Here is a 72,089-nt window from a genome sequence, read left to right on the forward strand (position 1 = left end):
GGCCTCAGTTATACGTTTTGCTTCAGGATGACTGCTGTCGTACTTCATCCTCCTCGCTAAGGACTGTTGGAGGGTCAATTGTTTAGTAAAAGTAGTGGTGTTCCTACTTCCTCTCTGGGATGATGAACGACTCCCAGCAGCAGCAACAGCAGCAGCGGCAGCAGTAGGCGTAGCAATGCAGGATCCTCCGGAGGAATCCCGGATAGGAGAGTCAGTCATGCCAGTGACATGGCCTGCAGGACTACTTCCGATCCTAACTAAGGAGGAAATTGACGAGGAGGGAGTTGACGGTGTGGTTTGCAGGCGCTTGGATACAACAGGACAACGGGATTTAGGTGTCCCTGGACTGCTTACGGTCTTAGCCAAAGTTTCTGAACTTGACAGTAACTTTTTATGAACGCGCTGCAGGTGCCGTATAAGGGAGGATGTTCCTAGGTGGTTGACGTCCCTACCCCTACTTATTTCACCTTTACATGTGGTACATATGGCAAGACAGTTGTTGTCCGGATTTGGATAGAAATATTGCCAGACCAAAGAGGTGGAATGTTTGGTCTTCTGCCCAGGCATGACCGTGATGGGCTTTTTCATCCCACGGACAACAACTGTCTCCCCCGGAGCCTGATTTAAACAAACCACATCACCATCAGAATCCTCCTCGCCAACTTCCTCCTCAGCGCCAGCTACACCAGTATCCTCATCCTGTTGTACTTCAACAGTGACATCTTCAATTTGCATATCAGCAAGTGGACTGTGGGTGCTCCTTTCAGCACTTGCAGGGGGCGTGCAAATGGTGGAAAGAGCCACCTCTTCCCGTCCAGTGCTGGGAAGGTCAGGCATCGCAACCACCACCACACTTGGACTCTCCTTGGGGATTTGTGATATCTTCTTAGAAAGCACAGTTCTTCGCTGTGCTTTTGCCAGCTTAACTCTTTTGATTTTTTTAGTGGGAGGAGGGCTTCCATCGTCATGTGAAGCTGAACCACTAGTCATGAACATACTAGGGATCGACCTTAGCCGTTCCTTGCCACTCCGTGTCGTAAATGGCATATTGGCAAGTTTATGTTTCTCTTCAGCTGATTTAAATGTCTTTTTCAAGGTCATTTTCCTGAACTTTGCCATTTGGGATTGTATGTGCCCTCTACTATGACATTGGGCATCGGCCTTGGCAGACGACGTTGATGGCATGTTATCGTCTATGTCATGACTAGTGGCAGCAGCTTCAGCACTAGGAGGAAGTGGTTCTTGATCTTTCTCTATTTTATTTTTATCGGAGAAAGTTTGGTCCTCCATTTATGTTATATCGATTTGATATATACGTGCGGCTAAACACAGAAAATAATTTTTTTTTGGGTTTGGACTGGAGTGTACTTTGTGGGTTACAGCACCCTTTAACGGTCAAGCCAGCCGGCCCTTTACTTATGACACAGGCGCACGCTTGGCACTACTTTGTTGATGCACGTGCGGCTACTGCGCACACAATTCACAAACACAGAAAATAATTTTTTTTTGGTTTGGACTGGAGTGTACTTTCGGGGGTTACAGCACCCTTTAACGGTCAAGCCAGCCGGCCCTTTACTTATGACACAGGTGCACGCTTGGCACTACTTTGTTGATGCACGTGCGGCTACTGCGCACACAATTCACAAACACAGAAAATAATTTTTTTTTGGTTTGGACTGGAGTGTACTTTCGGGGGTTACAGCACCCTTTAACGGTCAAGCCAGCCGGCCCTTTACTTATGACACAGGCGCACGCTTGGCACTACTTTGTTGATGCACGTGCGGCTACTGCGCACACAATTCACAAACACAGAAAATAATTTTTTTTTTGGTTTGGACTGGAGTGTACTTTCGGGGGTTACAGCACCCTTAACGGTCAAGCCAGCCGGCCCTTTACTTATGACACAGGCGCACGCTTGGCACTACTTTGTTGATGCACGTGCGGCTACTGCGCACACAATTCACAAACACAGAAAATAATTTTTTTTTGGTTTGGACTGGAGTGTACTTTCGGGGGTTACAGCACCCTTTAACGGTCAAGCCAGCCGGCCCTTTACTTATGACACAGGCGCACGCTTGGCACTACTTTGTTGATGCACGTGCGGCTACTGCGCACACAATTCACAAACACAGAAAATAATTTTTTTTTTGGTTTGGACTGGAGTGTACTTTGGGGGTTACAGCACCCTTTAACGGTCAAGCCAGCCGGCCCTTTACTTATGACACAGGCGCACGCTTGGCACTACTTTGTTGATGCACGTGCGGCTACTGCGCACACAATTCACAAACACAGAAAATAATTTTTTTTTTGGTTTGGACTGGAGTGTACTTTCGGGGGTTACAGCACCCTTAACGGTCAAGCCAGCCGGCCCTTTACTTATGACACAGGTGCACGCTTGGCACTACTTTGTTGATGCACGTGCGGCTACTGCGCACACAATTCACAAACACAGAAAATAATTTTTTTTTTGGTTTGGACTGGAGTGTACTTTCGGGGGTTACAGCACCCTTAACGGTCAAGCCAGCCGGCCCTTTACTTATGACACAGGCGCACGCTTGGCACTACTTTGTTGATGCACGTGCGGCTACTGCGCACACAATTCACAAACACAGAAAATAATTTTTTTTTGGTTTGGACTGGAGTGTACTTTCGGGGGTTACAGCACCCTTAACGGTCAAGCCAGCCGGCCCTTTACTTATGACACAGGCGCACGCTTGGCACTACTTTGTTGATGCACGTGCGGCTACTGCGCACACAATTCACAAACACAGAAAATAATTTTTTTTTGGTTTGGACTGGAGTGTACTTTCGGGGGTTACAGCACCCTTTAACGGTCAAGCCAGCCGGCCCTTTACTTATGACACAGGCGCACGCTTGGCACTACTTTGTTGATGCACGTGCGGCTACTGCGCACACAATTCACAAACACAGAAAATATATTATTTTTTTAGCACTTGGGGGGAGCGCCCCTGATGGACAGAGCACCCCCTGGACAACACTACAGCTCTCCTTTAGGACTGGGACACTGCACAGGACTTTGGAGTGGACACAGCCCCTATGGAGAACTGACTGCACAACACAGTCCAGCCAGCCCCTATGGACTTTGAAGTAGTGGACACAGCCCCTATTAACAACAGCAGCACAGCACAACACAGCCAGCCCCTATGGACTTTGAAGTAGTGGACAACAGCAGCACTACACTACACTACACTACACAGCCCTAACTCCCACCCTCCCTCTTCACTGTCCACAGCCGAGTGAGAAAATGGCGCCGACGCGGGTACCTTATATAGGATCCAAAACCCGCGAGACTCGGAAGGCGGGATGATGACGTTTTGCCTCGATTTCAGATCCGAGTCAGGCGGGAAAAGTTGAGCCTGACTCGGATCGGACTCGGATCGGGGGGGCTCGGGGGGGTTCGGATTTTAGAAATCCGAACCCGCTCACCCCTAGTATTAATATGCATGCTTATGCATCAAGCGGTCCAAGGGTGCTAGGGCCTTAGGCAGAAGGGTGCTGGGGCCTTAGGCAGAAGGGCCTCTAATGTTATTCCATTACCTTACTCCAACCCCTTATTCACGGGTTCCGCGCCTATGTTTGCTCCTCCCAGTTCGCAGCCTGCCCTACCTGCGGCAATCACGGATGCTGCAGCGGACGTTAATGCATTAGTGGCTTTGGCAGATGTTTTGGCACCTTTGTTGGCAGTGCAGTCCTCGTCGGCCTCCCCAGCGTTGGCGCAGTCATCTGCACACTTGCAGAAAATTTTACCATACCCCCTGACGGGTCAATTTTTTGCGCGTTTAACATTTGGTAAGGGTGTTAAGTCCTGGTGCTGTGCCTTTCGGTTCTCATTCCATGTCTGCGAATGTGGTTATGGATTTGTGCCTGTTCTCCCTTCTCCCTCCTCTGCAGGTGCTGCTGTGGCTGTGACCTCTGCTGACCAGATTGATGACGCGGTGGTTTGCTGAATAGATTGGTTGCGTTGCTTAGATGGGTAACGTTAGCTGGGTGGAAATGATAGCCAATTAGATCTTGATCTATTGACGGCAGTCGAAGGTGTGTGCTTATAGCAATTTGAATTTAATTTGCTCAAATTGGCATTTGCAATGGCACATTTCGGGTTAGTGAGTTGTTGGCACCGCATGCGCTTCAGCGTCTGCGCTGCTTTGTCAGGATGTACTGTGCGGCGAGGAACCTCTGCTGTGCAGGTTTAGTTATGAGTGGTTCACAAATGATCAGTTCAAATTAACTGATCTTCAAAATGAACTAGTTCAATCAGTTCACAGCTCTGGCAATGATCAGTTCATCATGAGTTACAACTCGTGGGATTCCCCATCAGCTAAAGACACGGTGCTGAGTGCTGCATGCTATATGCTGTAGTTTTGTTTATTCTACAAGACATAGGGGGAGATGTATCAAAACTTAAAGAAAGATCAAAGGGGAAGGTTGCCATAGCAACCAATCGGCTTCCGTCATTTTATAGAACGTGTTAGATAATTGACAGAAGCTGGCATATACAGTCCCTACACTATCACACCCATATGTCACTAAATAATGTAAAATAGAAAAATGGTTAATTTAGAGAGGAAAACAGAAGTGCAATTAGAATACTAATAATAATAATAATAATAATAATAATAATAATAATAATAATAATAATAAAAAATAATAATAATTATACTATTATGATTTATAACAAACTGTGCATCATAATGTTGTAATGATGGGTCTATGTTTATGTGCAGGCCTGGAGCTGTAGTCCCATACAGTACATCCATTTTTAATCTAGCCCAGGTGTGCATCCAGTGACATTAATGGGCACAATTAAATAAAAGATGGGTAATGGTATGGGTTTTTCCTATAACTGTTTTTTTTCTTCCCAATTACTGTATTTTCCAAAGCAGGAAAAAGTGACACGTCACAATATTCTTAATTTGGGTCTTTCTCAACAATAATTTACATTGCAGAGCTAAATATGTCACTACTACTTTGCGGTATAGGTGATTGCTTTTAAATAATAGAAGATCAGACATTTTAAACATATATGATCATTTGAACAGGACTCATCTAGTAGAAATGCTGTCCTGTATGTGTAATAGAGTTCCGTTTCCTATAACTTCTATTGGCAGTGTATCAGAGCCAGTGATGCCATGTCCTAAATGAACTGAATTTTTTAACTACTCTTTAGAGTGAACTAGGTCAAAATGAACTAGATTTCCCATCTCTGTGCAGGATGCGTCACTTACCAGATTGGGCAGGGTCGCTAGCTAGCTTTGCAAAACTGTCAGGACGCCGAGACCTGCCCGGTGTGTTTTTTAGCGCGTGAATATTTGCGGCTGAGCTCAGAGTGTGGAGAAGTGTGGTGGTGCATCAGGATGGGGGTTTCAGTTGGTAAGTACCAATTTGGTCAGTTTTTGCAGCGGTGTATGGAGGATCTCGTTCTACCTTAGCGCGAATATGGTGCTCATTCGTTCCGGGTCTGCTACCGCTTTTGGTTTTCAACGTCAGAGATTCATTCCTGGGTAGGTGGAACTCTGGAGCAATCCGTCGGTGGTGCGTACGGGCAGGGTGCTTTCTAGCGCTATTCGGCATGCTAACCAGGGGTTTAGACTACTCACTTTCAGGGGTTTAGAGGGATTTTTATTTTTCCTACGGAGGCAACAAATATTCCCCATATAAGTAGAAAAGATCCTAGTAGGTTTTGTTTTTACCTTCAGCCTGGTTGGCATGCTTGTGTTTTTCACTAACATCGTTATTGTTGTTTTATGTTGTCCTGTCTGCGGTTTGCAGGTGTGCGTGGTGTGGTTCGAGTGTTGTGTTTTCAATACCTTTCTAAAATAACTATGTTATTTTCTTACTGGTTTTACGATGACAGGCCAGTCTGGATTATTGACAAGTCATTCCTTTTATTGGGCCGCTAAGTCAGCCGCTGTGCTTGGCTTTGGTGTTAAGTGGTTGGGTTTTTAGAGGAATGCTGTGGCGTGAATGATGGAGCGTCTTTCTACGGTGCAACTGTTTGGTCGGCCTATGGTTTTTTGTTCGTGCTCTTAAGTGGAGATGATGGCGGAGTTGTGGTTCAGAGTGCACTCAGATTCATGATGTGCATTTGTTGGTCTGAAGGGGACCATTTGTTGGAGTGGCGAGTATTAAAAGGAAGTCTATGTCTATGGTGCGACTGTTTGGTTGGCCTATGGTGTGATCGTGCACTGAAGTGGAGATGATGGCGGAGTGTGGTTTCAGAGTGCACTCAGATTCATAGACGAACATTTGTTGGTCAGACGGGGACCCCCTGTCGGAGGTCGATTTGTTTATGTTGGTGGAGGCTTTGTTTAAGGTGAGAGTGGAGTTGGTTTAGTTTGTTTGGTGGCGGGCTGCGGCTTGAGTTGCCTTGCTTTGGCGGAAAGAACGGTAATGTGCTTCTAGTTATACAAATTAGATGGGTGCGCTCTCCTTGATCAATGATAGGCAAAACCCGTCCCTTCTGGTAAATGACACAGCCTGTCCCGGCGTGCTTTATGCTGGAGAGTTGAACACCAACGGTGATGTGTTTGGTCTGCGTGTGTTTTGTGGGAGTGTCCGTTCTTTGTTGTCCGCCACCATACTAACTTTAAGCTCACAATCAATTTTGATTGGCAACTTCTAATTATCTAATTAGATAGCCCAAATTCAATATTATATTAATTATTAATTAATTATTAATAATCTAATGTCAAATAAATGTGACCTTTAATTTTTAATCCAACTCCTGTTGTCCGTGTGTTTATTTTTAGATAAGTTTTTAGTTGTGTTAAGTCTGAAAGGTATAGTGTACATATCAACCATAGGGAGTTTAGGACAGCGTAAGGCAAGTGCAATCTGACTGAGCCAGTTTAAACCTTGTGGTTGTGGGAGCAGTATACCTTTAAGAGTTATGATGTTGGTGTCAGTCATTACTGCCTTGGGGGTTTGGCCTTGCTGGTATATTAGGTCTATTATCCAAAGACTCCTCCTCTTTGTTTCTGGAAATACCACCCTCCCTCCCTGTTTGTGTTGTGTATATTAATTATTAATTAATTAGTAATAATCTAATGTCAAATAAATGTGACCTTTAATTTTAAATCCAACTCCTGTTGTCCGTGTGTTTATTTTTAGATACGTTTTTAGTTGTGTTAAGTCTGAAAGGTATAGTGTACATATCAACCATAGGGAGTTTAATATTTTTAACCAAGAATTATTCAGTGGATTGCTCTATGCTCTGCACTATACAGCACAACCCCCAACATTCGGAAAATGTAATTAGGGATGGGACATGTTTACAGCATGTTGAGGGTGTGATCACATCATGGTAGACATGACCACTCCCCCGGCAAGTGCTTTTACAAGATAAGCGCCTTTTCTGCTGCATTAGTTGGAACACCCCACCTTCCTTCTGCACAATGGGATGAACTTCACAATCATGGGGGAGCCCTCCAAAAAACAGTTGGGAAGTATAATACTGTATAGCAACAAGGTGGATTCACTCCCTATGACTCTTATAATAACTGAGATTGTACTGACACAATGAGTCTCAGCTATGTTACATGTTACGCACAAATGAATAAGCCAGGCAGCTTCTAGCGACTGCATCGGATGCAGCCCCTAGAAGCTGGTAAGGACTGCCGTGATAGCAGGGGATTACCCATGAGACTGCTTGTTTATCATGTGATTAACAGGGAGTCACTGCCACTGTTAGGCAGTCCCTGTGGGTGTCGGACTTTAAAGAGGGGAACTGCATCCCTTCAGCCCCTGGGTGAAATCCGTCACTGCTCACTCAGTATATATATTTCAGTAATTATCAAGATTATTAATGGAATATTTACTGAGTATGTTTCTAGCTCAGCATCTACAGTACCTTCTTTTTGTTTTTATGTGAGTTTGACAAATCCCCCTTCATTTAGAGGTTACAGCTAGATAGATACTCAATTTAGTTCCACCCAAATTATTTTAACCACTCCGTTATTTTTTGTTTTCCTTCTTGGAGATTGGGTTTTACCTAGAGATCAATGTGCAGAACTGTTCTCATACTTGCCAGCATTTATTACCTCCTACTGCGGTGAATCCCAGATGGTAGATATATAGCTAATCAATGATGGGGAGGTCAGGTGCTTCTCATTATTAGGTCCCACCTGGGTCTATGAGGAGGGGATGGGGAAAATTACACAATTCTCATAGCATCACTTAATTTTGACCCTGCCCATTTCTATAGGAAGCGGGTGGCACAGTCACAACATACTTGCTAACTCTCCCAGAATGTTCTGGAGACTCCAGAATATCAGGGAGTAGGTCACCTCCCAGACGGTCCTTGTTGACATGTGTGGGGCCTGAAGATGCTAATTATGTAATGATGCAGGGGGAAGAGTGTCTGTGATGGCTCAAAATGCCCTGCCCCCCCACTTCACAATAATGCCCCCCACACTCGCTACTTAAACCAGAAAAAGTAGTAATGATTTAATTACTTAGGCTAAAGTCAGCAATATTTTAGGAATAAAACTAATTTAGGAATCTTTTAAAAGACTGGCAATCATTTAAAAGGCAAAACCACCTGGTGCCACTTTAAAACATTGGGCAGACTCCGGAATCTCGTCAATGCCTGCTGGTCACATGCTATTACATTTCCCCCCTAGTGTGCTTCATCATATATGAGACCCGAGATACGTTCAGTCTCCCAATGGTCGGGATGCCAACACTTACATTACCTGCACCTGCATCCCGACCGCCGGGATACCGAAGGTAAGTAGCGGGTTTGAGGGGAGGGGGAGGTTTAGGGGTTAGGGTTAGGCACTATGGGGAGGGTTAGGCACTAAGTAGGGAGAGTAAGGTTTAGGTTGCAGGGACAGGGAGGTTAGGTTTAGGCACCATGGAGGGGAGGGTTAGGGTAGGGAGAGGGTTAGGATACTGACCAACAAGTGTCGGTATGCTAACCCTTTCGTGATGCCAGCGACGGGATTCTGACTGCCGGGATCCCGAGTGCCAGCATCCCGTACCCAACCCATGAGATCCACAGTGAACAAACCTGAACCACTGTACATAGTTTCATATAATTTTGAAACAATGATAATGTCCCTATTTATCAATATCTACTATCTGCTTATATAGTTCATTGTATCCTGCATGTTAAATGCAATTCATGTGTTGTTTAGTTCCTGTGCTTAATAAATTAATATTAAGAATGAGCACTTAAAATTATTAAAAGTATGTTATAATGAATATCAGTAAACATGCGCAGGTGGGGACTATAGTGATCCAAGCTCTGCAGAGATTGTATAGAGCATTGGATGTTTTTGTGCAGCCATTGAATAGCTAAGTGTCTCTGGAAGTAACATGAAAATGTTGTATACTCTAGCTGTGTGTCGGAGATGGAGCAACATTAAAGAGAACAAAATATAAATTATGCTTTTTAATTATTCATAATATGATCAATCTAGATTTGTATAGTGAAGGCGAGGTGTTAAAAAGGAAGAACCACAATCTTCTGGATTATCCCAAACCATCCATCCACTGTATTACAGCTTTGCTGGATTCTCCGTGAATCAGCTGTTTTGTAAAGTGTGGCGTTTTGTCAATTATAATGGGAAAGTGTTCAGAGACAATTTAAAACCGTCTGGTACAAATTACCATGAAAGGAAGTTTTGTTGACAGATTCACTGTGCATTAAGAAAAAAAACAGATCATTTGTAATATTTTGCAGATATTCCTGAAATCTCACTGGATGTGCACCTAACGAGTGACCAACATTAAATAGACACTGCTAACCACTCAATAGCTTGTTTTCTGTTAATTGTGTTGCCATTTTGCTTTTATCTCAAAACATATTTAGGACACAAAAATATCAACTGCTGTGTTCTGCCAAAGCCAAAAAGCATCTATTGCCCACAGTGATTGCTCCTGGACACTGTTCAAAACATCATTTGCAGGCTCATAATGACCTCTCACAATTCAAAGTTTTGTGACACTGGATAGCTCTAACCTCACACCTGCCTATTCTATTGACATGTCCAAGAACATCCGAATTTCTAGAGTAAGGTGGCACTACTGTTCACTTCCTAAACAGTCCATACACAATCCATGCAAATACAGTACAATGCAGAGTCAACAATCCAAGCCAGGAAGGTATCCAATGAAATGTTTGACACGTACCATGTCGACATTCATGATGTCATTAATAATGTCAACACCACAATGTCGGCAAGGTATGCTTACTGGATAACGAGTGAGTCGGAATACTCCACCCGAACTGAGGATCACATGACCACTGGCACACAGAAAAAGACACTGGAGCTGCCGCGGCCGGCAGGACCAGATAAAGTAGCCGCTGGCATGTCGACATTTTAACCATGTCGACATTCTCATGTCGACCTAATGCATGTTGATATGAAAACGATCGACCTAACATACCACACCCACCAGGAAGAACAGAATTAAAAGCAAAAGCCTGCCTTTCATTTAGGCCTAACTGCTAGGGAAACCTAATTGCAGGGTGGCTGTGGGGTTTACTGATGTAAAATGTACAATTTGGGCTTGAAAGGGTTTTATCTTTTCAATTTATTTTCTAATTCTATTTATGCCCGATTTTGGCACAAAAACAGCATATATTGGCTAGGGACATCCAAGACTGGAAAGGAGTTTTATAGATCTAAAACACCTCCCTGTTGGTCTAGGGTGCTGGATTTTAATACCCATTGCTACAAATTAGTGTGAAAACCCTCCTATTGTGCCTGGTCCTATTGCCTTTAATATGCACACTAATGCATACTTGCCTACTTTTGAATAAGCTTCTCAGGGAAAGCAATACCTATGAGCGCGGCGGTAAAGTGGGCGTGTGCTGCTACATCTGAGAGGGGTGTCATAAAATTGACTTACATTCACATGTAAAAGAGCCCAAAAGCAGTCAGTAATATCTATTTGTTTATGAAAACACACTGATACTTTTCAGAAAATGCATGTAGTCATAGGGATCATTGGCCCTCATTCAGAGCCACTCGCAAACAGCAGTACGCTCGTTGCGTTCCGATGTTGACTAACCGCGCATGCGTCGGTGTAACACTGCGCATGTGCGTACTGCAGATTGCAAGTTTTTTTGGACTCGTTCCTAAAATAGCGTACAGGAAGTGACATGTCAAATGTGATTGACAGAACAGGGCGTTTTAGGGTGTTGACGAGGGTGGAGATGGAAAAACGCAGGCGTGGCGAGGCGTTTTTGGGGTGTACATACATTAGCAGATGCGAGCGTAAAATGTGTACGGACCGACTCCTACGTCACTGGATGATCCTCTTTCCCTCCCAAATGCTCGCACAGCTTAGGGTCTGGATTACTCGACCACATTGGCGATGGCCTTCTCCTCCGTCCCGGCTCTCCACGATGTTGTTGCGATTAATCGCGGGAGGGCAGAAAAGCAATTAGTGTTGGATTGAGAACCGGCTTGGTATGTGTTTTGAAATCTGTTTTTTGGGATAGCACAAAACCGTACGCAGGTGGAACTCAGAGCTGCTAATGTCAGGATGACACAATCAATTTGCGTACATTTGTGGGGGTTTATTTGGGCAGCAATTTGGTGGTTAGGGCCTATTGTAACAATAATGTCATCATGTTTTCAGTTTCGCACCATTTTATTTGTGCCTCTTGAATTTGCCTAATTTTATGAATTTTTAAACGTTCCATAAAGAGCCCTTTTTTTTTTTTTTTTTGGGCGAGTTTTTGCCTTTTGGCCCAGGATTAAATGTAACCCATTTGTACAATAATTTCACAATCCAATGTCATTTTTTCATTTCCAATTTATTGCTCAAACAAAAAAACTTAATTTTAAAATTTTGGGGACATCTTTTTTGCCCAAAGATATGTTCCAAACTCAAACAAATTGGCCCAACATAACTGTTGACATAAACATACAACAAAAAAATAAAAACATTTCACAAGAAAGGAGAGGGAAGTTTGGCCCAGAAAGGAATATGAGCCAAGCACAGAAGGATTGTGGGAAAAGTCACCATTGCTGTCACCGTTTTTTCACCCGTTTGGATGGGGGAGGGAGGGCGCCAGACCGGGTCCGGGATGTCATCGGGCTGGCCTGTCCAGAGGCAGATGTTGTGGCCTCTGGACTAGGCACAGGGCTAGGCACATTTGGAGGATTGGCTGATGTTGTGCCAGAGGTGGAGGATCCTGATGTTCCGGCAGGAAGGGAGGTCGGCTCCACCATGTGCTGGCGAACGAGCTGCTCCAGGGCATTGGCGATGCGGATGTTGGCCCTGGTATTTTCCGCCAGGGCCTGACCAATGGTCACGTTGGCCGCAGCATTTTGCTCCAGGGCCTCAGCCACCCGTAGCAGACTGGCGTCCATCCTCTGCAGAATCTCCGTATGGGAATCCGATTTGAAATTGAGTTCTGTGAGGAGGGCCACTGCCTGCGAGGGGGATTGCCCTGGACTGGCTTCTGCAGGGTCCTCAGCCGGATGTACTGGTTCCTCCCCTGCCGAGCCAGCAGAAATTCGGCGGCCAAGGCTCCCCTCTGGAGCAGACTCATCCGCCTGTGTCTCTGTTAGGAAAAAAGAGAAAAGCCTCACATTACAATCTACATATTGGCACAATAACATTTCAGAGTTGATGACATCCAAAGATTTACCTGGGACAACATGAGGAGCCGCAAAGTCTGGCATGTCCGTATCCATGTTGGACACGCCAAATACCTCCACAGGCTGCACACACCCCTGTGCCAGCTCTTCTAAATCCGTCAACTCCAATGACACAGGGGTGGGACCCACACCTGTCCCCCTTGCATGCCTAGTCCTGTCCGCGAGTTTTTGCTTTAGGCGATATTTGAAGTCGGCCCATCTGTGGGGAAAAATGGAAGCCATTATCCTTTGGTTTAAAATGGGGTTTGTTTTTAGGGGGGGCAAGGGTTTACTTACTGCCGTTTGACATCCCGGGCTAGACGGACATAATCACCCACCCTATTGACAGCAACGGCTACCTCTTCCCACATTCTCCACTTCTGGCTTAGACTCATATTCCTGTCTGCCTGTGGCAGGATGTCCACACACTTCTGGATCAAAACCTCCATCTCCTTTCTTGTGAAATGTGGCTGCCTTTTTTTTTTGGCCGCTTTGGCCGGGATACTTCACCGTCTGGCCGGACGGTGACGGCGTAGTCTTGGCTGTCCCCCTAAAAGATGTCAAACAAATTGTGGTTAGTTTCTGGCCAAATCCTGGCCAAATAACATTTTAAAATCACCCACCACCAACAAAAAACATGCAAATATGAGTAGAATGAATATATCAGAAATAGAGGGAAAACATGGCCATGCAGATATGAGGAGAGTGAATAAATAGGACAGACATGAAAACATGCACACGCAGATATGAGGAGAATGAAAAAATAGGACAGACATGAAAACATGCACACGCAGTTTGCCCCACAAAGACAAACATGAAAACCACAATACATAACACTTACTTTCCACTATCTGCATGCGAAAGCATGCCAGCAAGCGGGGCATTCACCGTTGCAGGTCAGACCACCTGCGCTCCAGCTGGCCGATGTTGCGGCGTGAGCCGAAGGAGCGCAGGCGGGCCCGTGCCTCCGCATACGCGGAACGCTTCTGCCGGTTGGTGATGGGTGGAGGCTGGCTGGTGATACGCCGATCCATCACCTCCGTTAGCACCAGCAGCTCGCGCCTGGTGAATGCGGAGGCTCTCATGATGGCAATGGTGTTTTTCTTAAAAATCATTTTTGATAAAGTGTGCAAAAAATTTCTGATTGGCTAATGTATCTTGGAAATTAACAGGAGCAATTTTATTGGTTAGTGTATGAGTCATGTGTTCGACAGGGCCAGAAATCTCTGGAGAGTTATGATAGGCTTGATGCAGTGACATGCGTAAGCAAATTTAAATAAAGAAATGAACCCCGGGAAATATGCGGGGATCCACAGCAATAGAACAATTGTTTCATTGTGGCTAACATGTTTTTTGAGCAATAAAAGCGAATGTTTAAGCCGTACGTATTCTGCGGGTAAACACAAACACGGACAAGAGTAAGTTTCTTGCATTGTGTTGAAAAAAAAAACCAATTAAGCTAATTGATACATTGGTTGGCATGATACGATTGATGGAGGTAGGCAGAATAAAGGAGCAGGTAATCGACATCTGACATGGCCACTTCCGGTTTATACTTGTGCGTGCGTTCCCTTCAAGCCATTTCGGGGATGTACGCTCGCTATTTCGCACGCTCGTTAGTTAGAGGAGGGGTCGTCTGAGTTTGGGGAGGATTTTTAGATGCGAACGAAAATACGAGCGAGCCCTTGAATTTAAATATTTTTGTACGTACGCCTAACGTATGTGCGCCCGCTTGCGAGTGGGTCTGAATCAGGCCCATTGTGCCTTATAACCAATGCAGGGAAATGATACCAATGATCACATTTAAATGTATATATCTGTTTTTTTTATATAACATCTTTATAATGGGGGTAAGGTGCAATCAGGGAGATTTGCAGACTGTTCAGGGAGACAGGGAGATTGCTACTATTTCAGGGAGTCTCCCTGACAATGAGGGAGAGTTGGCGAGTATGGTCTAATGTCTACTGCACAGGGTACCCTGTGCACTGGGCCTAATACCTAATTGAAGTGGGCACACTAGAGGGCTGGGTATACTGTATGTAGAGGCTTTGTAGCCAGAGCAGGATAATTAGGAGATGTACTTATAGCCCAGTGGTGCCCCTTATGATAAAAAGTTAATTGATTGTTCAGCATCAGAAGATAAACAATCCTCAACCTGACTCTCAGGGGTACATTTACTAAAGTGAGAGTTTTTAGAAGTGGAGATGTTGCCCCTAGCAACCAATCAGATTCAACTTAACATTTAATTAGCACCTTCTAGAAGATTATAGCTAGAATCTGATTGGTTGCTATGGGCATTCTGGCATCTTTCTTGCTGGCAATGCCTCTTCTCTCCCTCGGCACATTCTCCTGTCATGGCCTTCGGACTGAGAGTCTCACAATTTGTAATATTTGCTGTTGGGAGGGGGCGTGACTAATGCAGCAGCAAGCCACTATTGGCTCAGTAGTGATACCAAACAGGGCCGGATTAAGGTCTGTGGGGGCCCCTGGGCAACAAACGTGTGGGGGCCCCTATCAATAAGTTATATATATATATATAAAAATAAATATATATATATACATACACACACCGGTCTATCTGCCTGATGTCCAATGCCCCCTGTAGTTATGCCCCTTCTGGAATGCTCCCTGTAGTTTTGCCCTTTGTGCAATGCCCCCAGTTGTTGTGCCCCTTCTGCAATGCCCCAGTAGTTGTGCCCCTTCTGCAATGTCCCCTGTAGTTGTGCCCCTTCTTCAATGCCCCCTGTAGTTGTGCCCCTTCTTCATTGTCCCCAGTAATTGTGCCCCTTCTGCAATGCCCAAGTATTTATGCCTTTCCTCCAATGCCCCCAGTATTTGTGCCCCTTCTTCAATGTCCCCTGTAGTTGTGCCCCTTCTCCAATGCCCCCTGTAGTTGTGCCCCCTGCAATGCCCCCAGTAATTGTGCCCCTTCAATGTCCCCTGTAGTTGTGCCCCTTCTCCAATGCCCCCATTAGTTGTGCTCCCTGCAATGCCCCCAGTAGTTGTGCCTCTTCTTAAATGCCCACTGTAGATGTGCCCCGCAAAGTAGTGCCCCCAGTAGCTCTCCCTCCCTGCCCACACCCGTTAAAAACTTACCTGTCTTCGCTCTATGCCGTCACGGCTCCCAAGTCCCGCTGTCACTGCTACTGCTGTTGCCACTGTCTGCTGGATCTAACTGGATCCAGAAGAGGCGCGCAGGCTCCTCTCCTCTGCAGTGCACGGGTGATGTCATGACATCACCCGCACACTGCATCCAGGGCCGGCGCTAGGCTGTGCTGCGCCCAGAGCCGTCCTGTGTTGCCGCCCCTTCCCTCCTCCGCTCCCTCCCAGCTGAGCTTAAATATATCCCATAGCGCTGGGAGGGAGGTGGGCGTTTCCTGCGCCCTCCGGAAACAGTAGCGCTCCGGGCGACGGACCGGCTTGCCCGTGCCTGGAGCCGCTACTGACTGCATCACTGGGAACGCTGGCCTCTGAAGCGATCAGTAATCAGAGGCCAACGTTCCCAATTACCATAAGTTGATCACGATATACAGGCGGGAGCTCCGTGAGTTTCCAGTAGATCGCAATCAACCTTTTCGCCAGGCATGTGGCCAGGGGTCGGGACAGTGTGTGGGGGCCCCTATGTTTGGGGGCCCCAGGACGACCACCCCTGTCGCCCTGTCCTTAATCCGGCCCTGATACCAAATGTAAAAGTCTGATGGTTAACTTTGATTAACTTACCAGTCTAGCCTCCCATTGGATGAGTTTGAATCAGAAAGGATGTAAGAATTCCAACACAGTAAGACAGAAGAGGCTAATGCTGGGTACACACCTGTACAGTCGTTTGGCTGTTCTTTCGATTTTGACCCGTTCTATCGATATCACAAGAGTGTGCATGCATTTTATGTTATGATAGATGAAAACTGGTTGAATCGAAGGATTGTATCTTATGTGCTGTTTAATATTCATCCAATCCAACAAGGCCATATCGGAGCAAAGGTGCATCATTGCTCTGGTGTAGGGACAGCTGCTCCAAAAAGCAGCTGTCCCCTTGATCAGTAACACTGCTACTTAAGTAGCAGCGTTACTTACCTGTCCCTGTCGCCGGCTTCTGCGCATCTGTGACCCCAGGTCACGCATGCACAAAGGAGAGGCAGTGAGAAGGTGGTGGAGGGATTCACTCGTATCCCTCTTTGCATCCCCGGAACTCCTGCTCATAGGAAGGAGTGGGGCCCTGAGAACAAGAAGATATCATTTGTTCTCACAGGCAAACTACGAAAACTTATATCAGGTGGTCCTATCTGACCCCTGATGATGAATGGCTTGTTAATTTAAATATGCGGAAACTAGCATTTACACATGTGTAACGTGCCATTATAGTGATGATGAAAATGCCCTTCTGTCTTTACACCCATACTTAGGGATTATTGCTGTTTGATTACACTGCAATTTGTCAAAACCATTAGTTTACAAAATATGCAATATATTATATAGAAAAAGTGGATTAAAGCTTATGATATGTTATAGGCATATACCTGCTATTAAGTTTGGTATTTGAACGCAGGACTGCCATCTAGGGTGTACAAGGGTTAACTGAGTATGGGGCCTGGACTAGCTAGCGGGCTGTCCACTGATGATCCCGGGCCCAGTCACCCAGGGAAAACAGTGCTGCCATGCTCCCTGCAACATGTAAAGAGTGCCATGGTATTACATCTGATTAGTGTTCTGTAACTTCTGTCCTTATTACCCACAATGAAGTCCTGACAATAGCCGAGTACATGTACCTTTCAGCGTAAAGAGATTATTAGGGTTTATCAGATGTGTATGGTATTTTTCATAACAACTATTCTGTGTCTTTCCTTAACGGGTGAGGCTTGGTGATATGAATGACTCCCTCCACACATCGTTTACTTTTAGAAGTCCAGGAAACGAGGTAGAAAAGTAAGTATTTATAAAAAAATATAATGATGTGCACACATAAAAGCAAACACTCTAACACTGGGCCTGATTCAGGTCCGCACGCGAGCGCTTTACGCTCACAAGCGGGTCGATGGTGGCCCAGTGCGCATGTGCACGATGGAGCTGGCTCCGTCGTGCGCATGCGCGAGACCCGAATAGCGATGGGCAAACCGTTGCTCCGGTTCTCGTACCAAAGGGGGCGTGCTGTCGATGTTGAGTGACAGCACGCCCGCTTCGGTGGGCGGGCCGGGGGAGTGGCTGCCCAAACAGAGGCGCTCCCATGTGAACGCCTCCGTTTGGGGCCGGCCCCACTGACATCACGAGTGATGTCAGCGGGAGAGATTTCGGCTCTGTCAGAGCCGAAATCTCTCTTGGGCTTGCGGCAATGATACCCTACCACAAGGATCTCGTCGCAAGCCCGATGGTCGCGATGGTCTTGACCATCGCGACCATCTTCCTGGCCACTCACTATAGCTGTGGGTGGTCACCCACAGCTACGCGAGCGGCCAGGAGGCCGCTCTAAAAAACAAGAAGGCCGGCCCTGATTCAGAGCGAGCGCTTTGTCAGAGCATCCAGCTCTCAATCAGGGCCACTGTACGTACATAGACACATAAAGACATATAGAAAGAATGATATAATACACACATAAACTGACATTATACCACTGTACAAAAGTGTTCAAACTGTTTATTCACCTTATTCCATAAATGCCAACCCTCCCTGATTGTCAGGAGACTCCCTGACAGAGGCATATCTATAATGGGTGCAGGGTGTGCGGGGAACACGGGCTCCTGGGTCCAGGGGGGCCCCACACCACACATCCTGCACCCATAATATTACTTACCGCTCCGGAATCGCACATCGGCGCGGTGGTCCGGCGCTGTAAAACGACTGAAAAATGGCCGCAGCAGCCATTTTCACATCGTTTGCGCATGCGCAGTACAGGGAAAATGGCCACCGTGGCCATTTTCCCGCTGACCTGTGCATACACTATAGACTCTGGGCACACTCTAGTGCCCAGAGTCTATAACTCCGGCTCTGGCTGCGCACAGCTCAGTGCACTGCCGGCTGCCGGGCGGAGAGGAGGGGCCCCGTGTCGGAGACTGCACACGGCCCGCCTCCTCTCTAGAAACGCCCCTGCTCCCTGAAATAGTAGCAATCTATCTGTCTCCCTGAAGAGTCTACCTATCTCCCTAATTGCACCTTACTCCCATTATGTAGCTGTTATATATATAATTATATTAGGGGTGTGCACCGGCCACTTTTCGTGTTTTGTGTTTTGGTTTTGGATCTGGATCTTTCTTCGTGTTTTGGATCTGGATTGGTTTTGCCAAAACCACCCTTCCGTGTTTTGGGTTCTGGGTTTTGTGTTATATCTGTATTTTTTTTTTTAAAAAGCATAACAACAGCTAAAATCACAGAATTTGTGTGTTTTTCTGCTCCTATGCTATTATTAACCTCAATAACCTTAATTTCCACTCATTTCCAGTCTATTCTAAACACCTCACACCTCACAATAGTGTTTTTATATCCAAAAGGTTGCACCGAGGTAGCTGGATGACTATGCTAAGAGATACGAGTGGGCGGCACAAACACGTGGTCCATCTAGGAGTGACAATGCAGTGGCAGACAGGATGGCAGTTTGAAAAACTAGGCCCCAAACAGTACATAATTCAAAGAAAAAAAAGAGGTGTAAGATGGAATTGTCCTTGGGCCCTCCCACCCTTATGTTGTATAAACAAGACATGCACACTTTAACAAACCAAACATTTCAGCGCCAGGGTCTGCAACAAGACTGTGGCTGAAATGATTGGTTCATTTGGGGCCCCACAAAACAAGCTGGCAATTAATCTGTCCCTGCACAAACTGGCTCTACGGAGGCAAGATGTCGTCCTCATCCTCCTCATCCACCGATTCCTCACCCTCTTCAGTGTTGTGTACATCCTCATCCTCACAGAGTATTAATTCATCCCCGCTGGAATCCACAACCACAGGTCCCTCTGTACGTTCAGGAGGCTGGTCTCCCTGGAAGAGTTGATAATTCATTTTATGAACATCATCTTCTCCACATTTTGTGGAAGCAACCTCCTACGCTTTTCGCTGACAAGGTTCCCGGCTGCACTAAACATTCTTTCCGAGTACACACTGGAGGGGGGACAACTCAGGTAAAATAGAGCCAGTTTGTACAGGGACCTCCAAATTGCTTCTTTTTCCTGCCAGTACAGGTACAGACTGTCTGACATACCTACTTGGATGTTGTCACCGATGTAATTCTTTAACAGACAGACGCACGCTTGTTGCTGCTGCTTTAAGGATGCAGGTGCGGCTACAGCCCACACATTTCACAAAGACAGAAAAAAAAAGAAGAATATTTTTATTGTTTGTGGAGCGCACTTTGAGGGATACACCACCCTTTAACAGACAGACGCACGCTTGTCGCTGCTGCTTTAAGGATGCAGGTGCGGCTACAGCCCACACATTTCACAAAGACAGAAAAAAAAAGAATTTTTTTATTGTTTGTGGAGCGCACTTTGAGGGTTACACCACCCTTTAACAGACAGACGCACGCTTGTCGCTGCTGCTTTAAGGATGCAGGTACGGCTACAGCCCACACATTTCACAAAGACAGAAAAAAAAGAAGAATATTTTTATTGTTTGTGGAGTGCACTTTGAGGGTTACACCACGCTTTAACAGACAGACGCACGCTTGTCGCTGCTGCTTTGAGGATGCAGGTGCGGCTACAACCCACACATTTCACAAAGACAGAAAAAAAAGAAGAATATTTTTATTGTTTGTGGAGCGCACTTTGAGGGTTACACCACCCTTTAACAGGCAGACGCACGCTTGTCGCTGCTGCTTTGAGGACAGTATCATATGCAGTGACAGTAGACTTGTCAGAAATTGTTGGCACGTCCTTCAGTCCGGACCAGATGTCCAAACCGGCCCTTGACTTATGACACAGGCGCACGCTTGACGCTGCTACTGTGTTGATGCACGTGCGGCTACATCGCACACAAGTCACAAACACATAAAAAAAATAGTTTTTTATTTTTTGGAGCACTTTGAGGGTTACACCACCCTTTAACAGACAGACGCACACTTGTCGCTGCTGCTTTGAGGATGCAAGTGCGGCTACAGCCCACACAATTCACAAAGACAGAAAAAAAAAGAAGAATATTTTTATTGTTTGTGGAGCGCACTTTGAGGGTTACACCACCCTTTAACAGACAGACGCACGCTTGTCGCTGCTGCTTTGAGGATGCAGGTGGAATCTAGACGGGATTTGGAACCGGGGACACACTACCTCCATCAATTGTCTAAATCCCACTGCACTAATGGCGGATACCGGACGCACGTCTAACACCAACATAGCAGTCAAGGCCTCAGTTATACGTTTTGCTTCAGGATGACTGCTGTCGTACTTCATCCTCATCGCTAGGGACTGTTGGAGGGTCAATTGTTTAGTAAAAGTAGTGGTGTTCCTACTTCCTCTCTGGGATGATGAACAACTCCCAGCAGCAGCAACAGCAGCAGCGGCAGCAGTAGGCGTAGCAATGCAGGATCCTCCAGAGGAATCCCGGATAGGAGAGTCAGTCATGCCAGTGACATGGCCTGCAGGACTACTTCCGATCCTGACTAAGGAGGAAATTGACGAGGAGGGAGTTGACGGTGTGGTTTGCAGGCGCTTGGATACAACAGGACAACGGGATTTAGGTGTCCCTGGACTGCTTACGGTCTTAGCCAAAGTTTCTGAACTTGACAGTAACTTTTTATGAACGCGCTGCAGGTGCCGTATAAGGGAGGATGTTCCTAGGTGGTTGACGTCCCTACCCCTACTTATTTCACCTTTACATATGGTACATATGGCAAGACAGTTGTTGTCCGGATTTGGATAGAAATATTGCCAGACCAAAGAGGTGGAATGTTTGGTCTTCTGCCCAGGCATGACCGTGATGGGCTTTTTCATCCCACGGACAACAACTGTCTCCCCCGGAGCCTGATTTAAACAAACCACATCACCATCAGAATCCTCCTCGCCAACTTCCTCCTCAGCGCCAGCTACACCAGTATCCTCATCCTGTTGTACTTCAACAGTGACATCTTCAATTTGCATATCAGCAAGTGGACTGTGGGTGCTCCTTTCAGCACTTGCAGGGGGCGTGCAAATGGTGGAAAGAGCCACCTCTTCCCGTCCAGTGCTGGGAAGGTCAGGCATCGCAACCACCAGCACACTTGGACTCTCCTTGGGGATTTGTGATATCTTCTTAGAAAGCACAGTTCTTCGCTGTGCTTTTGCCAGCTTAACTCTTTTGATTTTTTTAGTGGGAGGAGGGCTTCCATCGTCATGTGAAGCTGAACCACTAGTCATGAACATACTAGGGATCGACCTTAACCGTTCCTTGCCACTCCGTGTCGTAAATGGCATATTGGCAAGTTTACGTTTCTCTTCAGCTGATTTAAATGTCTTTTTCAAGGTCATTTTCCTGAACTTTGCCATTTGGGATTGTATGTGCCCTCTACTATGACATTGGGCATCGGCCTTGGCAGACGACGTTGATGGCATGTTATCGTCTATGTCATGACTAGTGGCAGCAGCTTCAGCACTAGGAGGAAGTGGTTCTTGATCTTTCCCTATTTTATTTTTATCAGAGAAAGTTTGGTCCTCCATTTATGTTATATTGATATATACGTGCAGCTAAGGCGCATACAAACACAGAAAATTTTTTTTATTTTTGCTGGAGAGTAGTGCACTTTGTGGGTTACACCACCCTTTAAGAAATGAGCCAGCCGGCTCTTGGGCGCACGCTTGGCGCTGCTCCTTTGTTGATGCACGTGCAGCCACAGTGCACACAATTCACAAACACAGAAAATATTTTTTTATTTGGTTTGGAGTGTACTTTGGGGGTTACAGCACCCTTTAACGGTCAAGCAAGCCGGCCCTTTACTTATGACACAGGCGCACGCTTGGCACTACTTTGTTGATGCACGTGCGGCTACTGCGCACACAATTTACAAACACAGAAAATATTTTTTTATTTGGTTTGGAGTGTACTTTGGGGGTTACAGCACCCTTTAGCGGTCAAGCCAGCCGGCCCTTTACTTATGACACAGGCGCACGCTTGGCACTACTTTGTTGATACACGTGCGGCTACTGCGTACACAATTCACAAACACAGAAAATATTTTTTTATTTGGTCTGGAGTGTACTTTTGGGGTTTACAGCACCCTTTAACGGTCAAGCCAGCCGGCCCTTTACTTATGACACAGGCGCACGCTTGGCACTACTTTGTTGATGCACGTGCGGCTACTGCGCACACAATTCACAAACACAGAAAATATTTTTTTATTTGGTTTGGAGTGTACTTTGGGGGTTACAGCACCCTTTAACGGTCAAGCCAGCCGGCCCTTTACTTATGACACAGGCGCACTCTTGGCACTACTTTGTTGATGCACGTGCGGCTACTGCGCACACAATTCACAAACACAGAAAAAATATATATTTTTTTAGCACTTGGGGGGAGCACCCCTGACGGACAGAGCACCCCCTGGACAACACTACAGCACCCCTTTAGGACTGTGACACTGCACAGGACTTTGGAGTGGGCACAGCCCCTATGGACAACTGACTGCACAACACAGTCCAGCCAGCCCCTATGGACTTTGAAGTAGTGGACACAGCCCCTATGGACAACAGCAGCACAGCACAACACAGCCAGCCCTTATGGACTTTGAAGTAGTGGACACAGCCCCTATGGACAACAGCAGCACAGCGCAGCACAACACTACTCTGCACTACACTACACTACACTACACAGCCCAGCCAGCCCTAACTCCCACCCTCCCTCTTCACTGTCCACAGCCGAGTGAGAAAATGGCGCCGACGTGGGTACCTTATATAGGATCCAAAACCCGCGAGATCCGGAAGGCGGGATGATGACGTTTTGCCTCGATTTCAGATCCGAGTCAGGCGGGAAAAGTCGAGCCTGACTCGGATCGGCCTGGGATCGGGGGGGCTCGGGGGGGTTCGGATTTCAGAAATCCGATCCCGCTCACCCCTAAATTATATATATTGAAAAGCATTTAAATGGGATCATTATTATCATTTCCCTGCATTTGTTATAAGGCACAATGGGGGGGATGAATTATAACGGCCCTTCACGTGCCACTATAACACTTCCTGCTTCGTCTCTTTACCGAGGCGAAGCAGGAAGCACTGTCGATGAGATGTATGAACATCTCATTGGCCGGAGCGGAAGAGCGTTAACTCCCCCTTCCGGCGATACCTGCTTGAGGACCTAGTGCTGATGCACTCTGTCTCAGTCCTGGCCGGCTCCACTGAGCATGCACAGGATCTCACAAGTATCGCGAGATCCCGCGTGCAGCCCTGGAGCCGGCAGCCGCCACCGCAGCAGGGACAGCGCTGTCCCTGCAGTGGGGATAGGGCCTCTCCAGGCTGTAGCTGTCGATAGCGACAGCGGGCAGAATGGTTAGGCGATCTGACCATTCATAGATGCCCTGCCGATCGGCGCTGCTATCTTGTAGATATCAGCGCCGATAATGACAGTGACACGCAGCGCTCCTGTCATTTACCGTGCAGGCCACCGATCACACGTCGGGGAGAAGCGGTATCAGCGCACACAACGTGCGTTGATACCGCTTCTGTGCTTCTTACATCTTCCCCAATGATCCCTATGGCTACATGCATTTTCTGAAAAGAATCACTGTGTTTTCATCAACAAATAGATCTTACAAACTGCTTAGGGTCTCATTTATATTTGGATGTAAATCAGTTTTATGACACGCCTCTCAGATGTAGCAGTACACGCCCACTGTAACGCCACACTCAAAGGTGTTGCTTTCACAATCTCCCTGAAATGCTTTTTCAAAAGTAGGAAAGTATGGGTTATTGCACATTTGGCTGCACTATTTTGCATGTTTTACTAGAGGAATTTGGTCTTAAATGTCTTGTTAGTACAAACCAAAACCAGAGGCAATTGCAGGATGTCTAGAGGTTGGTTGTACTTTACATCACTCAAAGGAGGAGATTTAATAAAGCTTGGAGATAAATAAAATTGGAGGTAAATAGCACCAACCAATCAGCTCATAACTGTCATTTTTCAAACACAGCCTGTAAAGTGACAGGTAGGAGATGATTGGTTGGTGCCCTTTACCTTCAATTTTATCTCTCTCCAAGCTTTATTAAATCTCCCCCTTAGCAGCCAAAAAAGTGACTCATCCAGTGCCCATCTTCCTGCTCCTGTGGCTTGTTCTGTGACTTAATGCTGTAACATGCACCAGGGGCGGAGGGCGACAGCCCAGACCTGCTAGCCCCCTGTCATTTCTGCTCTTCACATTTCCTATTGGCCATTAAATCGCAAGATTGACATCTCCAGATATGATCTGTTGAGACAAAACAGCGCACTATGCTACAGCCAGCTGATGCTCCTCCTACATTTTTAGGAGAGGGTTCTGATGGGATCTGTTACAGGTTAGCAAGCTCAGACTGCGATCATTTCAGTCACTGGGACATCCTGTACCTAACAACTGTCTCTGTTTAGATGGGACAGTCCTGATTTGAGTTGATTATCCTGTATGCACATTTTTCCAACTAAAAGGATGATGGGATATGTAAAATTTAAGGATGATTTTTGGGGTGGGCCGTTGGGGCCAGCATAGCACTTCAGAAGCGTTAGACTCATTCCTGGGGCTTGACCACACTCCATTGTGGAAAGACTTGTAACATGATGAGGTCACGCCCCTTTTTCTTCAGAGACTGTGAGACCGTGAGACAAATTTTCAAATTTTGTAGGGTATGAGTTTCCAATCAACACAAACTGTTAAGCTGGCCACACACTAGACCAACTTTCATCCAACCATTCAACTAGTTGGCTGGTTGGAGTGAAAATCTGGTAACGTATGGGAGTAACTGCTGATCAGCAATTTGCTCCTAAATGCCAGAAAACAGATGAAAATGGTCGTCAGACAAGTTTGTTAAATGTTTGATCTAAACAGTTTGTTCATTTTCTGGCATTTGGGAGCAAATTGCTGATTGTCATTTGCTTTCATATCTTACCAGATTTTCATTCCAACCAATCAACTAGTTGGCTAGTTGGATGTAAGTTGGTCCAGTGTGTGGCCAGCTTTAGTCCCTCTGTAACTACTCTGTTGGAGCTCTTCCCACTTTACATGAATCCTGTAGCAGGGGACTAAACAAACATGATGGGCATATTTAGTGAAGTATTAATACTTGTTAATATCATGTTGATAAAAGCTGATTGATTGCATTGAGCAACTACTCCACTTTATCTCTCTACAAGGCTTGGAAATTCCCCCCACAGTCCTTTACATTTATTAAAGGGAATTTGTAGCTTCATTTGCATTTACAGTAATGGTTAATTTAAAGTAAAGGTACAGGTTTCTACGTTAATTAGTTATTGGCTACATTTGTTGAGTTCTGAGGAGCCATGCTTTCAAGAGTATCACAAGGGAGCCCAGAACACCTGTTATTACAAATACTGTACTAAATGCCAGCAGTTTTCCCGGCTGTTCCTGCCCTGAAGTGGTTAGTGCTTCAGGGAAACCTTTCGTTCCTCTATAAAATCTACAAGACCTTTTATTTCTACCCAGCATGTCCTAAAAAAATTGTCTGGCAAAAACTGAAGAAAACATATTCTAATTATAATTTTCATTACGTGATGAAAATAACAGCTTTTCTAGTCATTGTGTTTTGCTTTTTTTTTACTTTATTGCTTAGGGAATAATCCTAGTTCCTGCTGCAGTTAATAATCTAATTTCTTAGTGAAAGTGGGTCATGCGAGTAGGTCAGTTCAGTAATTTCCTATCAGTGTGATGAATCCCAGATGGCCCGGTAAAATGATTGCCACAAATATTCTAATAGGTTCCAGACCCTGCTATTTTCATTTGTACCAGCAGATAGCGGTAAAGAGGGTGAGGGTGTGACCTAAAGTAGGTTTGATAGTGCTCCTAATTTGCCAGCCCTGTTCAAAGCTGACTCCATTAGCCTACCTCTACCTCCATGGTGACAAACTCTCAGTTCTAGAACCCCTCCTCTAGTTCCAGAACTGCTCAAGAACAACTGCACACGGCAGCACTAGATCCATCTACAGTACATTTCACAAGTTCCAGCTCCAGGACTATTAATAAATTAATTTTATTATGGATTTAGTGACAATTTAACCACTTATCTGGCTAATATTTAATTTTTTAAATGCTCAGAAATTGTCAGGGTATTTTTATGATTGAATTAGGTCAAGAACATCTACTTATAACCTATCCATCACAATTTTATTTGAAACAATTTCATTTTTTAAAACACATGAATATAGATTTTTAAAAAATCGATCAACAATATATCAGACTATTGATGATCGGGGCAATATTTAATTGCGACTTTGCATTTCCCCAGTGTCTGCTCCTTTGAGCATCTGCCAGTTATACACTGGGGGGCTGTTGGCTGCTTGACTTAAATTTACCCGGCAGCTGCTTCTCTCCAACTACCGGGGTGGAGGGTACAAGGATGCAGAGGGGCTGAAGGTCCCACTGTAATTGGTGGGCTACTGGAAGATTATCTTCTGGCAGCCACCCAGTGTGCATTTCTGACTGGTTGTATTGTTTGCGACCATGTCAGGGAACGCACAACTGTATTCAAATGTTGTATAATTGATCACATTTACTAACTAATGATAAATCAATATATATTATATAAACATTTATGTACATGACGTCACAAAAAGCTCTAGAGCCCTTCTCCATTTGTTTTTCAGTTAAACCCTAGTGAAACTATATCCCAGACCCAGCTACTCTATTTCGGCAACCGCACATACCTGTAAACTGCCAAAGTTGAGTCTCAGGGATAAATTTACTAAAAATCAAGTCTGATCGAGTTTATTTATTTTTAAACTCGATTTGCATCGCCAAAACTCGGATGATTTTCCCGTTTTTAAACTTGCAAATTTACTAAGAAGTGTGTTTAGCTGAAAGTGAGTAGGCTGATGGTGAAAACAGATCGAGATTTCTCCCCCGAGTACCAAGTTTAGATGAGATTACTCACCCGAGATTGCAGTGTTTTCTCTCTATATTTATAACCAGCACCGGACCCAAACTGACCGAGGTGTAATGCCACAGCCAGTAGACCCTATCACCGGGTCTTCAGTGCCAAAGCATTAACACCCCAAGCCAGTCAGCCCAAGGCGAGATCTCAGGGGAGGTGGGGACCCCCCCAAGAAGGGGTTTCTCCTCTCCTAAAGCTTAGGCTGAAGACCGGAGCTCTTCCCCGCACCCCTGGAGTGGTGGGTACAGGGGTAATAATGTGTTATAGAGTTCCAAACTATTGTAATTTACAGTGGAACTACAGGTGCCAGCATGCCTGCCCTTTAGCACTTGTGGAACTACAAGTGCCAGCAGGTGGCTGGTACCCGTACCTCCACTGTAAAATAAATAGTTAAAAAAACACAGTACACACACACCGTATACAGTAGAACTTTATTACAGACCTACCTACCTCACTCACACTTACTTACCCTGTGCCAGCTCGTCACGTCCACTTGTCCCATAGAACCCGTTTGGAGTACCTGAAAAAAATATCTTATTCTCACCTCCATCCTCATGCTGGTCTCCGTAGCATCCAGGGGTCTTGGCAAAATATAAAAACGGAACACGATCCATGTACTTACATTAGCAATGTGTGTGTGTGTGTGACCACATACACCACTACCTAGCTGCTGACTGATCAGTATGAACTGTCAGGAGCCGGCAGCCAATCTAACTGTAGAGCGGCCGCTGATTGGCTCCACTCCTGACAGTTCCCAAGTGGGCTGGTCAGTGTGTCAGGAGCAGATGCCAATCAGCGGCCGCTCTACAGTTAGCGGCTACTGATTGGCTGCCAGCTCCTGACAGCTCACACTGATCAGACAGGAGCCGGGTGGCCGTGTATGTGGTCACAAACATACACCGTTACAGTAAATATGTCGATCGGGTTCAGTTTTTTTATTTTGCCATGACCCCTGGATGCTACAGAGACCAGCGTGAGGATGGGGCTGAGTATGGGATCTTTATTCGAGGTACTCCAAAAGGATTCTACTAGAGAAGGGGAACGACCAGCTGGGCACAGGTAGGTAGGTGTGTAATAGTTTAGGTGCATACACACACAACGATTTTTTGAACGATTATCGTTAAACGATATCGTTTAACGATAATCGTTTGAAAAAATCGTTCACTTTCTGAGTCAAACGATGAACGATTATTGTTCATGCGCGTTCACGTTTGTAATTTGTAGTTTGTAGTTCAGTCAGACTTGTCAACTCAACCATTTTCATTAAGTTAATATGCAAAAATCGTTTGTAGTTCATAAAAATCGTTCATTACATTTAAATGAACATAGTAAATGAACAACTTTAGTAAACAATTTTAGTTAATTTTTTCAAGGTAGAAAATCGTTTACTAAAATCGTTCATTAACTCAATCGTTGTGTGTGTATGCAGCTTTATACTTTAGATGGTGTGTGTGTGTTTATTTACAGTGGAGGTACATTGCCGGCCACCTGCTGGCACTTGTAGTTCCACAAGTGCCAAAGGACAGTCATGCTGGCACTTGTAGTTCCACTGTAAATTACAATAGTTTTGAACAATATACAACATTATTACCCCCGTACCCACTGCTCCAGGGGTTCAGCCCAAGCCTGGGGTTTCGGGAGAGGAGGGACCACTTCTTGGGGTCCCCACCTCCCCTGAGATCTCCGGCTTGGGCTGACCTGCTTGGGGTGTTAATGCTTTGGCCATGGAGACCTGGTGATAAGGTCTCCTGGCTGTGGTATTACACTCCAGCCAGTTTGGGTCCGGTGCTGGTTTTAAATATAGGGGGACCTCTACGCATTTCCCCCCCTATATTTAAAACCAGCACTGGCTCTGCAACCAGGTGCTGGTTCCTAAGTTACGGGGGAACCCTACTCATTTTGTTCCCCATAATTTTAGGAACCAGGACTGGCTGAGCAGTTCGGGGCTGGTTATGCTTTTGGAGGGGGACCCTACGTCATTTTAAAAAAAAATAAAAACACTTTAAATTAAGGACACATGCAGAAACATACACAAATCACACTGATCTGTTTATGTTTCTGCAAAACTCGCAGCTCAGGAGGTGGAGTGTTTGAAATATAAATTATTAGGGAGTTTGCTACAATCTCACCCGAGATTGTAATCTTGATTCTTGGTAAATTCCTGAGTTACATTTTTTTCCTGAAAAGTACTTCAGAGTTTGGCCGATGGTGGGTTGATTCGAGTTTGCAATCTCACCCGAGTTTTTCAGTGAAGAATTAAAACTCTATCCCAAACTCACCCGAGTTTGTCTTTAGTAAATTTGCGAGATGAAAAACATGGCTAAACTCTCCCAAGATTGCAATCTCGACCAAACTCGAATCTTAGTAAATTTATCCCTCACTCTTCATCCGCAGCTAATTGCTACTTACATTTTTTAAAAGAGGGGAATCCTTTTTATACAGAAGAATTACCCCCTTACTAGTTACTATGGGCCCTATTTACTACAATCCGCATTTAAAATGCGGTTGTAGTGTGATATTTTAGTCTAAATTCGCATTGCGAATTTAGGAAAAATCACAGGGATTTATCAAAATCCCTTGTAGGGACAGAGCTTGCAATAAAGCTCTGTCCCTGTGAATCCCATCCGCAGTCTTCTCACTGTATTATTCGAGAAAAATACAGTGAGAAGGTGCCCGCGCATGCGCCGACCGGCTCACCGTACACCCCCCTTCCTACCCCTACTCAGTGACCTAACCCCCCCCCCCCGACACAACGAATTGTGATTTGCTTACTAAAAATATGTAATAATTAGGGTTTGGAGTAGAATTTTAAGATTTCTACTCTAATTGCCCTTTAGTAAATTTATGTAAAACTAAAATAATGTGAAAAGGGTGTGAAAACACCCTTTTTCACTTTATTTTAGTAAAAATAGTGTTAATAAATAGAGCCCTATGTCATCAGACACTGAATGAAACACAAAGAATTATATACATTTTTTACAGATGGGAAAGGGGGTTCTAAAGCTCAGATCTCCCCCATATTGTGTCCAATACCCAAGGGGTTCCCTCATGTAATGAAGTAGGCTTTCTCACAGGTTGCACACATTTAAATCAAGATGGAAAAAAACAACAGAAAAAAGATGAAGAGGAAAAGAAAAACATCCACAGTAATTTCAAGTGCAGATTTTTTTTATATGAAAACCTACAGTACATGTTGTGTCCTGCTTTTTGCAATTTTGGAAATATGAATCAATGTCAAAGCAATAACCTCTTTGTGGTGTTTATTAAAATGAATTTAAAATAAAATGTTTGCTTTAAGTTCTCTTTCTTGTATTATATAAACTATTATTTGTGTGGGTACTGTTTAAAGAACAATTGTGATATTAATGTTTGAATATGAGGAAACCAAATACAAAAAATGGCCTCAGCACAGGGGAGAGAAAACCCTCAGCAGCAAAGGAGTTCAAACACGTTGTCAGCTCCAATCTGCTGTAGCTCCAGATTTTGGACAAGCACAGTGGCCATCGCTAGTGTTCCTTTCCACTATTGGTGACCTGTATGGAGGAAGTTGTAAGGATTAGAGATAAGTTACATGTTCAAATCTGTTTACCTCGTTCTGCATTTAGAGCCTGACTCAGATGTGGATGGTATTGCAAAGAAGCGGCTGTGCAATACCGTCTGACTAATATGATAATGCAGCAGGAGGTTCTGTAGGAAGTAGACATCTCCTGCATGCATCTGCAATCCGAATGCAGCGTCCGTAGACGCTGCCACAGATCGCCATCGTAACACGCACCTGTTTCAAGGAAAGCAGCCTGGCGCTGCCCCCTCCTCGCCCCCAACGGCCGCAGCCTGTCAATCAGACTTTGGCTCAGAGGGCACCGCAACCGTGATCACAGGACCCGTTCTGCACATGCGCAGAATCGGTCCTGTGCATGCGCAGACGCCCCACCATCAGATATGTTTGTAGACCATCTCGGGTTTACGTACATATCTGAATCATGCCCTTAGCCATGAAATGTTACATTTTGAATTTGCCCCTATGTGTTCCCAGTTCAATTACAACCATAGCATGTCACACAAAAGATTGTAATGACCTACTCTTCCTCCCAGAGATCTGAGAGTGGGCGGTGCAGAAAAGAGGAACAGGGTGCCGATAACTGCGTCACTGCTGGTCCAGCCCATAAGACATAATGATGCAATTCACATCATTGTTACAGGATGTGCCAGGATGACGCAACTCATAACAAATCAACATCACAAACCCACCTGACCACTAACAGGGTATAGTGGGTGGGATCTGGGAGACTTGGCTACTCTCCTAGGATCTGCCCCAAATCAGAACTCTAACTAATATTGCAGGAGAGTCGGCAAATATGACTATACTAGTATACTCTTGCAGTACGAGCTATATTCATATTGTAAAATGCAAATGTACAATTACATTGTGGAATGATATTACTCAGAATGGTTCATCAAAAGCTAAACTCACACAGATATAAATGAGGAAGGAAGTTCGTATCTCAGCGAAATTACCCATTCAGTCACAAAACTGCCTTTGTGCAAAATTCACTTATCTCTTGTGATGATCACCTCCTCTAGTTTGTAAAACAGTTTTATTTTACTGCATATACATTTTTAAATTAGAAACTGGGTTTTTAGAACATGACCAGAGGGAGCTTATGTATGTAACAGACAAATAGTTATCACTTCATTGCCAAGTTATTTGTTGGGACAGCATCTTATGAGAGCTGCTGTCCTGGCGAGAGATTTTTGATAAATACTGTAGCTACAAAAGTTCAATCCTTATTGCCACGATTTGCAATGATAAAGAATGATAAATAAAGGGGGTAATTTCTCAATACTGATAAATAAGCCCCTTCTTTACAGCTGACAGATCTTATTTGGCGGTATTAATAGGTCTATCTAATCATTGGGTCTGCCGTGCACTCTCTGAGCTACGGATAATACTCTCAGCTAATGATCTAGTATGCCATTCTCTCTTGTTTACAGCACAGGGAAGGTGACAATACTTTGCATGTTTGGAACCGGTTTTATGAAGAAGCACATGGATCTGCATCTGTGCAGTAAGCGTTTACGCCAGCTAATGGGAGCTGTTGACATACTTACCTACCTCCCTTGGAAAAGTGGGCAAGTCTCCCGCACCCCCTCTAGCTACCCACACTCCCCACCAGCAGCTTGCCCAACCCCCCCCCCCCCCTCCTCCTCAGACTGCCCACTTACAGAGCACAAGTAGGAGATCAAAGTAGCCCCGCCCCCGCTATACAATGCCTGTTTACACTGTATAGGGGGGGCAGGGCCATGATGACACAATTGTGCCACCACTCCCCCGGCACAGCCCACCTTTGTAGCCACCACGCCCCCTCTGTGCCAACCTGAGGGCAGTAAAGTTGACAAGTACTGTATGTGTTGAGCGGATGAAGAACATTACTTGCTAAGGGCCTGATTCAGAGTTGGGAATAGAGTGGAAAGAGCAAGTACAGCAGGTGGGGCAGATGTAAAATGTGCAGAGAGATTTAGATTTGGGAGGAGTGTGTCCAAACTGACATCTAAATTGCAGTGTAATAATAAAGCTGTGCAGTATTTGTGGCCTACATGCAAAATCAGTCAGTATTTACCCCACATGGAAAAAACGGTATGTACTGTATTTGCACCCCTTGCATCGCAACATAGATTGTCTAGGTACACAGTTACTTGCTATTTTTTACTCTATTCTCAAATATGAATCAGGTCATAAGCATACCTCCCAACATGACCCTCTCCAGGAGGGACACAATGCTCTGGTCCTGGACTTCCCTGGTAATTTATGATTGGTGGTGGCTCCAGAGGTCGGGCTGCAGCACAGTCCAAACTTCAAATAGGGGAGTCACACCCAGGCCCGCCAAGAGCCATGCTGGGTCCAGGTAACAGGGGGCATGGCCTAATCGTGGGAGGTGTGGCCACGCCCCCTTCCCGAAAAAAAAAAAAAATTGCAGCACCGTGCGCTGGGGAGGGGTGGGGGCTCTCTGAGCCCCCTCAGCCCTGCTCAAAGCCAGGGGGGTGCGATCAGTGTGATCGCTCCCCCCACAGGCATAGGAGACTGCTGTGGCTGCTGCTCAGCAGCCACGAACAGTCTCCCACTGCTGCTGTGTGCTGTGCTGCTGTGAGGGGGGGGGCGGCGCCAGACCCCCGCCGGGCCCCTCAGGAAGCCCGGGCCTGGGAAATCTGTACCCGCTCCCCCCCCCCCCTCTCGGCGCCCCTGGTCACACCAACTGTCAGTGAGTGCCAGCCAGTGATGTTTGGCAGTGTGTGAAATTACAGTTGGTGTGACTCCCCTATTTGACTTTTGAACTGCGCTGCAGCCCCACCTCTTACCAGGGAAGTCCAGGACCAGAGCATTGTGTCCCTCCTGGAGAGGGTCATCTTGGGAGGTATACATAAGTATGCTTACGTTTTCCCTAAAGTGCAGACGGGAAGTTTCATGTTGCAGTACGTGATTATTTAAGGGTTAGAGAGAAGGCATTTATAGGAGCATTCTGGGATTTGTCTGAGTCCTATTCTTATAGCAGGACTCATTTTGGGGTAGACATAAAGTGGAGACATAAAGTGGAGAATTTGCCCATAGCAGCCAATTAGCTTCTGTTATTTTATAACCTATGCTAGGTACATGATAGGCAGAAGCTGCTTGGTTGCTATGGGGAACTACTCCACTTTATCTCTCTCTCAAAGGTTTGATACAGTACATCTCCTTTTGCTCTTCCAATAACACTTCTGCAGGACAGCGCAGAAATCTGACAGTTGTAGTACTCGAGTGTCCTGAGGAGATAATTCAGACCCGCTCGAAAAGGTGCGATCGCTCGTAGCTATTCTGTGGAATCCGAACCGCTCCGAACATAGGGGATCTGAGTCCACCCGAACCCTGTTCGGGTGTTCCCCGCCTGACTCGGATCCCCACTCGGGGCCGAATGGCGGCCGCCTGATGTCGGATTCTCGCTAGAAAATCCGATATCAGGGCTCCTCGAGTGTAGGGCAGACCGTTGTGATTGCAGAATGCCCTACACAGACACAAACACACAGCCGCCAGCGTCAGCTGTGTGTTTGTTACAGCAGCCAATGAGAGTCATACAGATGCTCATTGGCTGCTGCACAGAGGGAGCCGGCTGGAGCTCACTCATGAGCTCCGTCTTCCGGCTCCCTCCTCGTCGCGTGGCTGCAGAGCGGGCGGTGGCTGGCAGGTAAGTTTTTTTTTTTGTTATGTGTGTATGGGGGGCCTGCGTATGGGGGGGCATACTATAGGGGGCCTGCTACTGGGGGGCATACTACTGGGGGCCTGCTAATGGGGGGGCATACTACTGGGGGGCCTGCTAATGGGGGGGCCTGCTACTGGGGGGCATACTACTGGGGGTGCATACTACTGGGGGCCTACTTATGGGGGCATACTACTGGGAGGCATACTACTGGGGGCCAGCTAATGGGGGGCATACTGCTGGGGGGGCATACTACTGGGGGCCTGCTTATGGGGGCATACTACTGGGGGCCTGCTAATGGGGGGCATACTACTGGGGGGGCATACTACTGGGGGCCTGCTAGTGGGGGGCATACTACTGGGGGCCTGCTAATGAGGGGCATACTACTGGGGGGGTCTGATAATGGGGGGCATACTACTGGGGGGCATACTACTGGGGGCCTGCTAATGGGGGGCATACTACTGGGGGGCATACTACTACTGAGGGCACTGCATAGAGGGCCCTACTACTAAGGGGACTGCATAGGTGGTACCACTACTGGGGGCATTGTGTAAGGGACACTATTGCTGTGGGCATTGTATAAGTGGCACTACTACTGTGGGCATTGTATAAGGGGCATTACTACTGTGGGCTTTGTGTATAAGGGTCACTACTGTGGGCATTGTTTAAAAGGGTCACTACTGTGGGCATTTTATAAAAGGGGCACTACTGTGGGCATTGTGTAAAAGGGGCACTACAGTGTGTCGTAACATAAATAAGAGACACTACTTTATGGTGTAATGTGAATCAGGGGCACTATGTGCGGTGTAATGTGAATAAGATTGTGCACTGTGACTCCTAGGGCCGTAGCCCACTTTGTAAACAAGTACTGTGATTCTGCTGGCCATACCCCACTGGGTGGGTGCACTACTTTTCATTTCTGCCACTGCTGTGTGGCAATGTGTCATAGATGTGCTTTAAATTGTGGTGTCTGTGCCACTGTGCTGCTGCTTTGTCGCTTGGTAACCAGTCAGCTCACTGCAACCTTTGGCCAATAATGTTGAAAACAATATTATAAGCTGTGAGGTGTTCTAAATTGACTGGAAATTAATGTTATTGAGGTTAATAATACTCTAGGAAGAAAAAAAGACCAATTTATGTGATTTTAGCTTTTTTGTAAATTTTTGTAAAAAAAATCCAAATCCAAATCCAGTCACCGCAGTTTAGCAAATCCAAATCCAAAGCCGGATGACGAATTAGAACCAAATCCAAATCTGGCAAAAATGTTCCGGCGCACATCCCTACTCGTAGCTGGCCGATATTTGCAATCTGCGCATGCGTATGTATCGCAATGCGCATGCGCAAACCACTGCGAAAGATCGGGAAGCGCTCGCTCACCCAGCATAGACATGCGAGCACATTCGATGGTGCTCGATGTACCAATGTTTTCATGCACTTCCAGAGATGACGTGCGCGAGTGGGCGTCTTCAGAATGGCTGGTGGCCATCTGCATACACAAAGTGAACGCACGCCAAGACATAGTGGGCATGCTAATGCCTTGCCGTACGATCACCTGCCTAGCTGGGCATGGGTTAGATTTGTATACACTGGGAGCGAGGTAAAGCATCTAGCGAGCGGGTCTGAATGTGCTCCTGAGTCCCCTCACACAACATTATTGTAAATTGTTTTAGGCTAACCTTAACAGTGGTTTAGGAGAAACACTGAAAATGATAAATTAATGAAGGGGGTGGACTTACAATAGCAGTAAGATGGCCTTGAAGTGATATTTCTATGGATTCCTCGATTTGAAGCATATACCAACTCACAAAATTAGGTGTAAATTAATTTTACAGGATCTTTCCAAAGACTGGGAAATGCACTTGGTGAACAAGCAGGCACACTTCAAATGCCTAGGGGCATCATTTAGGGGCCTGTTCGCAGTAGCAGATTTACCGCTAGGCAATACAAGTGGCTGTTTTGGGCCCGGCGGGTTCCAGGGGGCCTGCCGACAGGACTGTAGAATGGAGGTTTGTTATATAGTTTAGCCATACCTCCCAACATTTAGGTATCCTGAGGCCGGACAGTGCACCTGCTCCTGCTATAGTCTACAGGAGCAGGGGGGCCTGAGGGGGATGGGGAGGGGAGGAAGGGCTGCAGGGGGGAGGAGGTGTTTGATGATTCCATCGCCCACCTGCTCCTGCTATAGTCTATGGGGGCTGTGAGGGAGGGGGGCAATGGGGGGAGGTTGTTTGCTGCAAACATATGACGACTGTGGGGTAAATTTACTAAGATTCGATTTGGTCCCGATTTGTCCCATTTTTCAACTCGGATAGGATCAGTCGACACGGTCAATTTTTTTACTAATAAAATCGGGAATTTAGCAAGCTACCGGTTTTGACAGGATCGTTTTGATTGATGGTGTATTTGGTCGATCCTGTCCGATTTAAAGTCACGATTTAAACGGGCGAATTTGTCTCCCGAACAAGCAGCTTGCACATATCAGTGAAATATGTGCAGACTGTTCTTTTTTTTATTTTTAGGGTTCCATAAAAAAAAAAAAATGTACGTGTGGTCCCTCCCCAAAAGGCTAACCAGCCCCGGACTTGTCAGCCTGTCCTGGTACCTAGAACAAAACGTGTAGGGTTCCATCGTAGATTGGGAACTGCAGAATGAACTTTAATAACCTGGTGGAGCCGTTCATTGGCTGAGAATGGCGGGGGCTCACCTCTCTCAGCCAATGAACGCTCAGATACGACTCTACAAAGGCTAGAGCCGCATCTGAGCATCTCATTTGGGACATAACAACCATCCTGGTTGTTATGTGTTGCATGGATCTGGTAATGTTGTTTTTTTGTTTTAAGAAGACCTTGGATGCCTACTGGACAAAGGGACCACTCCTGGTAATGTAGGTGAGTATGTACTGTGTGTAATAAAACTGTATTTCACGGTGTGTGTGTTGTGTGTTTTTTAACACATTTTTTTACAGGTGAACTACAGGTACCAGCGGGCCTTTAATGCTCCGCATGCAGGTACTTGTGGTTCCCAAGTACCAACATGCGGGGGAGGCTTCCTGGGACCTGTAGTTCCACTGTAATGACAATGTTGGTAATTCTATTTTTTACACACTACATATTATTATTATTATTACATTTTATTTATAGGGGTGCCACAAGTCGTCCGCAGCGCTGAACATACAGTAAAGGGTACACAGAACATTACATTACAACACAGTAGCCAAAATATAAACAGACACAAGTAACAATTAGCAACACAATTCTCCATACACAGTACAGCTCTGAAGGTGAAGGCTGTCATAGAAGTGCTAGAGAAGAAGGCTGTGAGACAGTGGGGAGGGGGAAACTGCTCCTAGGAGCTTACAATCTAGGGGTGAGGGGAGACGGACAGATGACATGAGGCATGAGTGTATAGAGGGGGACCTGAGTGCAGGAAGTAAGCAAGGTAGAGATGGCTGAGATGGGAGGGACAGAGACCTGGTAACATGGTTTTGTGGTGGAAGGGTATGCTTTGATGAATAAGCAGGGTTTTCAGTACACTTTTGAAGCTCTGCAAGGTCAGAGAGAGCCTGATCGAGCGAGGGAGCTCAATCCAGTGGAGGGAGGCTGCACGGGCAAAATCTTGGACACGAACATGAGATGACGTAACCAGGGTGGAGAAGAGGTAACAGTCATTGGCAGACTGGAGTGAGCGGGAGGGAGTATGTAAGGAGATGAGGTTGGAGATGTAGGGAGCAGTAGAGTTAGAGAGGGCCTTGTATGTGAAGGTGAAAAGTTTGAAGTGGATTCTGTAGGGGAATGGGAGCCAGTGCAGGTTTTGCAGAGGGGAGCAGCAGAAGTGGAATGGCAGGTGAAGAAGATAAGGAAGATAAGTCTAGCTGCAGCGTTGAGAACAGACTGGAGGGGGGGCAAGATGGCAATGTGGGAGGCCAGTAAGGAGAAGGTTGCCAGTAGTCAAGCCAAGAAATGATTAGTGAATGAATAATCAGTTTGGTAACATTCTGGGAGAGGACCGCCTAATGCGAGCGATGTTGCTTAGCTGGAACTGACAGGATTGAGCCAGAGATTGAATGTGGGGGGTGAAGGAGAGGGTGGAGTCAAGGGTGACACCCAAACAGCGAAGTTCAGTGACAGGCGAGATGATGCTGTTGTCAACAGTGATAGCGAGATTGGTTGGAGACTATTAGGGGGAAAAGTGATGAGTTCAGTTTTGTCCATGTTGAGCTTCAGAGGGTGCTCGGACATCCAGGAAGAGATGGCGGAGAGGCAGATGGATACCTGAGAGAGGACATAAGGGGAGAGTTCAGGAGAGGAGAGGTATAGTTGCGTGTTATCGGCATAGAGGTGGTATTGGAGGCCAAAGGAGCTAATGAGTTCTCCTAGTGTAGAGTTGTACAGGGAAAAGAGCAGCGGGCCCAGGACAGAACCCTGCGGGACACCAATGGGAAGGGGGGGAGGTGGTGCCAGAGGTAGACACAGAGAAGGAGCGGTTGGTGAGGTAAGAGGTGAACCAGGCATGGACGGTGTTAGAGATGCCAGAGGTCTGAAGGGTGCGGAGGAGGAGAGTATGATCCACGGTGTCAAAGGCTGCAGAGAGGTCCAGGAGGATGAGCAGAGGGAAGTGGCCCCTGGATTTGGCTGCAAGCAGGTCATTGGTGACTTTTGCCAGGGCAGTTTCATTGGAGTGAAGTGGGCGAAAGCCAGATTGAAGAGGATCAAGGATGGAGTTGTCTTAGAGATAGCTGGTGATGTGGTTGTAGACAAGCCGCTCAAGTAGTTTGGAGGCAAAAGGGAGAAGAGAAATTGGGCGGTAATTGGCGGGTGAGGATGGGTCGAGGTTGGGTTTTTTGAGAATAGGTGTGACAAGAGCATGTTTAAATGATGAGGGAAAGATGCCGGTGGAGAGAGATAAGTTGAAAAGGTGAGCAAGGTGGGAGCAGGCGGTGGAAGAGAGGGAGTGTAAAAGATGAGAAGGGAGGGGGCCAAGGGGGCAGGTGGAGAGGGGAGAGGACAAGATGAGGGAGTGGACCTCATTGCCCGTGGTAGGGCTGAAGGAGCACAAGGTGGGGTGGCCAGGAGGTATGGATGGTGGGGGAGGTGGGGTTGTGGCAAAAAGATTGAAGGAAATACTGTGATGAATTGCCTCAATTTTGGAAGAGAAGAAGGAGGCAAAGTCAAATGCAGTGAGGGAGGATGGGAGTGGTGGAGGGGGAGGACGAAGGAGAGTGTTGAAAGTACCAAAGAGGCTGCAGGGATTGGAGGACTGAGAGGAGATGAGCGACTGGAAGAAGGATTGCTTGGCAAGGGAGAGGGCTGAGCTGTAGGAAGAGAGGACAAACTTGAAGTGAAGGAAGTCCACCAGAGAGCAAGATTTCCTCCAGAGGCGCTCGTCTGTGAGCACTTTTGGAGAAACATACACTATCAACCGACCACCCACCACCCTAGGGTGGCGGGGATATCCTCGGGCTATCAACCTAGGCCAGGGGTGCCCTGGAGAGGGGGACCCCTTTATTTGGCTGACTAGCGGTCAGGACTGATGCTGCGGCTGGGGGGCCCGGTGAAATGGCTGCCTTGGCTGTGGCATCAGCCCCCCACTAGAAAGGGTCCGGTGCTGGTTTCAATTTTTTTTTTTTACCCCTATAATTAAAACCAAGACTGGCCCTGCAGCCTGGTGCTGGTACCTAATTTATGGTGGAACCCTATATGTTTTGTTCCCCGTAATTTTAGGTACCAGGACAGGCTGGCAAGTCTGGGACTGGTTAGTCTTTGGGGGGGACCTCACATAATTTTTTTTTATTAATTAACCCTTACAACACACGTTCCATTCAGAAGCATACACAAATCGCACTGATTTGTGTATGTTGAATGACAACTCACAACTCAGGAGGTGGTGGATTGAATAATGGTAAATTCACGATTTGTATGAAATAAGTGAAATAATTTCTATTGTTCAAAACGGCCGAATTTGCGGCATTAAACCATCGGATTTCAAGCTGAAAAAATGAAGAAATCACCCAACTTTAATGATAGTAAATTCCCGATTTGCAAAAAAATTATATTATCACCCGAAAATGCTAATTGGGACCAACACGAATGTTAATAAATTTACCCCTGTGTCTTCTTGTGCTGTGTGAATCATGCTTGCCTACTTTTGAAAAAGCATTTCAGGTAGATTGTGAAAGCAACATCTATGAGCGCGGTAGTAAAGTGGACTGTACTGCTAAATCTGAGAGGCGTGTCATAAAATGTATTTACATCCAAATGTAAATGAGCTCCAACGGGGTGTCTGTGTCCAGGGGCGCCGAGAGGGGGGGCCCGGGCTTCCTGATGGGCCCAGCGGGGGCCCGGGTCCGGCGCTGCTCCCCCTCCCTCACAGCAGCCCAGTGGAGACTGCTCATGGCTGCTGAGCAGCAGCCACAGCAGTCTCCTAAGCATGTGGGGGGGAGCAATCACACTGATCGCGCCCCCCTGGCTTTGAGCAGGGGTGAGGGGGCCCAGAGCGCCCCCCTCCCCAGCGCGCAGCGGTGCGCAGCGGCGCTGCAAATCTTTTTTATTTTTCGGGAAGGGGGCGTGGCCACACCTCCTGCAATTAGGCCATGCCCCCTATTACCCAGGCCCAGAGCGGCTCTCAGAGGGCCTGTCTGTGTCAGTAAGATGTGTCTGTGTAGGTAAGTGTGTCTGTAAGCGGTGTCTGTCAATAAGTGTGTTTGTGTCAGTAAGTGGAGTCTGTGTCAGTACGGTGTGTCAGTGTCGGTAACTTTGTTTCAATGTCAGTAAAGGGTATGTGTCAGAAAGTGGTATCTGTCAGTAAGGAGAGTCCGTATCATTAAGGGGTGTCTGTGTCAGTAAAGCAGTGTGTGTGTTTGTGCGTGAAGCTACTGTATAGGGACATTGGACCTGATTCAGACCCGTTCGCTAAGTTGCGCTCTCTCGCTCTGAGCAATTTTCGCCCATCTGTTCATGCGTATAATTCGCAGTGCGCGTGCACAAGCCAGTCTTTGCAATCTGTTTTTGGTTGCTCATAAGCCACTATCAGGTCGCTATTGAGTGACAGATAGCGCCGTTTGTGGGTGGGAACTGAGGAAGGTGCTTGTAAACGGGGAAGTGGTGTTGCAGACGCAGGCGTGTCAGACCGCCAAAATGCAGTTTAAAGGGCGTGCATAATTAGCAAAGTAGCGTCAACTGCATGTGTTTCAGCCCGAACTGATCGCTGTGTTTGCGGAGGGTTAAGGTAACCTCAAGGACTGCGAGCAGCTCCGATGGCTCTCGATGGTCCTGATTAATCCTACATTTCCCGGAGATGACGTGTGTTGCGAGTGGCAAGGCGGCGTCTTTATACACTGGCGAGCACAGTTTGCCGTAGCTCGCTAAAACATAGTGGGTGTCCTTACGCGACGCTGTGCGAGCACTTCATTTAAGTATCCGGCCCCTTATTGCCAGTGAGCGGCAGCAACTTGTGAGCGGGACTGAATGAGCTCCTGTGTGTGTATGTATGCAGCTATATGGCAGTGTGTGTCTGTGTATGCGGTTATGAGGGCCGTGTGTTTGTGTGTGTGCAGCTATGGGGGCCGTGTGTGTGTGCGACTTTGGGGTCAGGGTGTATGTGCGGTTATGGGGGTCATGTGTGGCGCTATGGGGCAGTGTGTGTGTGTGCGGCTTTGGGGCAGTGTGTGTGTGTGTGAGGCTATGGGGCAGTGTGTCTGTGTAAAATTGTATGCAGTTGAGGGAGTGGGGCCCTAAACTGATATCTTGCTTAGGGCCCCATGAGGTCTAAATCCGCCTCTGCCTGTTTGGCAGTGCTTATTTAGTATCCAACTCGCTGCGTGGTGGATACCAAAACACAGGAGCAATTCAACATTGCTTAAGTGTGAAGATAGTTGATCCGAAGTGCACAAAGCTCCACAATGGCCAGCAGAGATAGCAGAACAGGGGCAGAGAGATCGAAAAGGTTCCCTTTTCTCAATCCGAGCCCCCTTCTCATAGGGAAGGAGCAGAGTGCAAGACCAAACAAACGCCATCTAAAGATGGAGAAGGTTACTGCTGTGACACTCCAAAAATGTTGTATTTTCGGAGCTTGATGAATTTCGGTCCCCATACTATTGTACGGCTGCCGGGTCAGATCAGGACTGAACGGCAAGCAGGTGACATCCATGAGAAATTAAGAAATAATGAATAGACCCCTTAGAAATATGACAAAATCTGGCCAGAGAGGGTGGAAAGCATGTCCTGGATAAAACTAAAGCTCCCTAGTATTGGTCTGCCACATGAAAAAGCAGGCAATATTTTCTAGGCATAAACAAAGTTAAATTTGCATTGACACCAACCACAAATTTGAACCTTTAGCTGACTTTGCTGCTATGTTTAAATGTCTGTTGTGGGTCTACTCCTGCATTTTGGAAAGCTCTCCCCGAGTGATTAAGAGTTGCAGTTTGGGGCTGAGCAGAGTTTTCTCATGCACCGCTGAGGAGGGATATTGTGCAAATCCTCTTACCTGCTAAGTTGTGAGGTATGGGGATAATGGGTGGGCAGGTAATGTGCACCAAGTATTTGTTTAATCAGCATTTGAGCTTATACTACGTTGTGCTCCCTCTGTTGGGAAAATAAAGTTGTGGAACTACACGTCCCTAGTAACAATTAACAAGGATACAAGCTGAGGATTTTACATTTATTGCTAAAGGAGTTTGCATACTGTGACTGTTTTACCTTATTTGCAAAGTGCAAAGTTCCATACATAAGGGCCCCAACTTGCAGTGCATTACTTCATCTGTGAGGTGTGTCTGTGGTGCCTCTGTGTGTGCCTGGCAGTATATTGTAGAGATACAAGCAGGGCCGGTTCTAGTCATACGCATGGTACGCAGCTGAGTAGGGCGCCACATATTGCAGGGCGCCTCAGCTGCGACCTTGCGGGCCACGGGCAGACTGTGTCTCTGTGACACAGCTGCACCGCGCGTGTAGTGCCGACCGGACGGAGTTCGGTCAGCACTACACAGTGACAAACACACAGCCGCCGGCGCCGGCAGCAGTGTGTTTGTTTTAATTAGCGGCCAATGAGAGTCTCAGACTCTCATTGACTGCTGCGCCCACTGCCAGAGCTGGGCTGGAGCTCACTCATGAGCTCCATCTTCCGACTCCAGCAGTGGGTAATGGGAGAGACGTCATGACGTCTCTCCCATAATGCAGAGCCGGCCGGCTCGGGAGGACGGACGGAGGAGCGGATGGCAGCGGTGGGATCAGGAGCTGGAGCGGAGATTCAGGTAAGTGTTATTTTTTATTACGTGTGTGTTTACTGGAGGGGGGCTAGTACTAGGGGCACTACAAGGGGGGGACTAATACTAGGGGCACTGCATCGGGGGACCACTACTGGAGGCACTGCATAGGGTGGGGACTTCCACTGGGGGCACTACAAGGGGGGGACTACTACTAGGGGCACAACAAGGGGGGACTACTACTAGGGGCACTGCAAAGGGAGGGGGGACTACCACGAGGGGGCAATGCATTGAGGGACCACTACATGGAGCACTATATAAAGGGCAATACTGGTGGTACTGCATAGGGAGTGGAACTACAACTGGGGCCACTATTTAAAGGGCACTGCATAAGGGGTACCACTATTGGGGGCACTGCATGGGGGGACTACTACTGGGGGCACTATATACTGAGCACTGCATAGGCGGGGGTACCACTACAGGGGGCACTGCATAGGGGGAACTACTACTTGGGGCACTATATAAGGGGCTTACTACTGGGGGCACAAGGGGCACTGCATAGAGGGGACCACTACTGGAGGCCTGCGTAAGGGGATCTCTCCTGGGCCACAAGGGGCACTGCATAGGGGGGACCAATACTGGGGGCACTGCATAGGGGGGACTACTACTGGGGAAACTATATAAGGAGCACTATTGGGGGACTGCATAAGGTGAACCACTCCTGGGGCACAAGAGGTACTGTACAGGGAGGACAACTACTGGGGGCACTGCATAGGGGGATCACTACTGGGGGTCTGCATAAGGGTGACCACTACTGGGGGCAATGTATAAGGGGCACTACTTTGGGCCTGCATAAGAGGGACTACTACTGGGGATATTGCATACTGGGGGTACTGTATAAGGGGCACTACTGGAGGCCTGCATAAAAGGGACCACTACTGGGGACATTGCATACTGGGGGTACTGTATAAGGGGCACTATTGTGGGCCTGCATAAGAGGGACCATTACTGGGGGCATTACATACTGGGGGTACTGTATAAGGGGCATTACTGGGGGGACTGCATTAATGTGCATATGAAATGGAAAGGACTGTTCCCAGAGTGACGAGAAAGGTCTGTGTGTCATGTTTATGGCTTTTTCCATGAGACCACGGACCCTTAATTTGTTTGCGCACGCGCAACAATATGCCTGGGGGCACCAAAAAATATACTCGCTTACCAAAAAATTTGGGCTAGGGCCGGCCCTGGATACAAGTAAATATATATCATACTTACCGACTTTGCAGGGCTGCATTCCGGGAGCAGCCAGAGAGAGGACCTGCATCTTTCATCTTCGGGGGGTGGGGCCTGACAATAGCTGGCATTAGGTCCCGTCACCCTTTACAGGAAACCCCCGCGATTCACTGGTCCGCAAAGAGGGGACGGGGCTAAATGATATGATTTGCAACATTTAGCCACGCCCCCTCCATACGGATTGGCTGTACACATTACACGATTTAATGAATGAATGATAGCTTGTTCCATCCTTCATTAGAATGCACAGCCGTACACACGATATGGGAGCACGCATCTGTGCATACACATTAGACGATGCAGACGATTTGTCGTTCCAATATGGCAAATAGTCCCGATACCGTCCTAGTGTGTACCCGGCCTTATGCTATTGATATTATCAATTTATTGTGAGTTATTGTGCCAACCTGTTGTTCATATTATAAGTCAAGGAGCTGCTGCTCTACTTTCGTGCATGCTATATTTTTCTATAAAATTTGCATTCAGTTGTTCCAGTTCAACAAATGTGTCGGGTTGGCTTCTGCAGTACACAGTGTGTCACAGCGATTAGTACTGGGAAGAGTGTTTCCTGGTGTATTTCCAAAACTCTCCCCAGAAGAGAAAGTCATAATTCGGGTTGTGGCACTGAAAACCATGCACAGTTTTAACATATATATATACCATCACACATACTACAGGAGGAGGTGTTATATATGTCATATGGAGTTCAAGCTTTATCTTTGCACCTCCGAATCTCTTGCACTACAGTAGATGCCTTGTAGAGTTCAAGAGGACTCCACTATAGAAGAAACCATTAAAAGCAGACTCAAGACATCCCTGTTTACTGAGCATTTCATGAATTACACTTACTTTTCTAAAAAAGAATATAAAAAAGAAAACAACCCTAATGCTTAGCTCTCTCATGGGCCTATTCATCATACCTAAACTTTCTCTGGAGGTAATTAGGTTTAGAACTCTCATGGAGTTCTACCTAATTACCGGAGGAATTCATCATTCCTCCTCCCCATAACTATTTCGAAAAGCTGTAATCAGTGCCTCGCATGCACTGTTACATCTGTTAAACCAGCACTCCCTACACCTGCGGTAATTCTGTGTGTCCAACCTTCACCCTCCACTCACCTCCCCCCCATCCCGACTTACCTGCCCGCTCAGCAGCGTCCAGCTCCGTCTGCTGTGCTGACACTTGTTCTCCCGGCAGAACACAGGGCCTGATTCAGACCCGGTCGCAAGCGCTGAGTGCCCGCAACCGGGTCGATGGTGGCCCAGACCGCATGCGCACGATGGAGCCGACTCCGTCGTGCACATGCGCGAGTCCCGGATAGCGACGGGCAATCCGTCGCTCTGGGTCTCGCACCAAAGGGGGCGTGCTGTCGATGTTGAGTGACAGCACGCCCGCTTTGGTGGGCGGGCCAGGGGGGTGGCTACCCAAATGGAGGCGTTCCCATGAGAACGCCTACCGTTTGGGGCCAGCCCCACTGACATCACAAGTGATGTCAGTGGAGAGATTTCGGCTCTGTTAGAGCCGAAACCTCTCTGGGGCTTGCGGCAACGAGACCCTACCACAAGGGTCTCGTCGCAAGCCTGATGGTCGCGATGGTCTTGACCATCGTGACCATCATCATGGCCACTCGCTATAGCTGTGGGTGGTCACCGACAGCTATGCGACCGGCCAGGAGGCCGTTCTAAAAAAGACAAAAACCGGCTCTGATTCAGAGCGAGCGCTCTGTCAGAGCGACCGGCTATGAATCAGGGCCACAGTACAGTTTAAAAAAAAAACTTTTTTTTTTCTAAACTTTATTGCGTTCTGTTGGGAGAACACAGTGTCAGCACAGCCTCCGAAGCCAGAGGAGGGACCAAAGCGATGGAGGGAGACGCCGGGGGACCTGCCCAGCTGAAAGCAGGTAAGTGTCACCTACTATACGTCACCTCACAGTGGCGGATAGTAACTCCATCAAATTCAGAAAATACATAATTTTTGGAATTTGATGAATAGCATAATTTCCATAGCTCCATACTAATGAATGGGGAGTGTGGAAATTAACGCAGGGGGACTTAACCAGGAGATATCAGTGATATCTCCTGTGTTAAGTATCTTCATGAATACTAAAATAACGGTAATTAAGGAAAATGTCCTTAAAAACTTTATTTTAGTGTTGATGAATAGGCCCCTCAATATGTAATCTGTTAATACTCAAATTTATTTTGTATAATTTTTTTATTTGCTAAATAAGCACTTTGAGTTTTACTGGGAGAAAAGCAGTATATTATTATTATAAGTCACCCATAGTTTTATTATTTTAAACACCACTCTTAAGCTTAACTTAACTAATAAATAAGACACAGACAACTGTATAGAATTGGTAAAAAGAGGTCAACAGCCACATTTATTTATATCAAATTAGAATTGTTAATTAGTCCTGGTGGCAAAAAAAGCAGTGCTACCTCTGTCTACAGCTTGTAATTAATTGTTTGCTTTACCAAAATGGGGTGGAGTCTTTCCACCCCGTGCGCAAGCTATCCTGGGTAGTACCACCTCCCCTTATCTAGCATAGTGCTGGTCCCTCCCTAGGATGAAGACCTGGTTCTCCCCTAAAGTAGCAACCGACTTGCCTTTCTCAAAAGTGGAATGCTAGCCAAGCTCTGCTGTGCTAAATTGAGCCGCTGAGGAGCACTGCTTTCCGCCTGCTGCGCCTCACCTGCTGGAACAAAAAACACAATATATTCCAACGAGAAACGTATTGGTACAAACCAATTTTTTACAACGAATAACTATTGATAAAAAATAATTTCTCACAACGAATAAACATTGGTACAAAAAAATTCCTCTATATGCCAGGTGGGTGGGTGGGATCTCAAAATGGAAAGAGGCAGTTGACTCCTCCTCCAGCCTTAATATACAAGTGCTAAACCCGCCTAGACGGGGCAGCTAATAGGCTAAAAGATGATTGGCAACTGACCTCTGCCAATTATAAACTATCAACAAAAACCAGCTCTAACTAGTACTGTACCAATTAAAAAACAGTGTGCTTATATCTTCTCAAGCTTAATCAAGCATTCGAATATTTTAAGTCACCCATAGTTTTATTATTTTAAACACCACTCTTGAGCTTAACTTAACCAATAAATAAGACACAGACAACTGTATAGAATTGGTAAAAAGAGGTCAACAGCCAAATTTATTTATATCAAATTAGAATTGTTAATTAGTCCTGGTGGCAAAAAAGCAGTGCTACCTCTGTCTACAGCTCGTAATTAATTGTTCGCTTTACCAAAATGGGGTGGAGTTTTTCCACCCCGTGCGCAAGCTATCCTGGGTAGTACCACCTCCCTTAACTAGCATAGTACTGTTCCATCCCTAGAATGAAGACCTGGTTCTCCCCTAAAGTAGCAACCGACTCGTCTTTCTCAAAGGGGGAATGCTAGCCAAGCTCTGCTGCGCTAAATTGAGCCGCCAAGGAACACTGCTTTCCGCCAACAACGTGAACAAAAAGATGGCAATGTAACGCCACCAAAGAAAAAACCAAGCTCTTTCTAACTATCCCAACGAAGCCAGGATATCTGAGATAAAACACTCCATCCGGCCTATATAAATGTGCCTCCTCATATCGAAGACGAGGGTGCTTGATAACACACCCGCCTAAGCCAACCACAAACCTAGACACTGCAGCGTTCAGCTTCCTTCTATCTCTGTCTAGGGCTGCCTCACCTTGGGTACCGCGCCAGAACCTCCTTGGAATTATCTCAGACCAACAAAGTTTAACCTGTGGCCAGCGCTCTGCTACCAATCTCAAATCTCGCTTAATGGCGAAGATCAGTTCAACTCCATTACACGTGCCAAGGTCATCACCACCCAAGTGCACGACTTGACAGTCAGGGGTCCCCCACTTGCTCTCAGACTGCCATAGAAAGTCCAAAAGGCCGCTCCACCTAAAACCTCTCAACCCAATCCAATGGACCTTAGAAGGGGCAAAGCTGGCACAATTATGCCTGCTAGCCCAGTAAACAAAAGAATGCCCAACAATCCACACCCAGCAATCTTTCTTCAAAAAAACTGTGATGGGAAATGAGTGGTCATGGCGAGCGGCCGGGAAACCCCTGCGGGCAGCCCCGCTAGTACTCGGGGGATTAAACTGGCGGGGGTGCTAGACGCGCTCTCCGCACCCCTCACCAACCAAGCCTGGAGGCCGGATAGCGAAGGGGGGAGCGGGTGCAGAGTGCTGGGGCTGCCGTGGTGGGGGCGGGAGACGAGGGCACGAGCGCACTGAAGACAGGCATGCACCCGGGCCAAAGGAGAGGCCCCGGCGACTGCTAATGGTCTAGCCGATTCGACAAGGCGGCGTGGAGGGGGGCATTATGGCGGGAACCAGGCATGGTTTAATCAATAGGTGGGGGTGCAGCGTAAGGGGAGGGTGGGGAGAAGAGCTGACAGGAAAGTGAGGGAAAGAAGGAGGCAGGAAGAGGGTGAAAAGACAAAATAGGAGGACAGAGAGAAAAGCTGTGAGAAAGGGCACAGAATATAAGGAGAGTAAAGCTGGGTACACACTGACAGATATATCTGTCCAATCTGTCTGGTGGAAAGGAAAATCTGGTCTATCTTCCAAGGTTTTGGAGCAAATTTCTATTGGTATTTGCACCCATACATTACCAGATTTTCCTTCCCACCAGACAGATTGGACAGATATATCTGTCAGTGTGTACCCAGCTTAAGAGAGATTAAGTTTTTATGATTGAAGAGCAACAAACAGCACAATACAGCTACTGGGTACTTAGCCGTCCGGATCTCAAAATGGAAAGACACAGTTGACTCCTCCTCCAGCCTTAATATACAAGTGCTAAACCCCACCTTGATGGGGCAGCTAATAGGCTAACAGATAATGATTGGCAACTGACCTCTACCAATTATAAACTATCAATAAAAACCAGCTCTAACCAGTACTGTACCAAATAATAACCAGTGTGCTTATACTCGTATCTTCTCAAGCTTATTCAAGCATTCTAATATTATTATTATTATTATTATTATTATTATTATTAATATTATTATTATTATTATTATTATTATTATTATTATTATTATTATATGTTCATTTTTTAAATTAAAATATTCTAAACCATTTATTTTGTAAATCCCATTTCTAAAGCAGTATTTTGATATTTCCACAGGGTCAACATATTCCCTCCAAGGGTCTCTAGCTCCTATGTGTACTTTGACCCTCTTTTCAATTCTAGACTCTGGTGAAGTGTCAGCTCTGTAGACTGCAGCAGGTGAACCCTCACAAATCAGTTTACAGCAATTGAATTTGAAGAGGACAACAGGAGTGTTTATTTTATTAAGATTGATGTAGTGTTTATTGTAGTTGTTCTTTCAATGTGTAAGCCAGTGTCTCAGAAGAGCTATGAAACACAAAATGTCATTCAAAGTCAAATGCAAAAGCCCAGAAGAAAATGTTGACAAAAAACCCCATGTATTTAGTAATAGTTTCAGAAAGCATGCATAAATCAATACATTAAAGTCATTTGGAGGTGTAAAACCCAATTAAGGCATCAGGAAAGGTGAGTCTAAATGGTAGTCTATAATATAAAACTATGAGGGAAATTTAGTTATCTGTGATGACTGTAAAGTGCCCAAAGCAACCAATCAACTTCTAAAGCTGGGTACACACTTTGCCGATCAAGCAGTCAACCGACCATCCCAGAGACCAAGCGGCCGTGTTGGTAAACTATACACACTTACCAATTGGCCAGCCGATTTGTCTGGCCAGGCATCACAACTGGGTGGGTATTTAAATGTATCCACCCAGTTGTGATGTCAATGTCGGCATTTCCTGTGGCCTGTATCACACAGGTAGATGTACAGATAGATCTGCAAGATCTATCTGCACCTGATCTTCCTGTGAGTAAGTTTGTTCACAGACATCTGTACACACCCGCAGATGCACCTAGCGATATGTAGTTTGTCGGCTGTACAAACGACATTGCGCATAGTGTGTACATTACTGTCATTTACTGTATCTATCTAGCACTGTCTTTGAAATGACAGCTGATTGGCTGCTTCGGGCAACAACTCCACTTTATCTCTCCAAGGGGTCTATTCTTAAAGAATGTGAAAAGAGAATTGTTACTTTTCACTATATATCATATCATTTCGATGCGATATATAGCTTTGGCAAGTAACAATTCATTTACACTCACCTCTGTGGTGACGCATACCAAAAAATGTGTCTTCTGATCTCGTGTCTTTTGCTGTGGTCTCCGGTCTTAGGAAGCTGGACCTGTGTGCGCATGTGTCGGCGGAGAAGGGACAGAGCCAGCACTTGGGTTCATTACAGGGCGACAGAGCACCGGCAGTGCAGGGCACAGCAAGCAAGCAGACCGGGAGGAGGTGGTTTAAGGCACATCGAGCAGACCTGCAGGGAGGAAGGAGGGGCACATCGAGAAGACCCACGTGGAGGAAGAAGGGGCACAGTGAGCAAACCCGCGAGGAGGAAGGAGGGGCACATCGAGCAGACTCACGGGGTGGAAGGAGAGGCACAGCGAGCATAGCCGCGGGGAGGAAGGGAGGAGGGACAAAGCGAGCAGACCAGTAAGGGGGTGATTTAAGGAACAGCAAAGACACTGGTGGGGGTATGGGGGGGTTGGGTGAGAGCAGTAGGGACACCCAGAGTGAGGTGACCCGGGGCCTGGTCACTTCAGCAGCTGCGGCGGTGGGGGAAGTGGCAGTCAGCAGAGTGACTTTGACTCGGCATATGCCCGAGCTGTTAGGACTGATTAAATTGAAGTAATGGGTTAAAAAGATCTATAAGCTCCTTATTACCCAGTGCACAGACACTAAAGGGGGCAAAGTTACTGCTGAGGAGGCACTTGTTTGGCCAGCAAGAGTGAAGAGGGTGGGGAGGAGGCAGGGACACTGCAGTCTTCACTGCTCTTCTCCCCACAGCAGCAACTTTACGCCGTCATGAGATGGCGAGTGCGAATTGAGAAAACAAAACGGTAAGCGGAACTTTCCGTACTTTCATGAATTGCACTTACCACACAATAGTATGGTGATGCGATTCGGGCATGAAGCAAGTGCACCAATGGAGAAAAGACAAGCTTCTCCACAGGGCTTTTCTCAGCTCCATGAATAGACCCTCAAGGCTTGACATATCTCCCATTACATATGTTGAGCAGATGATAATCTGTAAGAAATAGTACAATGCTGGGTTCACAAAAAGTAAATGTCCTAGAACTGGAGTGCAGAAAAGAGCAAATTAGGTAATAAGGTGTACAGTATGCAGCGCCATAATAGGCCTTTATTGCACCCTTAGCCAGCCACACCCCCTGAGCGTATGACATCATCACATCATGCTGAGGGGGCGGGGCTGCCAGTGCCCGGAATTGCAACACTCAAGGAGCATCCTAAGGATGTTCCTGGAGGCTGTACATACTGCAGTGTGCATGGCTGGAGCATCCAAAGGACACTATGGGCGGCACTGCAGCAGCGATTCTGGCTGCAGCATGCCATTCCAGGCACCCTGTTAGCCAGAAGCAGGGGCTGTCAGACATCAATGTTGCTCCAAACAGGTGCCTTTCATAGGCTCTAAAGCAACTTGATTCCCATCAGACAATTTGCAAAATCATATTTTCACATAAACCTAATCTCATGAACTCAGGTGCCTCCCTAAATCAGAAGAAAACCATCTTGGATTTACAGTAAAAATGAAAATGATCTGAAAATGTGCACTAAAATTTGCTGAGAAAGCTCCCATGCACATGTATAAGCAAGGCTATTTTTCTGGAAAAATAGGTTCAGGAACTGTGGATGGAGCTACTAGGGGTAGAGCTATAGGTAAACAATTAAGGAATGTAAAGAATTGTACATATCAAAATAGAGCTTTCATTTATTCTCATGTAATACAGTTATAACATAGATGTAATCATCAAAATATAACATGTGTTCTTTTCCTTAAATACTGTAATCCGTGGTTAATGGGGTTGCCCCTCACCATAGCACTCACAAGGGATGTAAAGAATCAAATCAAAATCGATCTTTCATTTATTCATATTCTCCCATCACCATTTTGTGTTGTCGGGGAAGCCTCCTCCACAGAATACTCACAATTTGTTTAAATAATATGGGCACATCAAAGGCTCTTTATCCCGTCTGTAAGAAAGGTTTTCTTTTTACCAACAAAGGATCAGCACTCTCAATACCATATTTTCAACACCATGTAAAAAATGTGCCATAGGAAACCAATCCATAAAAAGTCTATTTTATTCCAACATAAAAACAGCAGACACAGATGAAATAATAAAAAAGGGTCATACCCAAAGATTAGGGAGTCTTTAAGATGTTACAAAAAACGAGGCCTTGTTAGTACTACTCCTGCCCTGTATGTTCCCTTTCCCACCTGGTTAGGCTGCCCCACCAATGCGCTTCGATCCCGAATGTGGATCTTTTTTAAGGTAGGGGATAGTCCACCAAACGTACAATTTATACCCTGCTCCATTAATCAATTAGTTAATGGACCTGCTCCAGGTGTGGGTCCTTACCTATACTGCCCTTCACACTGCATACAACATAACCCACCATAGGTATATTAAGTACAGAGTTTATACAGAACATTGGCCCTCATTCAGAGCCGTTCGCTATTTGCGGTCGTTCGTTTAAAAACAAGGGGTGGCTATTCAAATGATCCGTACGCACATTGTAGTCTGTTCACACCTCTAAGTCTGAACGAGCGAGCAAAACATACGCTCGTTTATTTGTTAAAAACGCCCCCTGGCCGCTCGCATCCTACGTCATGTCCGCTATTTATTAGATTAATCGAGTACATCGACCAGCGTATGAACTGCTCGCTATTCTTGTGGTTGGTGTTTGCTACCACAAATTTGCGAGCAGTTCTGGCTATAAAATAACCCAGTGACGTGAACAATGACGCTGCTGTTTTAAATATACACACCCATAAAACGCCCGTTTTGACCTTTAAGCACGCCTGCGTTCGGATCTCCACTCCCCATTTTCAAGCACCTTCCCATGTTACCACCCACATACGCCTCATTCTGTCATTCAAAATAGCAGGCACTCGCTATATTGCGTACCAACGATTTTTGGCCGCACTGACTGGTTCGCGCATGCGTACTAAAAACCGTACGCATGCGCAGATGTGCAAACATCGCTCGGAACGAGCGTACTGCCGCTAACGAGCGGCTCTGAATGAGGGCCATTGTGTGCCAGCTCCCAACCTTCCGGTTTCTAAACTAGAAGTGATGCAGTGTGTATCTCTGTTGCGCTAGTAATCCTTATGATACATCCGGTTCTTCTCTTCCTTAGTGGGATGATGTTGCCAGATGTTCGATGTGGTCTATTGTTATGTAAAGCGTAACTTCCAAGTACCATATTGAACTTCCGGTACCACAGATATCATCCATGGACTTATATGAGACCTCTGGTATCCCAGTCATTTTTGTTGTTGTAATGGAGACATAAATAAATCCTCTCCGAAGTCCAATTTACTCTATAGGAGGTATATACTTGACCAAATAATATTCTAAAAAACATGAAAATGCTTTAGCAGCAAGAGTTTGGACAATTCCATCATAAATTGATATAATACATCACATATACTGTGTGGGATACATATTAATTCCAAAACCAATATATATAATTAGTGTAAATACAAACACTAAACTACAGCCTACTATGTAAACATGTGCAAAGCATTCCAAACATAACTCATTCTAAAAACTTTAAAAATATGTGGAGATAAAAACTTATAAATATCAGGAAATACCCTATAAAAACCACTTTAATTCAAAATCTTGATTCAAGCCTATTGGACTTAAGGTTCTATAATTGTATATAAATTTCATGTCAGTTTTTGCTAAACAGCTCTCATTAAAAGCCACAGCAGTAAAACTATATGCCTACAGTTAATGTGCTATCAATCCATTCAGTAGGCTTAAGTCAGCCCTTTGCAAAAAAACAGAGCATCAACCGTAGATTAATATACAGGTTATGTTATGTTCTGGCACAAGGAATTCCTCAGTTGGAGGACTAAAAGCCGGGGGGTTAGGGTGGCTAGGAAGCAACTGATGAGGTGACAGTAATAATGTCATCCTTAAAGGCCAAACGCAGGTGTTGGCTAGACCTAACTTAACAAGGTTGATGGAAGATATCCCACATGACAGATCAGCTCTCATTAAAGTGTCATATTGTTTAAGTAATGCAGCGTATTTGGCCAAATCTCCATCAAAGACAATGGGCGCTGGAGCGTCCAAAGAGTCCTGAGTAATAGAATCCTCCCCAGGAGCAGGAATTAAACTACCTTGAGATTCCTTAGACTGATGAGAAGACGACATAACTGAAGTTGATTGATGTTCCTTACATGAAACAACAGATGAAACTGGAAGAGAACCATCAGGATTCTAGACAGCAGTAGTTGAAAAGATCCTTGAACAGAGGAGTGGAGCCGAATTGGAACTACTTTAGAAACATTAGAAATTGTTGGAACTAGAGAAAGCGAACTTTGAAAAGTACCGGAATGGGTAGAATCAATGACAAGGTAGAATTAGTATCACACAAACCGTTGTTCCCTGAGATGATATGCTCAGAAGATGATTTATTACTAATTGAGGTGTTAATTAATTCAAACAGGCCACCCACATCAATAACCTTGGTCACAAAACTCTTTGCTTTCTTTCACTTAGATTCTCCACCTTCACGACCCATAATAAGATAATTGGTTTTACTGCTGATATTTCCATAAACTTTGCCTCCACAGCTCTCTATTAACCACTTGGCTTCATCTTTTTTATACACTCCAAGACCCCTGTGATCACAAATGTTAAGCCCTCCATGCAATTATCTGCTCCCAGGGGAATTTGCTTGGTATTAAAAGCTTTAATTGCAGAACTGATCTTTACCAGTAAGTTCTCATTTTTAAGAGAAGGTAATGGACCAGACTGAGCACATAAAGGCTTCTTGGACTTTAATTTAGAATCTTTCCACTTCTGAGACATAACACTGAAAGCCCCCTTCTGGGGCATGAAACTCAAAACCACCTCCCGGCATGTGAAACTTTAAACCCCCTATTAGGACATGAAACTTGATACCCCCTCCTGGGGAATGAAACTTGAAACCCCCTCTTGGGTATGAAACTTGAAATCCCCCTTGGGGTATGAAACTTGAACCCCCCTCCTGGGGTATAACACCTGAAGACCCCTCCTTGGGTGTAACACCTGAAGACCCCTCCAGGGGTATGACACTTGAAGATCCCTCCTGGGGTATAACACCTGAAGATCCCTCCTCGGGTATAACACCTGAAAACCCTTCCTGGGGTATAATACCTGAAGATCCCTCCTGTGGTATAACACCTGAAGATCCCTCCTGGGGTATAACACCTGAAAACCATTCCTGGGGTATAACACCTGAAGACCCTTCCTGGGGTATAACACCTGAAATTCTCTCCTGGGGTATGACACTTGAAATCCCCTCCTGGGTTATGACATTTGAAACCCAATCCTGGGGCATGAAACTTGAAACCCCCTCCTGGGGCATGAAACTTGAAACCCCCTCCTGGGGTACGAACTTGAAACTCCCTCTTAGGGAATGAAACTTGAAACCCTCTCCTGGGGTACAAAACTTGAAACCCCCTCCTGGGGCGTGAAACTCAAATTGGAAGAAATTAAATTTGAAGGTATAGATGAGCTTTCGTGAAATTGATCCTTGCCAGTAGTTAGAATGGTGACACATTCAAGAAGTGGCTGGACAGAGTTCACGACCCCCTCAATGGTATTAAGATTTTCTCTAGAAATTTTGGCACAGAGTACTCCAACTGGTGCTGAGGACTCAGACATATCTCTTGAAGTTAACAAGACAGGGTGGTCTTCTAAAGGTAATGGCCCAGATGCCTAAATCAAATGCCCTCTCCCGGGCTACAGACTGAAGTGTTCCACTAGGATGAGGAGAACTCGGCCTGAGAGTCGAACCCACATCATTCGGATTGAGACCAGAACAAACAAAATGTGGAGTCTGTGGAGACTTTAGAAGGTTGGAATATTCTCCCTAAATTCCCTAGTCGAGGGTAGAAGCATCCTGTAACAGGGCCCCAATCATAAACTTGAACCTTGTTTTGTATGGTAGATGTTACCCCCTTGCTCTGAGCTGAGGGAACTGAAGCTGCAGATGGCTGGGTACAGGAACTGAGATAATGGACATTGGAAGTCTCACACTTGTTATCACTTCTCGGTTGGTGAAGGAAACAGTCCTTAATAAAATGGTCAGCCTTTCCACAATATAAACTAAGACGAAAGTCTCTGCGTTGCTGACGTTCAGCCTCAGTAAGCTTAGGGTGAGGGTAACTATGATGTGTCACTTTATTTTGCATGAGAGAAGTTTTGGTTAAATCAGGGGCAGCACCATAAAACTTGGAAGATATTTGAAAAAATTTAGGGAGAAGACTTTGAAGTTGCTCTAAAAGTTGGTAGAGAACAGTTAGCTGTACAGGGTTACAGATGTTAGGTAGCTGGAAGGTTGAAGGACTACTAAGAGGTTGGTTTATACACTCAGGAAGAAATTCTTTGGTAGAAGTCGATGATGCTCGATAAAGAAGCTCTGGAGAAATAGAAACAAGAGGTTTTACTGGCGGAACTTGAGACAGAACTGGAGTCAAAGTAGCAAGAACGGAATGAATGAACTTTAGTTCAGTGAAAACTTCTTGCAACTGTTGTCCCATGAGTTGCTGGGCTGCACCGATGCAGAGGAGTAGGTCTTGAAAAACTGCTTCATCTTTGAACCCGGCGACTTGTATGTTTTGGCTGTTCAAACTGTCAAGTTCCGGCACAAAAAATTCCTCAGTTGGAGGACTAAAAGTCGGGGGGGTTAGGGTGGCTAGGAAGCAACTGATGGGGTGACAGTAATAATGTCCTCCTTAAAGGCCAAACCCAGAAGTTGGCGAGACCTAAGCAGAGGCGCAGAGTCTAAACCATTTGATAGTCTTCACCAGTGACCCCTCCTATTGGGATTTGGGTTTCGCCGCAACAAGTGAGCCGGACACGTCCCTCTGGTAAGGTACCTGGGAATGAAGAGGAGACTGGGAGATGACACTAGAAGTGAAATGACTGGGAGACTGCGTACGCTGTATATCGCTATGGAACGGAGAAAAGGATGCAGGATAATGGGTGCAATGGATACTGTAGAGTGATGCGCTGGATTGCACTGTAATGGGAAACACTAAAGATCCAAACACAAACTTGTACTGGAAACTATTGCAGGTGATCCAGACGCAGGAATGACACTGGAGATCCAAACACAGGTTTGCTCTGAGAATATTACTGGAGAATATTACTGGGAAATGGTACTGCAGAATAGCATTGCATAATATCGCTGGTAAATGATGCTGCAGAATAACACTGAAGGATATCGCTGGTAAAATACAGTTAAAGATTCCGAATACTTGTATAAGTTTGAGGAAAGGTAAGCACCCTGTTTGTTAGGAGTTTTGCTAGTTTGGTTAGTTAGGGCGTTAAAGGATAGAGAGGGCAGGGGCGTATCTACCCATTGGCCACGATGGCACTCGCCAGGGGCGCCAACCGAAGGGGGGGCGCCGCCTGGCAGTGCCACCAGCAGCCAATGGGTGGACTACCCCGCTAGTCCCCTGGGCCCCAAGTGTAGGGCAGACCGCAATAAGAGCGGTCTGCCTTACACAGTTTACAAACACACAGCTGCCAGCGGCGGCTGTCTGTTTGTTATAGCAGCCAGCCAATGAGAGTCAGATAGACTCACATTGGCTGCTGCGTCCACGGAGGGAGCCGGCTGGAGCTCACTCATGAGAGAGTGATGGGAGAGACATCATGATGTCTCTCCCATCCCATAGTGCAGAGTGAGAGCGGGCCAGGAGGAGTGGACAGTGGCGGTCGTTGGCAGGAGCGGGGATCAGGTAAGTTGCTTTTTTTTTCTGGCACAGCACAGTGGGGGAGTATGGCTACTAGGGAGCACTGTAAAGGGGGTGGCCGCTACTGGGGGCAAGTTATGGGGGGATGGACGCTACTGGGGGCACTGTATTGTGGGGGCCGCTTCTGGGGGTAAGTTATGGGGGGGTGGATGCTACGGGGGGCACTGTAATGTGGGGGCCACTACTGGGGGCATGTTATGGGGAGGATGGTCGCTACTGGGGGCACTGTATAGGGGGGACTACTACTGTGTGCAATGCATAAGGAGGACTACTACTGGGGTAACTGTATGGGGGGACTACTACTAAGGGCACTGCATAGGGTGGACTACTACTAGGGGCACTGCATAGGGTGGACTACTACTGGGGGCACTGCATAGAGGGGACTACTACTGGGGGCACTGCACAGGTGGGACTACTACTGGGGGGCACTTCCTGAAATTATGGGGGGAGGGGGGCGCCAGTCCATTACCTTGGCAGGGGCGCTCGGATCCCCAGATACACCCCTGAGAGAGGTCATAGCTAGGACCTGTCAATCAAACTATTTGATAGCAATGTAGCAGGAGGCAAGGCTAGTCACATAAATAGCAAGGCTTGAGGATCAATTTTCCTCTTTGCAGTTTCAAGCTGGCTGAGTATTCACCTCCTTGTTTGCTGTTTTATTGCCTTATTTCTCACTTCTCACTTTGCTAACTAATCCACCTATCCAGCCCATTCACGACATTATCAATTTCAATCCCTTAATAACACCCTCATTCCTTGCTGCAACCCGCGCCCGCCTATTCACCCGTCCACCCCCTTGATTCCTTTCCCTTGCTGTGCAAGCAAAGTCCACCCCCTCCCCCCTCTCTTAACATGCCCCGACCACGCAGAAATGCTTCCAGGCCCCACCGCTTGGTAGAATCGGCTAGGCCCCAGCCTCATCCAGCTGCAACTCGCAGCACGTGGCGGAGCCTCCGGCACCAATGCAACCGCACCTGCCCAGTCTCCTCTTACCATTTGGCTGGCCGGGGGCTCCACAGGTGGTGCTGGTGCCCCCCGCCGGTCTGTTTTGCAGCAGCAGGCCCCCGCTGTTCTGAGGTCTCCTTCGGCATTTAACACGCCCCTCAAGTCCCAGGGGCCATTTTAAGTCCAAGTCAGCCAGAAAGCCAGCCCTCCACTAGCTGGCATCTGCTTCCCAGCAGCCCCTCTCCTGCCCCTTCCATTTCAGGAATGGAGGGGCACATTTCAGTTAGAGGGGATTCTCCCATGTTATTTAGCCCCAAGGGCTCTTTGTTGTCGCAGGCTAGTCCTGCCCCATCCAGGGCCTTCAGTACCCCTAAGGTCTCCCACCACACGCCTCTCCCCCACTGCAATGTCACAGTTTGCTGCAGCTTAACCCGGCAACGTGCATGCGCAGGTGGTTCAAGGCCCCCCCCCTTTGATGCACCCCTATTTTGAAGGCGCTGCGCAATAGCAGAGCCTGCGCTTATCCAATGCATCCCATTACAGTGCCCCCCCCACAATGTTGCACCAAGCACCACTTCAATATGTCATCCCCCCTGTATACACAGCCCATGACCACCTGTCCTGGGAGTGGCAGGTTTTTACCAAGCTTACCAGCCAAATTCACAGAAACCCCTAATTCCTGCAGGCGCTCTCACTCAGGCCCCATCTCTACCCCCCGCACAGACTCCAACACTCCCCCTCCCGCCTGCCCCTGTACCTCACGCATGGAAGTCAATCAGCAGAACAAAGTGCCCACAGACTCCAGTTCGGCCAGGAAACAGCCCTTACCGGCGTGCTTCGCTCCAATGGGAGGGGGGATCGTGGGAGATGTTATGCATTCAATAATGCCCAGTGCAGCAGAGGTGCTGGTTGTAGATATCGTCACATCTGCATGCTATGCGGTAGCGGGCACCCGGCCAAAGACTGCTCCCGGGGAGGGTATTCCGGGGCAGGCCAGGGGGAGCAACGTGGGGAGCAACAAAGTGGTAATAAGTAAAGCGCCATCACCCATAATTTTAGTTGAGTTGGAAAAGTGGTTAGGCTGCTATCCCCTCAAAATACAGGCAGCGTTTTTGCTCAATGGTTTTAAGTATGGTTTTTGTCTCCCTTTAACTCAAGATATTTGTGTGGTTGCCAAGAAAAATTTGTGGTCAGTGAGGGAGCATCCATACGTGGCCATGCGTAAAGTGACAGCAGAGGTACAGTTAGGACGCATGTGCGGCCCCTTTTCCTCTCTTCCCCTGAAGGGTCTCTGTATCTCACCGTTGGGTGTGGTTCTGAAGAAGGAAAAGGGCAAGTTTCGGTTAATCCAACACCTTTCTTACCCAGAAGGAGGGTCAGTTAATGACGCTCTCAATGAGGAAGATTGCAACATGAGTTACCAGTCTTTTGAACAGGCCCTAGCGATTGTACAGGGTTTCGGTAGGCAGGCTGTTGGCAAAAGTGGATATCGAATCCGCTTTCAGACTGTTGCCCCTTCACCTGGATTCCTTTAAATATATGGGTTTTAAACTCGCAGGGCAATATTACGTTGACAGATGTCTTCTGATGGGTAGTTCCATCTCATGTTCATTCTTCGAGCATTTCAGTTAATTTTTACAATGGTGCGTGCAGGCAGGTGTGGTTCACGTGGGCTTAGCTCATTACCTAGATGATTATTGGTGGGTCCGGCGGGCAGCTCGGTGTGCAAGGACTTGCTCTTTTCCTTGCAAGCATTGTTTGCCGTGTTAGGGGTTCCCGCAGTGCAAGAGAAAACAGAAGGTCCGACTACCCTCTTATCCTACCTGGGAATAGAAATCGATACCATGTTGGGTATTTGCCGTTTACCGTTAGAAAAGGTTAGGAAGTTAGGGGATCTATTGGAGTCGGTTGTAGTGGCAAAGAAAATGCCGCTTAAGCAACTGCAATCTCTCTTAGGCCTTTTGAATTTCACGTGCAGAGTGATACCCACGGGCATGGTTTTCTGTTATCGTTTAGAGCGCTCTACTGCAGGGGTTAAAAAGTCCCACCACCTGATTTGCATATCACACGACATGTGGGAGGACCTACAGGTATGGCTTATGTTTTTGAGGGAGTTTAACGGAGTGCGAATTTGGCATCCAGCATCGGTGGACAATTGCGAGCTTCAACTATTCACGGATAGTTCGTTTTGGAGCATTTTTGGAGGGCGAATGGTGTGCAGAACATTGGCCCGACACTTTGAAAAGGCAAGGTCTAACGACGAACATGCTGCTTTTGGAAGTTTTTCCAATAGTGGTCTCCGTCGAGCTGTGGTCCAGCAAGCTTTCCAATAGGAGTATAGTTTTCTGGTGCGATAATTTGGGGGTCGTGCACGCTATTAATAATCAGAGGGTGGAATCACCTCCAGCCTTGTGCTTATTAAGGCATTTAACCCTTTTATGTTTGTGTCAGAATATTGAGTTCCGGGGTCGTCAAGTTCCAGGGGTAGAGAATAATATCGCAGATTCCTTGTCGTGTTTTCAGTAGGGATGTGCGCCGAAACATTTTTGCCGGATTTGGATTTGGTTCTTATTTGTCGTCTGGCTTTGTATTTGGATTTACCAAACTGCGGTGATTGGCTTTGGATTTGGATTTGGATTTTTTTTTACAAAAATTGACAAAAAAAGCTAAAATTGCATAAATTGGTCTTTATTTTTCTTCCTAGAGTATTATTAACCTCAATAACATTAATTTCCAGTCAATTTAGACCACCTCACAGCTTATAATATTGTTTTCAACATTATTGGCCAAAGGTTGCAGTGAGCTGACTGGTTACCAAGCAACAAAGCAGCGGCGCAGCGGCACAGACACCACAATTTAAAGCACATCTATGACACATTGCCACACAGCAGTGGCAGAAATGAAAAGTAGTGCACCCACCCAGTGGGGTATGGCCAGCAGAATCACAGTACTTGTTTACAAAGTGGGCTACGGCCCTAGGAGTCACAGAGCACAATCTTATTCACATTACACCGCACATAGTGCCCCTGATTCACATTACACCATAAAGTAGTGTCTCTTATTTATGTTACGACACACAGTAGTGCCCCTTTTACACAATGCCCACAGTAGTGAACCTTTTACACAATGCCTACAGTAGTGCCCCTTTTACACAATGCCCACAGTAGTGACCCTTTTACACAATTCCCACAGTAGTGACCCTTATACACAAAGCCCACAGTAGTAGTGCCCCTTATACAATGCCCACAGTAGTAGTGCCACTTGTACAATGCCCACAGCAGTAGTGTCCCTTACACAATGCCCCCAGCAGTGGTGTCCCTTACACAATGCCCCCAGCAGTGGTGTCCCTTACACAATGCCCCCAGTAGTGGTGCCCCCTATGCAGTCCCCTTAGTAGTAAGGCCCCCTATGCAGTGCCCCCAGTAGTAGTATGCCCCCCAGTAGTATGCCCCCCATTTGCAGGCCCCCAGTATTATGCCCCTCAGTAGTATGCCCCCCATTAGCTGGCCCCTAGTAGTATGCCCCCCTCAGTAGTATGCCCCCATAAGCAGGCCCCCAGTAGTAAGCCCCCCCAGTAGTATGCCCCCCCCAGTAGTATGCCCCCATAATCAGGCCCCCAGTAGTGTGCCCCCCAGAAGTATGCCCCCCATTAGCTGGCCCCCAGTAATATGCCCCCAGTAGTATGCCCCCTTATGCAGGCCCCCAGTAGTATGCCCCCACAGTAGTATGCCCCCCATTAGCAGGCCCCCAGTAGTATGCCCCCCCAGTAGCAGGCCCCCTATAGTATGCCCCCCCAGTAGTAGGCCCCCCAGTAGCAGGCCCCCTGTAGTATGCCCCCCCAGTAGTACACCCCTCCAATAGCAGGCCCCCATACACACATGAAAAAAAAAAAACTTACCTGTATCCCTGCTCCAGCCGCCACCCGCTCTGCTGCCACGCGATGAGGAGGGAGCCGGAAGACGGAGCTCATGAGTGAGCTCCAGCCGACTCCCTCCGTGCAACAGCCAATGAGAGTCTGTGTGACTCTCATTGGCTGCTGTAACAAACACACAGCTGCCGCTGGCGGCTGTGTGTTTGTTCTGTGTAGGGCAGACCGCTATCACAGTGGTCTGCCCTACACTTGAGAAGCCCTGATGTCGTACTCTCGAGCGAAAAAAAAAATATTTTTTCTGTGTAAAGGGCCGGCTGGCTTGACCATTAAAGGGTGCTGTAACCCCTAAAGTACACTCCAAACCAAATAAAAAAATATTTTCTGTGTTTGTGAATTGTGTGCGCAGTGGCCGCACGTGCATCAACAAAGTAGTGCCAAGCGTGCGCCTGTGTCATAAGTAAAGGGCCGGCTGGCTTGACCGTTAAAGGGTGCTGTAACCCCCAAAGTACACTCCAGTCCAAACGAAATAAAAAAATATTTTCTATGTTTGTGAATTGTGTGCGCAGTAGCCGCACGTGCATCAACAAAGTAGTGCCAAGCGTGCGCCTGTGTCATAAGTAAAGGGCCGGCTGGCTTGACCGTTAAAGGTTGCTGTAACCCCCAAAATACACTCCAGTCCAAACCAAATAAAAAAATATTTTCTATGTTTGTGAATTGTGTGCGCAGTAGCATCAACAAAGTAGTGCCAAGCGTGCGCCTGTGTCATAAGTAAAGGGCCGGCTGGCTTGACCGTTAAAGGGTGCTGTAACCCCCAAAGTACACTCCAGTCCAAACCAAATAAAAAAATATTTTCTATGTTTGTGAATTGTGTGCGCAGTAGCCGCACGTGCATCAACAAAGTAGTGCCAAGCGTGCGCCTGTGTCATAAGTAAAGGGCCGGCTGGCTTGACCGTTAAAGGTTGCTGTAACCCCCAAAATACACTCCTGTCCAAACCAAATAAAAAAATATTTTCTATGTTTGTGAATTGTGTGCGCAGTAGCCACACGAGCATCAACAAAGTAGTGCCAAGCGTGCGCCTGTGTCATAAGTAAAGGGCCGGCTGGCTTGACCGTTAAAGGGTGCTGTAACCCCCAAAGTACACTCCAAACCAAATAAAAAAATATTTTCTATGTTTGTGAATTGTGTGCGCAGTAGCCGCACGTGCATCAACAAAGTAGTGCCAAGAGGTGCGCCTGTGTCATAAGTAAAGGGCCGGCTGGCTTGACCATTAAAGGGTGCTGTAACCCCCAAAGTACACTCCAAACCAAATAAAAAAATATTTTCTGTGTTTGTGAATTGTGTGCGCAGTAGCCGCACATGCATCAACAAAGTAGTGCAAAGCGTGCGCCTGTGTAATAAGTAAAGGGCCGGCTGGCTTGACCGTTAAAGGGTGCTGTAACCCCCAAAGTACACTCCAAACCAAATAAAAAAATATTTTTTTTCTGTGTTTTTGAATTGTGTGCGCAGTAGCCGCACGTGCATCAACAAAGTAGTGCCAAGCGTGCGCCTGTGTCATAAGTAAAGGGCCGGCTGGCTTGACCGTTAAAGGGTGCTGTAACCCCCAAAGTACACTCCAGTCCAAACCAAATAAAAAAATATTTTCTGTGTTTGTGAATTGTGTGCGCAGTAGCCGCACGTGCATCAACAATGTAGTGCCAAGCGTGCGCCTGTGTCATAAGTAAAGGGCTGGCTGGCTTGACCGTTAAAGGTTGCTGTAACCCCCAAAGTACACTCCAGTCCAAACCAAATAAAAAAATATTTTCTGTGTTTGTGAATTGTGTGCGCAGTAGCCGCACGTGCATCAACAAAGTAGTGCCAAGCGTGCCCCTGTGTCATAAGTAAAGGGCCGGCTGGCTTGACCGTTAATGGGTGCTGTAACCCCCAAAGTACACTCCAAACCAAATAAAAAAATATTTTCTGTGTTTGTGAATTGTGTGCGCAGTAGCCGCACGTGCATCAACAAAGTAGTGCCAAGCGTGCGCCTGTGTCATAAGTAAAGGGCCGGCTGGCTTGACCGTTAAAGGGTGCTGTAACCACCAAAGTACACTCCAGTCCAAACCAAATAAAAAAATATTTTCTGTGTTTGTGAATTGTGTGCGCAGTAGCCGCACGTGCATCAACAAAGTAGTGCCAAGCGTGCGCCTGTGTCATAAGTAAAGGGCCGGCTGGCTTGACCGTTAAAGGGTGCTGTAACCCCCAAAGTACACTCCAGTCCAAACCAAATAAAAAAATATTTTCTGTGTTTGTGAATTGTGTGCGCAGTAGCCGCACGTGCATCAACAATGTAGTGCCAAGCATGCGCCTGTGTCATAAGTAAAGGGCCGGCTGGCTTGACCGTTAAAGGTTGCTGTAACCCCCAAAGTACACTCCAGTCCAAACCAAATAAAAAAATATTTTCTGTGTTTGTGAATTGTGTGCGCAGTAGCCGCACGTGCATCAACAAAGTAGTGCCAAGCGTGCGCCTGTGTCATAAGTAAAGGGCCGGCTGGCTTGACCGTTAAAGGGTGCTGTAACCCCCAAAGTACACTCCAAACCAAATAAAAAAATATTTTCTGTGTTTGTGAATTGTGTGCTCAGTAGCCGCACGTGCATCAACAAAGTAGTGCCAAGCGTGCGCCTGTGTCATAAGTAAAGGGCCGGCTGGCTTGACCGTTAAAGGGTGCTGTAACCCCCAAAGTACACTCCAAACCAAATAAAAAAATATTTTCTGTGTTTGTGAATTGTGTGCGCAGTAGCCGCACGTGCATCAACAAAGTAGTGCCAAGCGTGCGCCTGTGTCATAAGTAAAGGGCCGGCTGGCTTGTCCGTTAAAGGGTGCTGTAACCCCCAAAGTACACTCCAGTCCAAACCAAATAAAAAAATATTTTCTGTGTTTGTGAATTGTGTGCGCAGTAGCCGCACGTGCATCAACAAAGTAGTGCCAAGCGTGCGCCTGTGTCATAAGTAAAGGGCCGGCTGGCTTGACCATTAAAGGGTGCTTTAACCCCCAAAGTACACTCCAAACCAAATAAAAAAATATTTTCTGTGTTTGTGAATTGTGTGCGCAGTAGCCACACGTGCATCAACAAAGGAGCAGCGCCAAGCGTGCGCCTGTGTCCCATAAGTAAAGAGCTGGCTGGCTCATTTCTTAAAGGGTGGTGTAACCCACAAAGTGCACTACTCTCCAGCAAAAATAAAAAAATATTTTCTGTGTTTGTGTGCACCTTAGCCGCAAGTATATATCAAATCGATATAACATAAATGGAGGACCAAACTTTCTCCGATAAAAATAAAATAGAGAAAGATCAAGAACCACTACTCATGACATAGACGATAACATGCCATCAACGTCGTCTGCCAAGGCCGATGCCCAATGTCATAGTAGAGGGCACATACAATCCCATGTGACAAAGTTCAGGAAAATGACCTTGAAAAAAACATTTAAATCATCTGAAGAGAAACGTAAACTTGCCAATATGCCATTTACGACACGGAGTGGCAAGGAATGGCTAAGCCCTCCTCCCGCTAAAAAAATCAAACGAGTTAAGCTGGCAAAAGCACAGCGAAGAACTGTGCGTTCTAAGACGATATCACAAATCCCCAAGGAGAGTCCAAGTGTGGTGGCGGTTGCGATGCCTGACCTTCCCAGCACTGGACGGGAAGAGGTGGCTCTTTCCACCATTTGCACGCCTCCTGCAAGTGCTGAAAGGAGCACCCACAGTCCACTTGCTGATATGCAAATTGAAGATGTCACTGTTGGATGAGGATACTGGTGTAGCTGGCACTGAGGAGGAAGTTGGCAAGGAGGATTCTGATGGTGATGTGGTTTGTTTAAATCAGGCTTCGGGGGAGACAGTTGTTGTCCGTGGGATGAAAAAGCCCATTACGGTCATGCCTGGGCAGAAGACCAAACATTCCACCTCTTTGGTATGGCAATATTTCTATCCAAATCCGGACAACAACTGTCTTGCCATATGTACCATATGTAAAGGTGAAATAAGTAGGGGTAGGGAAGTTAACCACCTAGGAACATCCTCCCTTATACGGCACCTGCAGCGCGTTCATAAAAAGTTACTGTCAAATTCAGAAACTTTGGCTAAGACCGTACGCAGTCCAGGGACACCTAAATCCCTTTTTCCTGTTTTATCCAAAGAATCGGTGGATGAGGAGGATGAGGACGACATCTTGCCTCCGTAGAGCCAGTTTGTGCAGGGACACATTAATTGCCAGCTTGTTTTGTGGGGGCCCAAACCAACCAATCATTTCAGCCACAGTCATGTGGCAGACCCTGGCGCTGAAATGATTGGTTTGTTAAAGTGTGCATGTCCTATTTATACAACATAAGGGTGGGTGGCAGGGCCCAAGGACAATTCCATCTTGCACCTCTTTTTTTTCTTTGCATTATGTACTGTTTGGGGCCTAGTTTTTCAAACTGCCATCCTGTCTGCCCCTGCAGTGTCACTCCTAGATGGGCCACGTGTTTGTGCCTCCCACTCGTGTCGCTTAGCATAGTCATCCAGCTACCTCGTTGCAATCTTTTGGCCATAAAAACAATATTGTGAGGTGTGAGGTGTTCAAAATAGACTGGAAATGAAGGTTATTAAGGTTAATAATTTAATAGGAGCAGAAAAACCCACAAATTCTGTGATTTAAGCTGTTTTTATGCTTTTTTTCAAAAAAATACAGATCCAAATCACAAAACCCAGAACCCAAAACACGGAAGGGTGGTTTTGGCAAAACCAATCCAGATCCAAAACATGAATAAAGATCCAGATCCAAAACCAAAACACAAAACACGAAAAGTAGCCGGTGCACACCCCTAGTCTAAACTGGTCCACTTTTTCACTGTTTTCAGTGACATATTGCACTACCCCATCTGACCTTCCCACACTTAGCCTACACATGTGTGTAATGAATAAAATGCTTTAACCTATAATCTAGCTATGACTAGCACCTGTTGCCGAGCCCTTTTCTTTGGATTCACTTTGCTCCTGCTAACTGCAATATTGGCCTGATACACTTCCCCTTATGAAGCAAGGAAACCTCTATGGCCAATGTCTTGTCACTGGATGAAGTCCCTCAGCTACTCTTTGTAAGTGTGGATAGGTGACAATGCTTCACGATTTTCTTCACAAGAATCCCCCAGGCCAGTCTCTCCTCTTCCACCGAGACAGACATTCTTAAGGCAATCCTTATGCACCGGCCATGGCTGATGACCAGATTAATCTTCATCCTGGAGCCAATTTACAGCCTGCAGGTGCTCCTGAAGGTGGTTTCTGAATGCAATGCTGAATCCACAGGGGGTGAAGGACTGAGGTGTTCTGGCATCTTTGATTGCTTACCTCGTATTCAGAATTTTGACCTGATATACAAGTCAAATAATATCTGTCTAAATGTTAAGTATTAATATCGCCACTTATAATCAGTGAGTTCTGATTTAGTAATTCAGTTATATGGTAATGCCAATTTTCTTTCATATATTACAGTAAGGGCAGATTTACATCTAGGGCTGTAACAGGGCTGTAACTAGTGGCGTGCAAGTGGTGCCACAGCTCAAGGTGCAGTGCTCTGGGTAAGGCACCTTCCTGCCCCATGGCACCTATAGGCACCCAGCAGCCAATAGAGCTGCTGCATAGCCGCCGGGCATGCAGCCTGTTCTAAGGACACTCCAGGCAGTGCTCTTTCTGTTGAGAGCAGCCCTGCCACCTCAGTGTGACATCATGATCAGGGGCGGGACTGACATATGGCCTTGCTCTGGTGCAGATTACACCATATTCTAAACAACTTTACAACCCTTTGCTATACCTCCCAACAGTTTTTATTTCAAAATTGTGACCCCCGTGTGCCGAAAAAAGGACGTGGACTTGCAGGAAGGGGAAATGACCTTGTGGAATACCCCTGTTTTAATCATTCTGGGGGGTACCCAGCACTCCTGGAGATGCTGGGCTGCCCCCAGGCTCTCCCCGCACTGTGAACAGATGGCGTGCACATGGCATCTATTCACCCGCTGCTCTGAGAGTGCTCTCCCCCTCCCCCACTCCGCACTAAACTGCGGCCTGAGAGTGGGACGGCGGGACTGTATGGGAGATTTGCTTTGACTGTAATAAATAATGTATAGCAAATAAAAAAGAAAATAACAAACTTTCTCCCCTGTGGGTAAGTTTTAAAGAAGACAGGAATTACATTACATTACAAGTACCATAGAGGGTTTGACTGTTCCCCTCTTCTATCGTCACCTAGCCAATCATGGTCATTTGTTAGCATAAGGGGAGTACAAACTGTAAGTTCCTAAATCTTTATCATATGTAAAAAAGCCGTGTAACAAATAAAATGTTTACTGTAGCTTTGTTGTTAGGTGATATGATAAACTACCAATTACCAAGTGAAAAAAGTCAATAATTGAGATTTTTGCTGGAAACCAATAAACAAATTTACTAACAATACATGTTTAAGCTCGATTTTATTGTTTAGTTAGAGAAAAATTCACAATTACAGTTAACAATTAGAAATATTTGTTTTTCCCAGCTTAAAATTACATTGCACATCTTGGGAGCAATTAGGCAATAACAAAAAACAGCCATGAGCCAGAGTGATGAGACAATTCTTTCTCTCTGTAATGGACGGGCATAAAATAAGGTCATCGAAAACCCAGAACACTCTTGTTTCCTGTTTTATGAAGGCTAACCTACAGCTTGAAAGTGTCTAAAAACAGACGGCTTTAATTACGCCGCTTCTACTTTTTTCCCATCGCGGAGAGTTATCACACATTGTTTTTCATAATCCTGTAGCGCGTCCAAGAACAGAACCTTGGAATGTTCTACAACTGAAATGAACTGCTGTACAGTGATGATCGAAGACAGAAGGCTATTGGAATTCTCCTGTCAGTGCCGGAAAAGCATGCTATACAGTATATCTCTGCCAATGAGCTTGGCAATAAAGGGGTTACATTATTTATTACACAGTTGCAGTATAAGTTTTTACTAAGTATAACTAATTTAAATAAATACATTTGTTATTGAGTACTACAATGCAGAGAGTTTTATAGGGTGTATTAGCTCAGAGTATAAATGCAGTGTTTAACCCTTTATCCTCTGAGGGTTTTCTCATCCTTGTGCTGAGGTCATTTTTTGACATTTGCGCTCATCACATTACAACATCAATATTAATGATAATTTTTTTAGACGTACCCACACAAATTATATTTTGTATGTTGTATTTATAGAAAAGACCATTAGTCCATTAACTAATTCCAATATGTCAAGACAAATAATAAATAAATCCAAATGGTCAAAAACATTTTTTTTTATTGAAATTTCTAGAAAGGGACCCAAAAGCAAACATGATTTTTTTTTCCGTCTTACAAATAAATACTTTCTGGTTCCTGTTTCGTCAATAACCTATTTTTCCAAAATAGTAAAAATCAGGATTATATGTGCAGGTTTTGACAAAAAAATCTGCACTGTCATTAAAATTGCATTTTGTTTTACATTTTCACTGCCTTGATTTAAGTGCTTCCTATGTGTAGGAAGAATATGTAGGCCAACAAGGCCCAACAATTTAAAAACTAGACAACCTAGTGCATTGAATGAGGGACAACTTTGTGACACAAGATGGGGGAGATCTGGGCTTTAGAATTCCCCCACTTGGGGAAAAAAATGTTGTTTGTATTGTTTCAGTTATTGCTTTGTGATCACCAGACAACTACTAGGAGACTCCCCTCTTTCAAGACAGGGTATGTGTAGGCTACTATAGGGGAGATATGGAGATAGGGCACAATGTGCGCCTCTTCATCTATATATTTTTTTTTTTCAGTAGCAATAGGTGATGTTGTCTGGCGATCACCAGACAACAGCTGCTAAAGAGGCCACACCATTTGAAAGAGATTACTCCCCTCTTTCATATGTGGATGACCCCACATTTACAGAAGTAATTATGGGCATGATAGGGCACGTAGTGCCCTCCCACCCATAT

This window comes from Taudactylus pleione, unplaced genomic scaffold, assembly GCF_031769625.1.
Source record: "Taudactylus pleione unplaced genomic scaffold, aTauple2 ptg000012l, whole genome shotgun sequence".
NCBI classification, from domain to species: Eukaryota; Metazoa; Chordata; class Amphibia; order Anura; family Myobatrachidae; genus Taudactylus; species Taudactylus pleione.